General features: G+C 47.5%; 1 protein-coding gene across 2 annotated transcripts; it reads left to right on the plus strand.

The window, feature by feature from the left end:
- Positions 1-6170: 6170 nt before the first annotated feature.
- Positions 6171-31192, plus strand: gpr61 (G protein-coupled receptor 61). Of its 2 annotated transcripts, XM_038821142.1 has the most exons (3): positions 6171-6551; positions 13823-13928; positions 28728-31192. In XM_038821142.1, the coding sequence occupies exon 3, from the start codon at positions 29085-29087 to the stop codon at positions 30429-30431; it is 1347 nt and encodes a 448-aa protein (XP_038677070.1). In that variant the 5' UTR covers positions 6171-6551; positions 13823-13928; positions 28728-29084; the 3' UTR covers positions 30432-31192. The 2 variants fall into 2 exon arrangements, with proteins under 2 accessions (XP_038677070.1, XP_038677069.1); XM_038821141.1 differs by lacking the exon at positions 13823-13928.
- The last annotated feature ends 40897 nt before the right edge of the window (positions 31193-72089 follow it).

Consider the following 72089-nt stretch of genomic DNA (forward strand, 5'->3'; position numbering starts at 1 on the left):
ACCCTCCGGTCTAGAAAGCTCCAAGTCTCCCAGTGGCAGGAAGTCCTCTCAGACGCGCTCCACGCTATTAGGTCCCTCTTATGCACAGCGACCAATCAGACCCCTCACGAGAGGCTCTTCATTTTTTTCTAGGGGCACTACCACGGGGGTCTCACTTCCGGCATGGCTGAGGACACCGGGCCTGGTACTCCTGAGGAAACACGTCAGGGCACACAAAACCGACCCACTTGTTGAGAAGGTGCGCCTGCTCCACTCCAACCCCCAGTACGCATTCGTCGAGTTCCCTGACGGCCGTCAGGACACAGTATCCCTCCTGGATCTGGCACCCGCTGGATCCAGCGCCCCCTCTACCCCCACAGAAGGACCCCTCACCCTACACCCCATGCTGCCGCCCCCTCGCGCTCCCGAGCCCACAAGCTCACTCCACCAGTTCCGTGCACCCGCGCCGGCCTGCCCCCAGCGCCCTCAGTCCCCGTTCGAACCAGAAGAGTATGAAGCTCGGACACAACCCTCCCTGGAGTCCACCATCGTTCCCCAGCACACAACACCCATCCAGCCACCGCAAGAGGCTGCAACCCCGGTGCTCCGCAGATCACAGCGGACAGTTCGACCACCGGACAGACTTACTATGTAGACCACCACCCCCGCCGGACTTGATTTTTTTGCAGGGGGTGAATGTGGTGAATGTAACTTAGTAATTCACACTGTATTTACCAATACCATTGTAAGCGCAGTAGCGTTATCCGACCACTAGTGGGAGTAGCTCTGGGAATGCTCAGGAGTTTGTTCAGGGCTCCACCTTTGACTCCGCCCATGACTCCTCCCCCTGGACTACTGTATAAATACCCTTGTCCAGAGCCAGCCGGCAGTTCATCGACAGTTCAACGGGTAACAGGCTGGCTCTGTAGTAAGTAGATTAAAACCACTGTTCATATCTTAAAGCACATGTCTAGTGAATTGATGGTTCCATCAGCCTTCCCAGTGCTTTTCTTCAACAACCAACACTGTGACTTTACATGGCCTTTACAGTGAAAGCATTTGAAACTTTTCATTTCTCTTCCACCCTCCTGGATTTCTTTTTTAGTCTGAGGTACACTCTCCTTTTTATCTCTCATCAGATCACCTTTACCTTTACAACTTGAGTATTTCTCATGTCCCCAGTTTCTATCTCTCACGGGCTGAAACTGATGTCGGAAACCAAGCTTTGATTTATGAACTAATTCATAATCATCTGTCAATTGTGTTGCGAACCTCGCAGTTTTAACCCTCTGCTCTTCCACATGAGTTCTCACTCCATCAGGAATTGAATTTTTAAACTCCTCCAAAAGCATAATTTCTCTGAGAGCTTCATACGTTTCGTCTATTTTCAAAGCCCTTGTCCACCCATCAAAATTACTCTGTTTGAGCCTTTCAAACTCCATGTATGTTTGACCAAATTCTTTCCTTAAATTTCTAAACCTTTGTCTGTAGGCTTCAAGCACTAGTTCAGATGCACCTAAGATGGATTTTTTCACCTCCTCCTCATACGTCCCAGATACCTCCTCTGGTAGTGATGCAAACACTTCACTAGCCCTACCTATCAGCTTTGTTTGAATCAGTAATACCCACATGTCCTGTGGTCATTTCGTTTGTTTAGCTACCTTCTCAAATGAAAGAAAAAGGCTTCTACCTCCTTCTCATCAAACCTTGGCAATGCTTGGACATATTTAAATAGATTCCCACCAATCCTTCGACTTTGACACTCTTTCTCACTATCCTCATCACTATCATTTCCCTTTACGTCTGCCAATTTTAACTGACTGTCATGTTGCATGGCCATTTTCTGATGTTCAAACTCTCTTTATCTTTTTCCCTGGTCTGTATCTCTCTTTCTCTTTCTTTTTGTTCTGCTCAGGGTATTCTTCCTTTTCTCCTTTCTTCTCTCTCCTTTTCTTTTTCCTCTCCCTCTCTTTCTTTTTCCTCTCTATCCCTTTCTTTTTCCATTTTCTCTCTTTCTTTTTCCTCTCTTTCGTATTCAAGCTGCTTTAATTCTTTCTCATGTTCCATTTGTTTAATTTGTAACTGAATTTTTGCCATTTCCAATGAGCAAAACTGTATCTCTGGCAACTTTAAATGCTTAGCTACCGCCATAATTACCTCCTGTTTTCGCATCTTGTCAGGTAATATTAACTGCAATGTTTTTGCCAAATCTAACAGTCTGCTTTTAGTCTCTGTTCATAATGTACTGCTTGTGACCTTCCACCCCCAAAAACTTCAGAGCCTCTGAAAGAGCAATTGTCCAGAACACACTCCCTACTTAAACTAGAATACCACACCTGAAAAGCAACCACAATATGCTCAACCCTCACTGTCTTTAATTTCACTAAACCAATCCAATAGATAGACTATTATCCGAGACGAGCATCCAATTTGTTTTGGGCCAGGGATTAGAGAACCCCAAAGTGTATCATGGAGTTCTCCTGACCCACAACTTCTAATAGATTGTGGTATGGAGCACACATGGCCCACTCTACGGGTGTGGTACAGCAGAAATGGAAAAGTATTTTTTAAAGCAAAACAATGTTTATTCTATGAACTCAAGTTCACTTTTTACATTGAACATACAGTGAACATCTTAGCAACCATCAATTCAAATACAACCCCCAAAGAATACAACACTAAGTAATCCTTAATAACTTCCCAAACATCCCGAAGACAAAAGAAACACCTTTTAACAGAAGCACATCAGGTTTACATTCACTACTGAAAACATTTATAATTCTGAATTCACCAAATGATCAAGAGAAAGTCTTTTCATGGCAGAGAGAACAACAGTACACCTGCTTTGTCTGGCTTCAGCTCCAGCACTGAAAACAAAACTAAAACACACCCTGCAGCAAACAGTCTAAAATGAAAGTAAAACATCTGACAGACAGCCCAGCTCCACCCACTCTCTGACATCACTGCAGTAATAAACACCTATTTCTTAAAGGTACTCTTACTACAGATACTTATATACACATCCATTTATGAACACCCATTTCTTAAAGGTGCTGTCACATGACAATGGGCCAAATGGCCTTCCTCTGCACTGCAAAAATTTTGTGATTCTGTGGTTTTGACCCAGTGACAGCGAATGAATGATGATATATCACCAAGTCAGGATGGTATGTGGGTCTTGGAGGGGAACTTCCAGATGGTGGTGTTCCCATGCATATGCTACCCTTGTTCTTCTGTGTGGTAAAGATCCTGGGTTCAGAAGATGCTATTGAAGGAGCCTTGGTGAGTTGCTGCAATGTATCTTGTAAATGGTCCGCTGTGTGTCGGTAGTGGAGGGGCTGGATGTTGGAGGTAGTAGATAGGGTGCCAATCAAGCAGGCTGCTTTGTTCTGGATGGTGTTAAGCTTATTAACTGTTGATGGAGTTGCACTCATCCAGGCAAAGGGAAAATATTCCATCACACTCCCATCACAGTCCTGACTTGTGCCTTGTAAATGGCGGACAGGTATTGGGGAGTCAGGAGGTGAGTTACACACCATGGAATTCCCAGCTTCTGACCTGTCCTTGTAGCCACGGTATTTAGTTGTCTGGCTCAGTTCAGTTTATGGTCAATGGTAACCCCCCCAGGATGTTGTTAGTGGTGGATTCAGTGATGATAATGCCATTGACTATCAAAAGGAAATGATTGGATTCCCTTTTGTTGGAGATGGTCATTGCCTGACAATTTTGTGGTGTGAATGTTCCTGCCACTTATCAGCCTAAGCCTGAATATTGTCCACACCTTGCTGTATATGGGCATGGACTACTTCAGCATCTGAGGAGTCTCAAAAGGTGCTGAACATTATGCAATCATCAACCAACACCACTACTCCTGACCTTATGATGGAGCGAAGGTCATTGATGAAGCAGCTGAAGATAGTTGAGCCAGGACACTACCCTGAAAAACTCCTGCAGTGATGTCCTGGGACAGAAATGATTGCCCTTCAAACAACCACAACCATCTTTCTTTGTGCTAGTTGTGAAGAATTTGAACGTTGTAAGAAAAAGCTGATAATTCTCAACAATTCAACATTCTATTGAGTACGAAAAGCTCCATAGCTAACTGAAGAGATTAAGGATAGATTAGATTAAGAAAATAAAGAGTACCCTGCCGTTTTTCGGGCATCGGTAGCACAGTGGTTAGTACTGCTGCCTCACAGCACCAGGGACCTTGGTTCAATTCCGGTCTTGAGTGACTGTCTGTGAGGAGTTTGCATGTTCTCCCCTTGTCTGCACGGGTTTCCTCCGGGTGCTCCAGTTTCATCCTACAGACCCAAGATGCGCAGTTTAGGTGGATTGGCCATGCTAAATTGCTCCTTATTGTACAAAGATGTGCAGGTTAGGTGAGGTTACAGGGAAAGGGCACGGGAGTGGGCCTAGGTAGGGTGCTCTTTCAGAGGATCGATGTAGACATGGCCCAAATGACCTCATTCTGCACTGTAGGAATTCCAGGATTCTATGATCATTGGATGCTCTCAGGTCAGGTATTGCATGTGATTAAATACAGACTAAATTTCCATCTATACTGTCCCTATCAAACACTCACAGAACAGGTAGAGCACGGGTTTAGATTTACAATAAAGCTCCCTCAACCCGAGCCAGGGAATGGGGTGCTATCACACTATCGTGCAATTCCTGAAGACAAGCATCTGTCAGTGCTTCTTAGTGAGGTTCCAATTAAGAATCAAATTTCCTAAATGCCTTGACCGATCGGAGTCAAGATGCTTGGTTTAAAGAATCAAACAATGGTTGGCACACATCCCAGAAAGAATAAAGAAAATATGTGTCTCAAACAACTGTCCTCTTTGTCCTAGTTTAGCAGATTTCTCGAGAGGACGGTGGACGAATATTAAAGAATGAAAGTGCAAACTTGCATTTCTATAGCACCTTTCATGACCACTGGATATCACAAAATACTTTGCAGCCAATTAAGCACTTTTGAAGTGTATGGGCTGTGGTAATGTTGGAAATGTGTGCACAGCAAGCTCCCACAAGCAGCACTGTGATAATCGCCTGACAACCTGTTTTTGTGATGTTCCTTGAGGGTTAAATCATGGTCAGAATGCCGAGAGAATCTCCCTTTCCTTCTCTGAGTACATTCACCCTGAGGACAGATGTTTAATGTCGCAACCGAAAGACAGCACCTCGGGGGCAGTGCAGCTGTCCTTCAGTACTGCAATAAAGTACCAACCTGAATTACCTTGCTATGTTTGGAGTGGGGCTGAAACCCTCAAACTTCTTAAACAGACAGATTGAGAGTACTACCCACAGCTTTAACTGTTTGGAATGAAACAGTGCGCACGATCATCTCGAGTTTCCTAACTAATCCAAGCAATATTAGAAAATATGAAATTTGCACCACTGCCATTTTCACAGTGCTTGCTTGCAAAAACGGGCCAAAAATTAGGCACCCCGCCAAATATTTAAATTGCAGATTGCAATATTCACTGACCTTACACTCTTGATATGGACATTGTGACTGTCATTCATTTATAAGCACAGAAGGAGCCAATTTAGCCCATCGTGTCCATGTCACATGAAAAAAGAGATAACCCCCCCCCCCCCCCCCCCGAATCCCACCTTCTATCTCTTGGCCTATAACCTCAGTGGGTATACAAGTCTCCAACCCCAACCCCCCCCCCCCCCCCCCCCATTGAAAGACTGCCATTTTCCCAGTGCTTGCTTGGAAAAACTGGCCAAAAATTAGGCATCCCGCCAAATATTTAAATTGCAAGTTGCAATATCCGCTGGCCTTACACTCTTGATATAGATATTGTGACTCTGTCAATTATTTATAAGCACAGAAGGAGCCTATCGCATCCATGTCTGAAAAGAGATAACCCCTCTAATGCCATATTCCAACTCTTGGCCTATAACCTCAGTGTATATACAAGTCTTCCTCCTCCCCTCCCCCCCCCCCCCCCCAACCACACCCCAATCAGCTTTTCTGTCTCTACTACGCTTTCAGGCTGTTTGTGCTGCGGTCTGGGGCGCTGCGTTACGTTAAAGGCGCTAAGTAAATGCAAGTTGTTGTCGTTTATATTTGGTTTGGTGTGAGCCACCAGGCGCTAGGACCCGGTGCCGCTGGCGGTGTCTCTGGGCTGCTCAGCGCCTGTCCCCGGATCCGCAGCGCCTGCACATGGAGCCGGCGCTGGCACCGAGCAGCCGCTTCAGCACCACGGCCAGCGCCAGCATCCTTCAGCGGCAGGTAGCCAGCCACCCCGCTCAGCGCCTGCACATGCACCCCGGCTCAGTCCCCACCTCTCTCTCAGATCACTGCATTCGCTACAACGCCGGGCGCAGGGAAAGGTGCAGCCGGCTGACACGCTGCACGGAAAGAAAATGCTAATTTCGCTTCTCCAAGGGGTTCAACATTGGACCCATTGAGAACTCAAATCTACCAACGCCTGCAAAAAAAAATGCCTTGCAGCATTCTTCTCGTCTCCGGGCGCCGATAGTTGGTTATTTGCAATGAACGAAAGAAGTGGATCTCCGGGATATTGCTAGGTCACACTGTGAAAGTGGATACGAAGGTAGAGTTCTTTTTTTTAATATGGGTTTCAGTATGCACTGTGAATGCAGGCTAATTATATAAATAAATAAATGGCCTGAACTATAAATAAACTCCCCTCCCCTCCCCTGCCCAACCAACATCACCACCCCTCACCCCCTTGGTTTGTACCATAACAAAACCTATTTTGAAGTTGAGTGCATGTTTGGGTGAATATTCAGTCATTTTTGTTTGTTATGTGGCTGTGCTATTCTAAGCTGGCTGAAAACATGTATTTGTGTGTGTGTGTGTGTGTGTGTCTCTCAGGGCTTCAATCTTCCAAGGGTGCAGGTGGGGACCCAGATGTTGAAAGCTGTGCCACAGAGCACCATCAGTATTGGGGCACTGAATTACTGACGCTTTTTGATTGAATTATGCCTTCCTTCCTACTAGATTATTGTTTCAAAGAGGAGTTGACTTGTTTTTTTTCAGTTGCCCCCTTCCACACCCACGTCCCTTCAAAGAAGGAGGCTCAGGTTAGCTGGCGTGGGAATGGCAAAGTCTCTTCCATTAAACTTCGTCCAAGGCTGATAATGAATCTAGTTCAGATTTGGATCTGAGGTGCAAACACTGATATTTGCCAATTTCCCTGTGCATTTGATGGGCGCCACATTCCTTGCCAAAGCGCCCACAGGAGTGAGAAATTGGCAGATTATTTGGTCGTGGGGAACTGAGTCTGAACTTCTCCCCACCAGCTGTTCATGCCCAGGTTCCAACAGCAGAGAGATAAGATTGATTCTTAACCTTCACCCTGGGGGAATTGAAGCCATTTGTACATCTCCCCCGCCCCCCACCTCCAACCTCCAACCATCTGTATCCTACCCAGCAGACTAGTGTATGCACCTGTGGGCTATGGACCGCTCTTATGTTAATAAATGGGGTGAGGGCTGAATTCTACATGCCAATGTGAAAATGTGACTGATACTCAGGAAATTATCGTTGTGAACTGTGCAATAAACCTAATACCGTCTAGAAATCTTACACTTCTTCCTCCAAAGGCATACGCCACATATTATGTTCCTCCTCCTTGCTTACCTTAGTGATGAACGGTCACTTCTCAATAGGCAGTTATTCTGTCAGGGGCAGGGTATTGTCTGGTAACTCAGGTGTGTGGGAAGAGGAGGAGGCCATTCAGCCCCTCGAACCCGCTGCATCATTTAATCAGATGTTGGCTGACATATACCTCAACTCTACTTTATCACCTTTGCTCCATATCAAAGTTCTTTTGTTCAATTACAAAAAAATAATTCTTGTTTTTTATATATAGCACAATCAGCATAATAAAATGCCCCAACTGGAACATAATCCAATAGAATTTGACACCAAGACACTTGAGATATTAGGACATGTGCCCAATGGCTTGCTTGAAGAGGTAGATTTTAATAAAGTCTTAAAGTAGGACAGAAAGATGGAGAGATTTTGCGAGGAAATTTCAGTGCTTGAGGTCACTAGCTGGGCAAATAAATCTAAAAAACTAAACTCTTTCCATTAGTCCACAACTTCCACCTAAAAGCTAATTGTTAATATTTCTTCTACTCTGGGCAACCAGGAACAAACAATAAAATGTCGACCTTGTCAGTGACGCCCACACCCTGAGAACGATTATATTTTTAAAAAATCTTAGTGAGAAGCAGATGGGGGTGATTTCAATCACCAAGGCAACCAAATAATTCAATTCACTGCTGCAAATTGTGACAGTAACTTTCTTTTATTTATAAATAAATATTGGCCGGAATTCTCGGGCCATTCGCCGGTGTTGGGAATCTCTGGTCCTTCCTACAGTGCATCCCTGCTCGCAGGTTTTCCCAGTGGCTGGGATGGCTTCAATGCAAATAGTAAATCTGAAGGTGGTGGTGGTGGTGGGGGAGGGGTGGGGGGGGGGGGGGGGGGCTTTACTATTCTGACAGTCTCGATTTGAAAGTTCATGTTTAACTCCTCCTTGAAGAGGTTCATTTCCATCAGTCACAACAGAGCATATTGGAAACCTCTGTGGTGGGAAGTCGCTGGAATCAATCATTAAAGCGGAGATACCTGAGCATTTGGAAAGACAAAGCTCAATCCACCATTATCAGCATGGTTTTATGAAGGGTAAGTCATGCTTGACAAACTTGCTGGAGTTTTTTGAGCAAGGCGGATAATGGGAAACCTGTGGATGTGGCATATCTAGACTTCCAGAAGGCGTTTGACAAGGTGCCGCAAAAAAGACTGATCCAGAAGGTGAGATCACAGGGGAGTGAGGGTAAAGTACTAGTTTCGATTGAGGATTGGCTGACTGACAGAAAGGGGGTCGGGATAAATGAGTCCTTCTCCAGCTGCCAAACTGTAATTAGCGGGATGCCACAGGGATCAGTCTTCAGACCTCAACTATTTACAATCTAAATAAATGATCTGCAAGCAGGGACAGAGTGTAACATAGCAAAATTTGCAGATGATACTAAAATAGGTGGGAAAGCAGGCAATGAAGAGGAGATAAAGATTTTACAGATGGTTATAGTTAGGCTGGGAGACTGGGCCAACATTGGGCAGATGGAGTTTAATGTAGATAAGTGTGAGGTTATTCGTTTTGGCCGATAAAATAGTCAGGCAAATTATTATCTAAATGGAAAACAGATTCAAAATGACTCTGGGCAGAAGGATCTGGATGTCTTTGTTCATGAATCACAGAAAGTCGGTATGCAGGTACAGCACGTAATAAAAAAGGCAAATAGAATGTTAGCGTTTATTGCAAAAGAACAGGAGTATAGAAGTAGAGAAGTGTTGTTGCAATTTTATAGGGTGTTGGTGAGACCACATCTGGAGTATTGTGTCCAGTTTTGGTCTCCTTATTTGAGGAAGGATGTGGTGGCATTAGAGGCAGTTCGGAGGAGGATTGATTGATTCCGGGGATGAAAGGGGTTGATGTATGAGGGGAGATTAAACAGCTTGAGCTTATACTCGCTGGAGTTTAGAAAGATGAGATGGGATCTGATCGAGGTATGTAAAATACTAAAAGGGATTGATAAAGTAAACGTAGACCTAATGTTCCCCCTTGTGGAGAAATCTAGGACGAGAGGTCACAGAGGTCACAGGAGGCCAGTACCAGCATCCCCGAACAGGCGATGGAATGTGGCGACTAGGGACTTTTCACAGTAACTTCATTGAAGCCTACTTGTGACAATAAGTGATGGTTATATTATTATATAGGTTGCGAGGCGGTAGATTTAGAACTGAGATGAGGAGGAACTACGTCTCGCAGAGGGTGGTGAATTTGTGGAACTCGCTGCCCCAGGGAGGGGTGGAATCAGAGTCATTAAATGGTTTCAAGAAGGAGATAGATGTATTTATGATAAAAGAAACAGGTTAAAGGGATATGGGGAACAGGTAGGGAGATGAATTTGAGACCAGGAAGAGATCAGCCATGATCTGATTGAATGGCGAAGCAGGCTCGAAGTATGAATTGCCTACTTCTGTTCCTAATTCCTATGTTACTATGTTCTTATGCTCTAATGAACTCATCCCAGCTTTCCTGAGTATAAAAGCTCCACTTAGCTAATATGCCTCATCTGTAATGTTCCTTGTCCTTCACTCACCTGTTCTTCATTATCCCCATCCTGCATGATGCCTTGTTCTTCACCCATCTGATCTTCACCCTATCAACATGACTAGTTTCTTCACTATGTTGCTCGTATCTACTGCTTTACCTGTCTACTACCTTCTAGCGTGTATTTCCCTCATGTGTGTTCCACCTCACCCCTCTCCTGACCCATCACGTCCCCAACTTGTGCATCCCATTGCCCTACCTGCCTACCCTCCACCTATCATTATCATTTATTTCACACTGTATTTGTGTTAGGTCAAGCAAGTTGTTGAAATTATTTCTGGGGAAGAGTTTGCAGATAAAATATAAGATTGAAAAAGATATGAGATATGGTACAGCGAGAACACTGGATCTTGAGTAAATCATTCAACCTTTCCAGCTCGTTAAACAGTTCAGTTAAATCATGGCTGATTCATACCTTAACTCCATTAACCCATCTTGGTTCTGTAACATTTAATGCCCTTATCCAACAAAACTAGCAATCCCAGTTTTGGACGTTTCAATTGACCTTTTTTTGTGGGGGGTGGTGGGGCAGTTGTAGATTTCCACTCCCTACTCTGTGAAGAAGTGTTTCCTGGCAATACTCCTGAATGAGTTGACTCTGATTCAATGGTGGGTAACATGTGGCCCAGGAGCCACGCGTAGGTTCACCACATTCAGCTGATTTCCACTTGTGTTGTTTTATTTTCCCGTGTGACTGAAATGGTTCACACGTAAAGCAAGCGCAAGTGAAGTGAGGTGCGTGCTGATTGCTCACAACACTGACTGTGAGAGCCGTGCACTCCCTCTGCGTCCAAAGAGTAAATATTTATTTTGTTTTTACCATTCGAAGTTGATGGCAGTTCTATTGATAAATAAATGATTCAGCATTTTCTATAACTCGTTGTGAAATATTCAGCAGGGATTCAATGTATTTAATCTTATTTATGGGGTCATGGTTGCTGAACATGCCCAATTTCATCCTTGAGGCCCACTGAGATGAAGGGCACTCTATGTGCCCATTCACTAGCCCAGGTTGCCCATCACTGCTCTAATTTCAAGGTTCCTCCTCTCTGTTCTGGCCTCTCCCCCTCCACCAGAGGAAACAGTTTCTTTCTATCTACCATTCCAAATCTTTTAATAATTTTAAGCACAAAATTAGATCACCTCTAAATCTTCAACACTCCAGGGAATACAGCCTCGTCTAAGCAACCTGTTCTGTTCATTTAACTCTTTTAGTCCCAAGAGCATAAAGAATGTAAAGAATGTGCAGAAAGTGGAAAGAGAGGGCGAAATAAAGAAATCAGCATGACAGGATATTGAGAGGGAATATTTGGAGAGAAACAAAGACTGGAGAGAGAGAGGGGGGGGGGGGAGGTTTAAGAGAAACGGATAGGGTAGCTGGAGTCATTTTTAAGCATGCATTAATGGAATGGAATCATTCCTGTTGGGAGTGTGAGAATGCAGAGAATCAAGGGTTTGTCTTCCTTAACTTGGAGCGTTAGTCCACATGCAGAGAGAAGAAAAGACCATGTGAGACTCACCCAGTGTGAGTGTGAGGTCTGAAGATTGGTACCAACCTCTTGAAGCAGAATTAAAAATTGGTACCAACCTCTTGAAGCAGAATTAAAAATCTGTATTATTAGGACTAACTGCTCACTGCCCAGTGAAAACGTAAAATAAATGTTTGCCTCATATAGCACCTTTCACACTCCGGGACACATTAAAGCTGATGAAGTCGATGTATATTTTCAAGGTGTATTCACTGTTGTATTATAAGTTTCCAATTGGATCAGGTGGGGAAGAGGTGAGGGAGCTAAGAGCTGCCTTGATGAGATAGATATTGTTTGGATTAGATAGTTCTCATCCTTGGTGAATTGTTACTGAGAGGCTGTGGGTGACTGTCTCTATGCTGTGGCTTGGAAGCCGCTGATCAGGTGAGACACTTGAAGAAAACAATGGATCCCACTACGCTGTTCAAAGGAGATTGGGGGAGTTCTCCCCAGTGTTCAATTCCCGGCTTGGGTCACTGTCTGTGCGGAGTCTGCACGTTCTCCCCGTGTTTGCGTGGGTTTCCTCAAGGTGCTCCGGTTTCCTCCCGCAAGTCCCAAAAGACGTGCTATTAGGTAATTTGGACATTCTGAATTCTCCCTCAGTGTACCTGAACAGGTGCCGGAATGTGGCGACAAGGGAATTTTCACAGTAACTTCATTGCAGGGTTAATGTAAGCCTACTTGTGACACTATTAAAGATTATTAATTATCCCAGAGCAAACATCACCAAAAGCACATTTATCTCAATCCTGTGTCTGGGATCTTTCTGTGTAAAAATTGACAGCTGCATTTCCTTTCATACATCAATGACCATACTTCAAAAAGTATTTCATTGACATTTCCTTCTTTAGCAGTTAATGCATTTGGCAACATTGCGCAAAGGGCCAGTTGCAGTAGTGACAGGCTGGTTTTCTCAGGTCACCAGTGTGTGCCTCCCCTGTGCCCTGATAATCAGCTGGGGCTGAATTTGTTTGGACTTGCACATCCCCTACTTCCCACCATTGGTGGCCGTACCTTCAGCTCCCTGAACCCTAAGCTCTGGATTTCCCTTCTTGTTCACCCCTCCACTTCTGGCTCCTCTTTTTGATCCTTACACCTTTGGTCACCTACCCTAATACCTCATAGGTGGCTCAATGGCAATCCTTGCCTGATAATTGTTTCTGTGAAGTGTCTTAAGATGTTAGAGACATAACAAAGACAGAGAGAGAGAGAGAGAGAGAGAGAGAGAGAGTAGAGGTAGGGGATTAAGAGTTTAGGAGAAATAAGGGGGGGGGGGAATTCAGAGTGGCCCAAAAGAAAATAGTTTCCATTGGCAGCACGGTAGCATAGTGGTTAGCACAATTGCTTCACAGCTCCAGGGTCCCAGGGTTCGATTCCTGGCTTGGGTCACTGTCTGTGCGGAGTCTGCACATTCTTCCCGTGTGTGCGTGGGTTTCCTCCGGGTGCTCCAGTTTCCTCCCACAGTCCGAAGATGTGCAGGTTAGGTGGACTGGCCATGCTAAATTGCCCTTAGTGTTGGGTGGGGTAACTGGGTTGTGGGGATAGGGTGGAGGTGTGCGGTTGGGAAGGGTGCTCTTTCCAAGAGCCGGTGCAGACTCGATGGGTCGAATGGCCTCCTTCTGCACTCTAAATTCTATGAACTCTCTGGTTAGTGAAGAAGTAAAGCAAAATAGACATGGCATGAGAAAGAAGGCGAACATCAAAGGTAATTTCTTTACAAAATATTATCAGGACTAGCGGATGTTTGGCAGAGAGTGTAACATAATTTACAAAGGGTGTTGGGATTTCATAGAATCATAGAATGGTTACATCAGAGGAGGCAAGATGTAAATTGATAAAAGAGAAAAGGCAGTGAAATGGAATTAATGCATAGAATGTACAGCTCAGAGACAGGCCATTCGGCCCTACTAGTCAATGCCAATGTTTGCTGCCTCCTCCCGCTCTGCTTCATGTCAACCAATCAATGTATCCCTCTTTTCCTTTTTCCCTCATGTGTTTATCCAGCTTCCCCTTAAATGTATCCACATTATCCATCTCAACCACTTCCTGTTACGATGAACTCCACATTCATACTGCTCTCTCAGTAAAGAAGCCTCTATAGAATTGTGTATTCATTTGTGTCTGTCTTACATTTGTGGCTTCTAGTTTTGGTGGTTATACAGCTTCAGGAGACGATCCATATTTGAACAGGAAAGATGGGCTGAATGGACTCTTGTGCACCTACGACACGAGCAGTATTAAAAAAACAGCGGTAAGAAAGCACGCGATGGAGAAAGAAGTTAGGTTTCAATACTAGAATTGGACATGGGCATATAAAGATTATGCTAAGTCTTTCTAAAACAGTGGTTAGTCCTCAGATGGATTGTGTCTAATCTGTTTAGATGAAAGATGCTAAGGCCTTAATTGGAGAAGGTGCAGAGGAGATTTACAGAATGATTTATGGGATGAGGGACTTCAAATATGGGGAAAGTCTTGAGCTGAAAGCAGAGCAGATTAAGGAGGGATGTTACAGAGGTGTTCAAAATGGTAAAGGATTTTGAATGAATAAATAAGAAGAAACTGTTTCCAGTGTCAGGAAGGTTGAGAACCAATGGACACAGAGTTAGGATGATCTTTCAGAGGGGAGATGAAGATAATTTATTTTTACGCAGTGAGTTGTAACCTCGAAGATGTTGCCTGAATGGGCAGTGAAGCAGATTCAATATTAACTTTCAAAAGGAATTGGATGAATAATTGAAAGGGCAATATTTGCAGGGCTATGGAGAAAGAATAGGAGGACATGTGACTAATGGTACAGAAACATAGAAAATAGGAGCAGGAGCAGGCCATTCAGCCCTTCGAACCTGCTCCACCATTCAGTATGATCATGGCTGATCTGCTATCTCAGCGCCACACTCCAGCGCTCTCCCCATACCCCTTGACATCTTTAGACTAGAAATCTATCTATTTCCTTCTTAAATATATTCAGCGACTTGGCGTCCGCAGCCTTCTGCGGTAGAGAATTCCACAGGTGTCTCCTCATCTCAGTCCTAAATGGCCTACGCTGTATCCTGAGACCTGTGACCCCTTGTTTTAGATGCTCCCCAACCAGAAACAACAACCTGCATCCAGTCTTTTCAGCCCTATCAAGTTTATACGTTTCAATTAGATCCCTTCGCGTTCTTCTAAATTCCAGTGAATACAGACCCAGCTGACCCAATCGCTCCTCATATGACAATCCTGACATCCCAGGAATCAGCCTGGTGAACCTCTATGGCAAATATATCCTTTCTTAGAGAAGGAGAGCAAAATGGCACACAGTACTCCAGGTCCCACCAAGGCCCCTGTACGGCTGCAGCAAGACATCCTTGCTCCCATAATGATCCTCGCTTGCAATTAAGACCAACGTACCATTTGCCTTCCTAAATGCTCGCTGAACGTACACCCTTGCTTTCTGTAACTGGTGTACCAGGACAACATTCAAATAATCATCATTTAAATAGTACTCTGCCATTTGGTTTCTAAATAGCTCTTTCAAAAACCTAGTACAGGCAAATTGGGCAAATATGCTTCTCTGCTGTGTCGATTAGCACAGGGCTAAATCGCTGACTTTTAAAGCAGACCAAGGCAGGCCAGCAGCACGGTTCAATTCCCGTACCAGCCTCTTCGAACAGGCGCCGGAATGTGGCGACTAGGGGTTTTTCACAGTAACTTCATTTGAAGCCTACTTGTGACAATAAGCGATTTTCATTTCATTTTTCATTTCATACTCTGACATGGGGCGGGGGGCATATTTTGTGTACACAACAGCAGCAGTGTTGTCTAACCATTCACTGGTGCTTAGCAGAAAAGCAAAGACAGACTAACCACATTGTCCTGCACTAGTATCAGTCGAGCCTGTCCACCTGAAGATTAACTCTGTGGAGTCCACCTGAACCGCTGAGAGCTTGAAGGAAGGAAGAAAAACAAACAAAAAGTAAAAATAAACTTTCTTTATACCGAACATGATCTTCAGCACAGTTGTAACTGTCATTAGAGAATGAAGATTATACTCAGGCTCCAAAGCATTGTTCAATTCACTGCATCATGTGGGTGATTCATAAGTCCAACACCTCCACACACTGATGTTAGAAAAGAGCTGAGAGAGTCTGCACAGAGCACATTGATCTGGGCAGCTGGGAATTAAGGCTGTGAGCGAAGAACCTGCTCACACCAGAATGTGCACCTGTCTTGGTAACGTGGCAGGCCCAGCCGGTGCATCAGGCGTCAGTGATAGGAGAGAGAGAAGGCGAAAGTTCGAATCATAGAATTTCCTGCCCTTTTGGCTAAGATCAAGCATAAGATCAAGTGTGATAGCTGTACTTGTCGGCTTGGATCTGAGTATGTCCCTTGCCTGGGGACCATACATTGGATTGGTTTCTGGAGCGAGCAAGGAGAGTCTTTCCCCTTCCACTCCATGCATTGGCTCAGCAACTCTGAGAAATGAATCATTTCTTTCGGCACAGAAGGAAGCCATTTGGCCCATCATTCTTGTGCCAGCTGTTACAAAGACATGGGTTAAGACTTTCTGGCCATTCATGCCGACGGCTGGTCATGGGTTTTGCGGTGGCGAAGGGTGCATTCAACGGGAAACCCCACTGACAATGGCGGGGCCAGAAGGTTCCACTGCCGGCCACTGACAAGCCGCCGTCCGCCGCTACAGAACTCACCGCCGAGGGGGAGGAAAATCCCGCACAACATCATTCGTCACACTCCCTTGCTTTGGCCCGTAGCATTTCCTGTTCAATTATTGCTTCCACGCCCCTGCAATGCAATCCAATCAGAACAACTCATTGTGGAAAAACTCTCTGGCCTCAGCTAATTCTCTTAAATCTGTGTCCTCTGGTTACCATCCCTCCTCCGATTGGATCCCGGTTCTCCTTATTTACTCCATCATGGGACGGCACAGTAGCACAATTGTTAGCACTGTTGCTTCATAGCGTCCGATTCCCGCTTGGGTCACTGTCTGTGCGGAGTCTGCACGTTCTCCCCGTGTCTGCGTGGGTTTCCTCCGGATTCTCCGGTTTCCTCCCACAAGTCCCGAAAGACGTGCTATTAGGTGAATTGGACATTCTGAATTCTCCCTCTGTGTACCCGAACAGGTGCCGGAATGTGGCAACTAGAGGATTATCACAGTAACTTCATTGCATTGTTAATGCAAGCCTACTTGTGGCAATAAAGATTATTATTATTGTCAAAATCCTTTATGGTTTTGTACACTTCTGGTAAACCTTCCTGTAGAATCTGAACAGAGAGATCATGCAGAACAAATAGTAGGATATAAAATAAAGGTTTATTTTAGATACACAAAAGACTAACACGAATCCCCGAAAGGTCTCCTGCCCCGACCTGAAATTCTCTTACTGTCACAAGTAGGCTTCAAATGAAGTTACTGTGAAAAGCCCCTAGTCGCCACATTCCGGCGCCTGTTCGGGGAGGCCGGTACAGGAATCAGGTCAGGGTTTTTATACTGTGTGGGTTCCCCTCGTTAAATGGGAAGCCCCGCCCAATTACCGGGGAGCTTTGCATTCAGTAGAGGTCACGGGGAACCGGATGGTCCACGCCACTTGTCACTCCTCCCCCCCCCCCCCCCCCCCCCCCCCCCCCCTCACTGACTGGAACAAGGCGCCCTTAGTCCTTTATGTCATGGGTTGCTGTTCGGGCATTGTCTGCACAGGGCCCGACACTGAGAGGCGTGTACCGGACAAGAGAGCGATGTTTTCAAGTTGAACGTCTGGTCTGGTGCGACTGGCACAGCATCGGGAGCTGGTTCGTCGACCATTGTTGGCGGCTGAATCTCCATGCCCGAGTTGGTGCCAGAGTCAGGCTAGTACTAGTCAGGGGTTAGCAGATCAGGGATTTGAGATGTCCAAGGACCCCGAGGTCTGCTTTATCATGTCCTGTTTAAAGGTTTAGACTACCCTTTCGGCTCACCAATTCGAGGCCGGGTGATAGGGAACGGTACACACGTGGCGAACTCCGTACGATTGCATAAATGCGGCAAACTCAGCACTGGTGAAAGCCGCTCCGTTATCTGAATGTAACACCTCAGGAATGCCGTGGGGACTGGAAGTCTGCCAAAGCTGTTTAACCGTGACCTTCGTGGTGGCCACTTGCATTTGGTGCACTTCCATCCACTCGGAGTGGGCGCCACTATGAGGAACATCGAACCCTGGAATGGTCCTGCAAAGTCAATGTTGAGGAAGGGCCTGGGTCGACCTGACCATTCCGATGGGTGGAGGGGTGCCACTGGTGGCAATGTTTGGGGCTCCTGGCACTGCACACATCGCTGGGCCGTGCTCTCATTGTCGACATCTATCCTGGGCTACCAGACATAACTTCGGACCATCATCTTCATTTTGGACACTCCCAGTTGTTCGTTATGGAGGTCCTGAGTGAGGGGGCCGTGCCTATGCTCCAGAACCACGACTTGGGTCCCCCAAAGGATGACGCCATCCTCGACGCTCAGCTCTGGAATTTTGAACGTATTTACCTTCAGATCATCCGGCAAAGCCCAGTGTTGGGCCCCGTATTGGATGATGTGCTTGACCCGGGATAATTCAATAAAAATAAATAATCCTTAAGTAGGCTGACATTAACACAGCAATGAAGTTACTGTGAAAAGCCCCTAGTCGCCACATTCCTGCCAATAGCGGGATGCCTCCGCCACCCTGAAACATGCACCGGGTTGCCCAGAAAATCCTGCCGGTTACCTCTGTTTCTCTCCACAGATGTTGCCTCAATATTTCCAGCGGCCTTTTTTTTATTTCAGCAGTATAGTGCTTTGCCGTCACCCCTACCTGCCCTGGCGCTTGTTTTAAAGTTATTTCCACTTGTTCTGCAGGCACCCACATGAGGAAATAGTTTTTCTCTATCGCACCTATCGAATCCTTTAATCATCTAAAAACGTCTCAATTATGTCACCCCTTTATCTTCTAAACTCGCTGGAATACAAGCTTAGCCGATGCAATCATTCCTCATATTTAAACCCTTCTAATTCCAATATAATTCTGGTGAATCTGCACTGCATCTTCTCTCAGATCAATACATCCCCCCACAGTGAGCTAACCAATGTTCCAGATGGAGTCCAGCCAGTACTTTATACAACTGCAGCATAACTGCCACACCTTGATTACCCAGTCTCCTTGAGATAAAGGCAAACGTTCCAGTAGCCTCTTTAATTTTTTGTTTGTATCCACTCTCTATGCTGCCTGATGTTGCACAGGTAGAGACATGGCCAGATGTCCTGATCGGATGATGTAAGATTCAAGGGTGAATCAGGATGCACAATCAAATTTCAGCCCTCAATTTGAATTCGTACATTTGGTCCTTATTTCTACACTCCCATTCTAAATTCCAATGCCCTATTATGTATTTTCGTTTGTTCCCTTTTCTTCCCATGTACTTAATGATCTGTTGAGCTGCTCGCAGAAAAATACTTTTCACTGTACCTCGGTACACGTGACGATAAACAAAACCAATCCAATCCAATGTCCACACTGATAATTGTAATTGCCAATGTAAACCTGTCACACTGTAATTACGACCTGCTGCCAGAGGTGATGCTGCTGAAACTGTGCGAGGGGGAGGGGCATAAGTTACCATTTGATGAGTTTACACCGGAATTTTTGGTGGAAAGTTGACACAAAGCGTGCACAGATTTCCTATTTTTTGCGTTTATTCATTCTGCGCTTGAGCTCTTATGTTCTGGTAAGCAATCATTTTGTCCCAGACAATGTTTATCCCTCAGCGAAGGTCACAAAAACAGATTATCTGGTCGTTAATATATTGCCATTTGCAGGAGTCTATTATGTGCAAATTGGATGCTGCGCTCCCTACATTCCAACAAAGAATGTGCTTCAATAATTGCTGTATTTTTTTCATTCGCAGGGTGTGAGCACCACTGGTAAGGCCATCATTTCTAACACATTCCTCATTGATCTTAACTGAGTGGCATTGCTAGACCATTTCAGAGAGCACTTAAAAGTCAAGTGCATTTTACTCCCAGAGTCACATATAGTCCAGGTCAGGTGAGAACAACAGACTTCCTTCATTCGTGAACCATTATAACATTCCAGTAGGTGTATGGGTTACAATTACTGATATCAGCCTTTTGATTCCGGATTTCTTCAATTGAATTTAAATTTTATGAACCCAATGTGGGATTTGAACTCATGTCTCTGGATCATTAGACCAGACTCCTGGATAACTTGTCCACTTTGCTGCTGATCCTACAATTAATAATTAATTTGTTGTAAAGCACATGGTATGTCCTGAGATTGCACTATATAAATGCAAGCCTTTCTTATTGATTATCACTCAATCATCATCAAATAATTACTACAGATGCTTTCAAGGCAGTTCAGCACAGGGTGAGATGTTAGAATAAAGCTCCTTCTGCACTATACCCATCAAACACTCACAGGACAGGTTCAGTACGGTGTTGTATACAGAATAAAACTCCCTGTACACTGTCCCTATCAAACATTCCGAGGGCAGGTGCAGCACGGGGTTAGATACAGAGTAAAGCTCCCTCTACACTGTCCCTATCAAACACTCCCAGGACAGATTCAGCACGGTGTTGGAGGCAGAATAAAGCTCCTTCGACACTGTCCCCATCAAACATTCCCAGGACAGGTAAACACGGGGTTAGATACAGAGTAAAACTCCCTCTACACTGCCCCTATAAACCCTCCCAGGATAGGTACAGCAAAGGGTTAGATACAGAGTAAAGCTGCCTCTACTCTGTCCCCATCAAACACTCCCAGGGAGGTATAGCACGGGGTTAGATACAGAGCAAAGCTCCCTCTACACTGTCCCCATCAAACACTCCCAGGCCAGGTACAGCATGGGGTTAGATACAGAGTAATGCTCCCTCTACACTGTCCCCATCAAACACTCCCAGGACAGGTACAGCACGGGGTTAGATACAGAGTAAAACTCCCTCTGCACTGCCCCCATCAGACGCCCCAAAGGCAGGTACAGCACGGGGTTAGATACAGAGTAAAACTCCCTCTGCACTGCCCCCATCAGATGCCCCAAAGACAGGTACAGCACGGGGTTAGATACAGAATAAAGCTTCCTCTACACTGTCCCCCATCAGACACCCCAAGGGCAGGTACAGCATGTGTTAAATACAGAATCTCAGAAACTTTTCCACTAATTTAAAATTTTCCAAAGTTTTCTCATTTACTGTCAGAATTAGTCAGTTTAGTTCCTTGGCCCAAATCTAATGGAAAGTGGACTGAAACTGCTGAGCAGTATCGTGTTGTGATTGTTCTATTTTTGACATGGTTGTCTCTGATTCTAGAGCTTGATAAACTCGGAATCTGTAAGACTGAAGATATTGAATCTGACAAAGACGCAAAGGACTCAAAACGCTTTCCTTCCTTACAGATGCTGCCTCACCCACTGAATTTTGCCAGCATCCTCTGTTCTTGCTTGATATTGAATCAGTAATTCTTTCAAGCTGCAGTACTGCTACAGCAATCAGTCATTCTGTTTACCTCTCCTTAGCAAAATAACACACCCACTCTGGGGAATGAGTAAAGCCAGATTGGGTTTGTGTGTGTGAGCCAGTTCATGGCGAATACCTTTGCTTCTCGCTGAATAAAATAGGTTTTTGTGCTTCCCGCCCAAGTATTTTGCGAACCACTTAACGTCCTGTACTTTTGTGAGCCACATTGCCAGGAATATGAAAAGGGATTGTGTCAGCTTCATTCGATTAGCACCACTCTCACTTCTGATCAGAAGGTGAAGGTTCCAGACCTCACTTGGAAACCTGAGCACGCGATCTGGTTCAGTGTTCCAATGCAGGACTGAGAGGGTGCTGCGCTGTGAGAAGTGCCTCTCGCGAGATTTACCATGGGTTTCCTCGCAGCATGGGGTGGCTTCAACGGGAAATCGCACTGAAAAGTGGCGGGCATAGAGCATCCCGCCTCCAGTAAACGGCGCACCGTGGGGAAACATGCAGCTGGGGGATGGGAGAATCCCGCCACTGTGGATCCAGCCCTGCAATGATTTTCTTATTTTTTAGTAATATTTTATTAAGGTATTTGAAAATTTTTATAACAGTAACAAAAGCAATGACATCAACATGGTAAAATAAACATTCCCCCCCCCCGCCCCCAGCCCAATCTTCACACACCTCAACCATACAACAATCCTCGCTCCCCCCCCCCCCCCCCCCCCTTGGAATACTGCATCTGCTGACAATTTTAATTTTCCCCGAGAAAGTCGACGAACGGCTGCCACCTCCGGGAGAACCCGACCATTGACCCTCTTAAGGCAAATTTTATTTTCTCAAGACTGAGAAACCCAGCCATGTCACTAACCCAGGTCTCTACACTCGGGGGCTTCAAGTCCCTCCACATTAATAAGATCCGTCTCCGGGCTACCAGGGAGGCAAAGGCCAGGACATCGGCCTCTTTCGCCCCATGAACTCCCAGATCATCCGACACTCCAAAGATCGCTACCTCCAGATTCGGCACCACCCGTGTTGCTATCACCATGGACATTGTCTTCGTAAAACCCTGCCAAAACCCTCTAAGCTTTGGGCATGTCCAAAACATATGGACATGATTTGCTGGGCTTCCTGCGCACCTCGCACACCTATCCTCTACCCTGAAAAACATACTCATCCGAGCCGCTGTCGTGTGTGCCTGGTGGACTACCTTAAATTGTATCAGGCTAAGCCTGGCACACGATATGAGGCATTAACCATGCTTAGAGCATCCGCCCATAGACCCGCCTCTATCTTTCCTCCTAGCTCGTCCTCCCACTTGCCCTTGAGCTCCTCCACCAGAGTTTCCTCCGCCTCCGAAATCTCCTGGTAAATATCCAATAACTTCCCCTCTCCCACCCAGGTACTGGAAACTACTCTATCCTGTATCCCCCATGGCGGCAGCAGCGGAAAGGACGGCACCTGTTTTCTCAGTAAGTCACGCACCTGAAAATACCTAAAACCATTCCCTGCTAGCAATTTAAATTTATCCCCCAAAGCTTTCAAGCTGAGAAATCTCCCATCTATAAATAGATCCCCCATCCATCTAATTCCTGCCCTCTGCCAACAACGGAACCCGCCATCTAGCCTACCCGGTACAAACCTGTGGTTGTTATAAATCGGGGTCCAAATTGATGCTCCCTCCACTCTCTAATATCTCCTCCACTGCCCCAGATCCTCAGAGCCGCCACTACCACCGGACTTGTGGAGTACCGGGCCGGCGAGAACGGCAGAGGTGCCGTTACCAATGCTTCCAGACTGGTGTCTTTACAACTCGCTGCCTCCATCCGCTCCCATGCCGACCCCTCCCCCACTGCCCACTTCCTGATCATGTCTATATTAGCCGCCCAGTAGTAATTGCAGAGGTTCGGCAGCGCCAACCCACCCTCCCCCGACTGCACTCCAGCAACACTTTCGTCACTTGCGGGGTTTTACTCGCCCACACAAAGTCCGAAATAATCTTATTCACCTGCTTGAAAAAGGCCTTTGGGATGAAGATGGGGAGGCACTGAAAGACAAACAGAAATCTGGGGAGGACCCTCATTTTCACGGTCTGCACCCTCCCCGCCAGTGATAGCGGGAGCATGTCCCATCTCTTAAAGTCCCCTTCCATTTGTTCTACCAACCGGGATAGATTAAGCTTATGCAGTGCCTCCCATTTCCGGGCCACCTGGATTCCCAGTTATCGAAAGCTCTTCCCTACCATTCTAAGCGGCAGCTCTCCCAGTCTCTTCTCCTGTCCTCTTGCCTGGATCGCAAACATCTCGCTTTTCCCCACGTTCAATTTATACCCCGAAAAATTGCCAAATTCCCCCAAGATTCACGTTATTTCCCCCATCCCCTCCAACAGGTCCGAAATGTATAAGAGCAGGTCATCTGCGTAGAGCGAGACCCGGTGCTTCACCCACCCACCCCCCGAACCAGCCATTTCCAGTTCCTAGAGGCTCTTAACGCCATGGCCAGTGGCTCTATGGCCAGAGCAAACAGTAACGGGGAGAGGGTGCACCCTTGCCTCGTCCCTCGGTGTAGTTCAAAATACCCCGATCTCAGCCGGTTCGTACGCACACTCACTACTGGTGCCTAATAGAGCAACGGCACCCAGTCAATAAAGCCCTCAACAAACACAAACCTTCCCAGCGCCTCCCACTGGTAATTCCACTCCACCTGATCAAAAACCTTCTCCGCATCCATTGTTACCACCACCTCCGCCTCCTCCTTCTGAGGGCATCATAATAACATTTAGTAGCCTTCAAACATTGGCCTTGAGTTGCCTGACCTTAACAAAGCCCGTCTGGTCTTCCCTATCACCCTATCACCCCCGGCACACAGTCCTCTATCCTTGTGGCCAGTATCTTAGCCAGCAGTTTGGCATCCACATTCAGTAGAGAAATCGGCCTGTATGGCCCACATTGCTCCGGATCCTTCTCCCGTTTCAAGATCAATGAAATCGAGGCCTGCGACATTGTTGGGGGGAGGACTCCCTTCTTTCTTGCTTTGTTAAAGAGTGGGCTCAATATCTCTAAAAACTTCTTATAGAATTCCACCGGGTAGCCATCAGGCCCCGGGGCCTTGCCCGACTGCATGCCCTCCAGCCCCTTGATTATTTCCTCAATCTAAATTGGGGCTCCCAGCCCCTCCACCAGGTCCTCCTCCACCCTCGGGAACCTCAACTGATCCAGAAATTGCTTCATCCCCTCCACCCCAGCCGGGGGTTCCGACTCATATAACTTACTTTAAAAGTCCTTAAACACCTTGTTCACACCCACTGGGTCCAGGACAGTATTACCGTCTCTACTCTTTACTTTACCTGTTTCCCTGGCCGGCTTTCTTTTCCTGAGCTGGTGCGCCAACGTTCTGCTTGCCTTTTCCCTGTATTCATAGATCCCCCCCCCCCCCCCCCCCCCCCCCCACCCCCCCTCGCCGGCCTTCCTCAACTGTTCCGCTGCTTTCCCTGTGGTCAACAGCCCAAACTCCACCTGTAACCTCCGCCGCTCCCTCAGTAGCCCCGCATCCGGGGCCTCCGAGTATCTCCTGTCCACCTGGAGTATCTCCTCCACTAATCTATCCCTCTCAGCCCATTCCACCTTTTCTCTGTGGATCCGTATCGAAATTAATTCCCCTCTGACTACGGCCTTCAAAGCTTCCCAGATGGTCGCTGCAGAGATCTCCCCCGTATCATTTGTTTCCAGGTACTTCTGGATGGACTTGTTAACTCGCCCACAGACCGCCTCATCTGCTAGCAACCCCACATCCAGTCTCCACAGCGGGTGTTGCCCTCTCTCCACACTAACCCGTAGATCCGCCCAATGCGGGGCATGATCCAACACTGCAATTGCCAAGTGCTCAGTATCCACCACCTTCGGTATTAGCGCCCTGCTCAGAACAAAAAAAGTCGATGCGAGAGTATACCTTGTGGACATGTGAAAAAAAGGAAAGCTCCTTTGTCCTCGACCGTGCAAACCTCCATGGGTCTACTCCCCCCACCTGTTCCATAAAACCCTTCAATTTCTTTGCTGCAGTCGGCCTCCTCCCTGTCCTGGATTTTGACTGATCCAATTCCGGATCAAAGACTGTGTTGAAGTCCCCTCCCATGATCAGGGATTGTGACTCTAAGCCTGGGATCTTACCTACCACCCGTCTTTTAAATTCCACGTCGTCCCAATTTGGAGCATAAATGTTCACAAGTACCACTCGCACCCCCTCCAGCATCCCACTCACCATTATGTACCTACCCCCCTTGTCTGACACAATTCTCCCTTCCTTGAATGCCACTCGTTTGCTGATCAAGATCGCTACCCCCCTGGTCTTTGAGTCCAGTCCTGAGTGGAACACTTGGCTAACCCACCCCTTCCTCAATCTCGTCTGGTCTGTAACCTTTAGGTGTGTCTCTTGTAGCATTGCCATGTCCGTCTTCAGTTCCCTCAAATGCGTGAACACGCGAGCTCTCTTGACCGGCCCATTCTGTCCTCTCATGTTCCATGTGATCAGCCTGGACTGGGGGCTTCCAACCACCACCCTGCCGACTAGCCATCACCCTTTTTAGGCCAGCCTTGAGCTCGCGCCCTCTGCTTCCTTGAGTCCCCACTCAGGCTATCGCCGTTCCCGACCTCCCATTTGTCCCCCAGTAACAGTTCCTCCCCTGTCAGCAAAGCAGCTCCCCCCCTAGCAACAACATAAAAACCCAATCCCCCAAGTCAAGCTCCAGCTTAACACATGTCCACCCCCCACTGTGCTTCCGAGAGTCAGCTGACTCATGCTGACACGATAGCTCCCGCCCCTGGCACCAAGCAGTCTGTCACCCTATTGTACTCTCCTCTCTCTCTTCCCCCCCCCCCCCCCCATATGAATAAACATTTTAAAAGCATCACATTCCCCAGTAAACAAACAGAAAAAAGAACAGTGAAGAAACAATCACTTTAGAAAAAAGCAGAACTAAATTCAAAGCCCATCCCCCCCTCTAACAAGGTTCCTGCAAGACAGATCAACCTTTAAACATCCACACAACCCATCATTTCACATAGAGCTACTTAAATCTTTACAATCCAGCACCGCAAATCGCTGCCACAGTACTTCTCCAATGCTTAAGTGTCTTTTAATTCGCCTCCAGCTTCATTTCTTTAATAATGGGTCCATACTTCGTCTGGCGTTTCAAAGTAATGATCCATAATAATGATCCATACTTCGTCTGGCATTCCTCATGCGTGACCCACAGGTGGGCTGGGTACAGCATCCTGAACTTCACCCCCTTCTTAAAGAGGGTCATTTTTGCCCGATTGAACCCAGCTCGCCTCTTGGCCAAATCCGCTCCCAGGTCCTGATAAATGCGCAACTACTGCAATGATTTTCTTAACTGTCCTCGGAAGTAGTAAAGCCCTGAGGTGCATCAAACTTATTGTGGTTCAAGAGGACGGCCCACCAATTGCCTCCCAGGGCAGTTAGGGATCAGTAATATGTAATGGCACAGAGGAGGCTGACGGTAAACTTAAGTTAGATTCATTTACAAGTATTGACAAGGGTCTGCATAACGCAGCATCTCACTCTCCGTGCAGTCCTAGCTGGGAGGATATATCTGACCAGGCCCTGATCTGGGCCTGCTCTTAACCTTGGGTCATAACAAGCTCTGGTGGCAGGCCTCCACCCCGTACTTTAAAAAAAATAAATTTAGAGTACCCAATTCATTTTTTCCAATTAAGGGACAATTTAGCGTGGCCAATCCACCTACCCTGCACATCTTTGGGTTGTGGGGGCGAAACCCACGCAAACACAGGGAGAATGTGCAAACTCCACACGGACAATGACCTGGGCCGGGATCGAACCTGGGACCTCGGCGCCGTGAGACAGCTGTGCTAACCACTGCGCCACCGTGCTGCCCTCCACCCCGTACCTGAGGAGCTCCAAGTCCACGAGCCCCAAGGGGAGATTAATGATTGTTTCCCCTGGACCTTGTGGGGGTTACGACATAATAAATGTCAGGCTTGCCAGCAACACGCACATTACAACCGTAAGTGTACTGCTAATCCAATTAAGGGTAGGAGAGTGGGAGATTTGCTCTGTACACCATGAAATTGTAATCTTGTTTCTAAATGCATTTTCAGTCTTGATCATCTGGTTGGAGTGAAGGACAATGTTCGCCAACACAAAACTGTACAATGAAGACAAACCAGCTCTTTTTGATCAAAGTTACAATGATGCTAATTAAATTCAAACTCCTTTGATCTTTTGATAAAAGACACACTGCTGCAGTTGGAACTAACCTTTCATAATTATACATTTTAGGTCTCTTTATTCTTAAATTGGGTTTTGGAGCTAGGAGCGTAGAAGTAAAGCCCCACAGTGCACTTCACAATGTTGCAGAAGATTCTCATTGATCTTGTTCCTTTTATGGGTTCAGTTTTTTGAGTCATTTTTCATTTATTTTATTTTTTTACCCGTCTCTAATTGCCCTTGAGAAGTTGGCAGTGTGCTGCCATCTTGACCCGCTGCAGTCTGTGCTGTAGGTTTACCCACAGTGCTGTTAGGATGGGAGATTACCCTTTGACCCAGTGACAGTGAAAGAACAGTGATATTGAGCGGGATTATTTGCCTGAACCCGCTTGGTGAGTGGAAATTCCCGCTCATGGTCAAAGGGTCTTTAAATGGCCCCCGTCCTGTACGTGGCGATCTTGTATCAGACGTGGCCGAAGAATCCAGTCCATAGTTCCAAATCAGAAGGCTGAGGGTTTTTTTTCTAATTAAGGGGCAATTTAGCATGACCAATCAACCTAATCTGCACATCTTTGGGTTGTGGGGTCGAAGTCCACACAGACACGAGGAGAATGTGCAAACTCCACACGGACAGTGACCCAGGGCCGGGATTCGAACCCGGGTCCTCAGCGCCATAGGCAACAGTGCTAACCACTGTGCTACTCGCTGCCCTATCAGGACATTGAGTGACTTGGAGGGGAACTTTCAGGTGGTGGTGTTCCTATTTGTCTGTTTCCCATGTTCTTCTAGGTGGTAGAGGTTACAGATGAGAGAAGTGCTTGTGGAAATAGTACACTCTGCAGCTATACCACACCCATGATGGAGAGAGTGAATGTTTAAAGTGGTGAATGGAGTACGAATCAATTGGGTTGCTTTGTCCTGGATAAGTGTTGAGCTTCTTGAATGCTGTTGGAGCTTCACCCATTTAGGCAAGCTTTTATAACATTCCTGATTTGTGTCTTGTAGGTAGTGGAAAGGCTTTAAGAAGTTGGGAAGTGAGTCACTCTAGTCTACCCTATTCTCTCTACCTGAGCAATGCTCGGTTTTACAAGCGAGCACTCCTGATAAGAATTAGAAGCAGGAGTAGGCCATTTGGTCCTCTAAACCTACTCCGCCATCCAATGGATGCACCACCCAAATTTCCATAACACACCTGGCAAAGCAAATTAAGGGCTCCAACAAAAGCATGCATTTCTAAAATTGGACCTAATGTTCGTATATTAAAATTATAACCAGCCGTCCGCATCTGTATGGTCTTAATTCTTTTCACTGTTTTGTTCTACACAGATTTTCATGCAGCTGAATAATTGGAAATGGATGGCGTGAGCTCAATGGTTAAGTGGCAATGGAGAAAGGAAACCTAAAGAGTTGAACTGGAGGAGACATGTCAAGCCTTCACTAGTTATTCTTTCTGGAGAATGAAACCTAATTTAAACCACAAGTTGAAGGCAATTCATCCACTATTTCACCTGAAATGTACCAACTATTGAATTGGTTGATCTTGATGGCCCATCAGGGTTTTCATGGTTAGAAAAAAGAAAGAGTCTGCCAACCGTTGGATAAGTTCCTATCCCAAAAGAGGATGGGTGATGGACTGGAAATAAAGGATTTAGGATCTCCATCCTTACGTCACCATACACACCCATGGCTGCTCCAGTTTCTGCAGGATGGACTTGGAATACTTCCATTCCAGGAAGACAGCACAGAGTCTCTCCTACTCCAACGCTCTTCAATCAAAGCCTAGTGTCCAAGGATAGAGATCTGGTTTCCCAGTCAATAGGTCTCTTCTTCATGCTGTTGGTTGATCTAGTCGGGATTATTGGAAACACTGCAGTGATGTTTGTAATTATCAGGACTCCATTGTTCAAAAAATTTGTTTTTGTTTTCCATCTGTGTCTCGTGGACCTGACAGCGGTCTTAATCCTCATGCCTTTAGGAATGGTGTCCAGCTCCGCACTTTTTGACAACATAATGTTTGGCGATACTTTGTGCCAGATATACCTCTTCCTAAGCATGTTATTTATAAGTGCCTCCATACTGTCCATACTGGCCATTAACGTCGAGCGATATTATTACATTGTACATCCCATGAGATATGAGGTAAGGATGACGCTGAAGCTGGTGGTGTCCGTCATAATCTGCATATGGATTAAAGCCATCGTAATGTCAATAATGTCAGTCTTGGGTTGGAATTCCCAAGCGCATGTGAACAATCAGTGTTCCTGGCAATGGGGCGGAGAGACATACAAAAAGGTTTACATCATTTTCTTCAGCCTGTTTTATTTTTTGTTCCCGGTGTTAATTATCCTGATAGTTTACTGCAACATGTTCAAGGTGGCCAGGGTTGCGGCAATGCAACACAGACCCTTGCCCACCTGGATGGACACACCCAGGCAAAGGTCAGAATCGCTGAGCAGTAGGTCCACCATGGTTACCAGTTCCGGAGCGCCAAGGGCATCCCCACAACGGACATTCGGCGGAGGGAAGGCAGCCATCATCCTCATTCTGGTTGGAGGCCAGTTTGTATTCTGCTGGCTGCCATTCTTTGCTTTTCACTTGCATTCCACTTTGAACCAGAGCTCAGGCCCTCTGGGCCTCTGGGAAACAATTGTTACTTGGATCGGATACACGTCCTTCAGCATCAACCCTTTCTTTTATGGATGCCTCAATCGACAGATCAGAGGGGAGCTAAGCAAGCATCTCAACTGCCTCTTCAAACACACTCTGGAAGAGGACCTCCGGCTGCCCAGTCGAGAAGGGTCCATTGAGGAGAACTTCATGCAGTTTTTGCAGAGGACTGGTTGCAACACAGAAACTAGATCGAGCTACGATGCTTCCAGTCCAAAGTTAGACCAGTCAGCACTGGGTTTCAGGATACCTGGTCAGATTGCAGAAGAAACATCGGAATTTCTTGAACAACACATAGCCACTGACTTTACAATGTCCAACAGTTGTATTATAATGAGCAGGTCACCAAAACATGATGCTTAATATATACTCGTAGAATGAACTAGCGAGTTTGGTCTCTGTTGTTTAAAGTTTAATGTTACAGCTCTTATTATTGTTTCCCAAAAAATGGTTAACACTAAAAGATAGGATGCCTTGTACCTGAATGGATCGGCTTTTGGATAGTTTATCTTAATTGATTCTGATATTGAGTTTCTTTTTAACTTTTAAACGAGCCAACAGAAAGAAATTGCACCTTGTTGCAGAAATAAGCTGAATATTCATTCTACAAACCATGTAAAAAGATGCCGGCTAACCTTCCTCGCTGTTTGTGAATTTTAAATGGAGCTTGTTTCTATTTAGCTCCGAACATTGTGCCTGCTTCCTCAGTGAGGAGTGTGGGACAGTTTTAGACATGCACTCATTGGAGGGTGGATTTGGTGAGTAGAACAACAATACCTTTGCATTGATGTAGCGCCTGTAACATAATAGAAAATTTGCAGGCGCTTCGCAGGAGCAGTATCAGCTGAGATTTGCCATTGAAGCATGTAAAGAGGTGTTAGGATGGGTGAAAGAGAGCTTTACCCAGGAGGTAGCTATTAGGAGTGCCTTTAAGGAAGAGGAAGAGGTGGAGAGGGTTGGGGAGGAAATTCCAGAGCTCTGGGCCTGAGCAACTGCAAACATGGTGGTCAGCCATGAAGCGATGAAATTTGTGGATGCTCAAGAGGCCAGAATTGGAGAAGTGCAGAGAGCTCAGAGGGTTATGGTAGCACAGTGGTTAGCACTGTTGCTTCACAGTGTCAGGGACCCGGGTTCGATTCCTGGCTTGAGTCGCTGCCTGCGCGGAGTCTGCACATTTCTCCCCGTGCCTGCGCAGGTTTCCTCAGGGCGCTCCGGTTTCCTCCCATAAGTCCCGAAAGACGTGCTTGTTGGGCGAATTGGACATTCTGAATTCTCACTGTACCCGAACAGGCGCAGGAATTGGGTTTTCACAGTAGCTTCATTGAAGTGTTAATGTAAGCCTTCTTGTGACACTAATAAATATTATTATTATAGGTCTGGCGGAGATTACAGAAATAAAGTGAGATGAAGCCGATGCGGGATTTATAAACAAGGATAGTATTTCAAAATTGAGAAAATACTGGACTGGAATTTAATGTAGGTCAACAAGCATAATGGGTAATAGGTCTACAAGATATAATGCATGTTAGGATGTGGGCAACAGAGTTTTCAACGTGCCCAGCTTTTGGAAAGGCGAAAGACTGAAGGTCGAAATGAATGCTCCTTAATCATTCTGTACTTCCCTAGATAATCCAAGCTGCTGCCAATATTCTTTTCCAGCCATTGCGTCTGCGATCAAATTGAAAAGTAAACCTCTTGGGAAGCATTTGTTCCGCCAAGCACTTTGCGCCTGTTCCTGCCTGTTTCTGCCACGCTTTTAATGAAAAGCCAGGGTGAATGGCTGAGGTTCACAGTGCAGGGCAGCAAGAGGGTTTAAAAATAGGAGAAAAGAATGGATAAACCGAAAAGCAAACTGTTTGCTGAGCCCAGGCTACGGGGTTTAAGATTCCACCATTTGCTTGTAGGAGGATGCAATGAGTGAGTGGACTGGAGAGTACCATAGATCTCAGAGCCAAGAAAGTAAAGGTCAGAACAGGACATAGGGTGATTGACATTGTGTTGCTTTCCACAAGGTGGCCAGGATCTTGCCCAGTGACCACAGAAAAAATCTTCAGCTTCACGCCTACCCTGAGATTTTGAACTTCACCCTGCGGAGGTCATGTGGTCGGGGGTCCCATTGCCAGATTTGATATGTGTTTCAAGGTTTTATCTATTGGTTTGAAGTATTGTTTCGAAAGAGAAAATGTGGATTTTTTTCTTGAAATGTTTTACACCAGTGACTGGAATTCTGGAATTTTATCCCTAATATTTAATAACATCTTAATGAAAATCCACTCCTTTCTCCAAATTATTAATGACAAAAAGGGACCACTAACTGTTGCCTTAAAAGAAGCATTCTGTAACTTCCGACAGTGTTTTGTAATATCTCGTAAACACATGACATTGCCCAACATAGCAACCTCAAGACCATGAGTGAGAATCCTTGCACCCTAACACCCCCCCCCCCCCCACCCTCATCTCAACCTCCCCCAGTGACATACACTCCGAAACCATACAGACCAGGGTAAGTACAGCATTTCAATTGCTTTAGTTTCTTCCTGTGGTTTGGGATAGAGGTGAAAACCTAACCTGGGCTTTACGCCTAAGCAGTATTTAGTCACCCCCTACCCTTCTGCCTGGCAAGTGTCCACTTGTCAAGACAAGTTGGGGATTGACTGTGATGCCACCCACAGTCTATCAGCCTAGCCAACAGTCACTGTCTGGACTCACACAGCAAAATTGGCCAGTTTGAACACAGGAACAGGAACAGTCGCCCCCTCAAGTTTATTCCACCATGCAATTATATTATGGTTGATCTCCATCTACTCATCTTGGCTTGCTAACTCCTTGCCCAACAAAAATACACCACTTTCAATCTTGAAAGCTTCACGTGTGATTACATAGGAATATAGAAACAGGTCAAACATCAGCCCAATCAGTCCATTTTAATTGGCCCCCAACTTTACCAGCTTTTAGGGGAAGAGAGTTTCTGATTTCTACACTAATTTGTGTGAAGAAATACTTTCTGACATCAGCCCTGAGTTTAATAATGATATTTTACTCAAGAAACACGTTCACAGCCAAAAGGCTGAATTACAGTGTAACTTGCAACAAAGCATTCCTATATTGACTATCCAGGCTAAAAACATGACAATCATGACATGACAAATTCAGCAGGTGACAGGGAAACGGTGGACGGGATATTAAGAGAAAAATCATTGAATTATAATCGTATTAAAATTACAAAACAACACACCATTTCCACATGACGGGCACTGAGGTACAAACAGGTTCCATTGTTCAAGTGCTTCATTGAGGAACTGAAGCATGGAAGGAATAGAGCTTCTCGGCATCTTTCCATTTTAGAAATGACGGGGACAAACCTCTGAGTTGCCTTGATAACTGTGGGTGTGGTGGTGGCAACCAGTTCCGAAACTGGGTTGATTGCATATGGGATTTTCCAAACTCTTGTTTGTGGAGTTTCACGTGAAATAAAGGGTGTGGTCCTATGACTGATACTGAGGAGCTAAGATCAATCTTACTTTTCTGTATGCTTTCGATCTGGGTGCTTTGTGCGTCCGTGAAGCCAGAGTGCCACAGATTCATGGAGTATTTGACCAAAGGATGGATGTAGCCAGTGATTTGACTTCAATTTTAATCTTCTGCCCCCTTGTTCTGGGTTCTGCTGGCCAGAGGAAACACTTTCTCCCTATTTACCCTGTCAACACTTTTGATCAACTTAATCTTCCATTGGTCTTTCAACCTCAACAGGTTATTTTGGGAGGAAGTTCGACTCTGCTTTGAGTGCAACGACCACTGAATTGTAAATGTGTGGGAACCGATAATTCAGGACAGCGCAGCCCTGATCCACAATCTTTCACGTATATGCCTGCAGAAGGTAGCCCTAGCCAGTGACAATTAGAGCACAATAATTTTACTCATGCCCCAATCTAAGGGGAGTGGGTAGTGAAATCAAACGGGTTAATCCTCATGGTGGCAGCCCAGTGACCCAGTGTGAATGCCGGGTGAAGACAGCTGAATTGTTACAGCCGTCGAATCGCCTGTCAAGAACCCGGAGAGTGAAATCTGCCCATGCTCGTGTCGCGCAAAGAGTTCACTGGTGAGGCTGGCATTTCTGCCCATCCTGTGTTTCCCCTGAGAAAATGATGGGTCTTCCACTTGCAATGTTGCATCTCTTGAAATTGGGACATGCTATAACGGAGACTCATGCTTCACAATAATAGCCAGCTCGAGCGGGAAAGGAGGGCAGATAGCAGGAAAGGGAGACCTATCCCATGTGAAATTCGCTTTTTGGTAGAGATGTCTGTTATTGGCCTGGAACACTCACTGATCTTTGCCTTGTTTTCTGCTGAAACAGACCCAACAGTTTTAAAATAAGTTTCTCATTCTTACGAGTAGAATTGTCTGTGTCTGAACCTGCCTCCCCCTGCAGAAAATGCAGGAGAATAGGTTAGGTGGATTGGCCATGCGAGATTGCCCCTAAAGCGTCCAAAGATTAGGTGGGGTTGCAGGGATTGGGCCCAGGTAGGGTGCTATTTCGGAGGGTTGGTGCAGACTGAATGGGCTGAATGGCCTTCTTTGTACTGTAGGGATTCTCTGAAATGAAATTACTCTCATTTGGAGTGCTTGGTTCTAGGTATGTTATCTTTTAGCAACAGAGGTAACTGGAGAGACCCCTGCATGCTTCTGCTGTTTGGCTTATGTGTCCCACTTGTTCTTCTGTGTCTGAACTTCATTGAGCTAAAATCATCATTAATTCTGACAACAGGTTGCATTCGAGTGAAGCTTGGATTGATCTTTCTCCGTGTTAGACCTGACTTTTATTTCACTTCTTTTTTTCGCTCTTCTGTCTTCTCTTAATTTCTGCCATTTCTCCCTCTTCTCCATATCTTTCATCCCAGTGTTTGTATCTGTCTGTATTCTCTTAACCTCCGTGTTTCTGTCCCATTCCCCGGCTTTTCTCTCTTCTGTTGCCATTTCTCACCTGAATCGCATTCTGCCGACTCTTGCTTCCGCGTCCATTCCCGCTCTGCATTAAGATCTCATCTATCTCAAGCCTTTGATGGCAACTTGGCAGCAGGTTACGCCCCACTCGATTCTCTTTTCCATTCCAGACTCTTAAAGTGAACTTTACTTTCAGGGTCATTACCAGCCACTCTGCACACTTCTTATGCTATTACGGCACAGAAGGGTGCCATTCAGCCCATCGAGACCAATCAGTTGATTGTTGCAGTCAAGTCCCGGAGTGAGATTTGAATCCACAACCTTCTCACCTACACTTTTTGACCAAGAACAGACCGTTTAAATAGGCAGGTTTTTTCAAACTTATCATCCCTTTGTTTTCTGCATCCCTCCACTTTCTCTGGAGCACAATGGGAGCAGTTTTAAGGGTTGCTTTTCTGTTGCACTCTTCAAAGTGTGAAGCAGTGCTCAAAGTAGCAAGTGAACTGCTGCAACCTTCGCAGTACCCCCTCCCCCACCAATCACATGCCACCGCACCACCACTGCACCCCCCCCCCCCCCCCCCCTTTCATATCTCCAACTTCCAGAATCCTACAATCCTCTGGAAACCATCGCCTCCCGACACTGCAACCTTCAACCTCCACAAATTCTAGCTCCCAGACCTCCAACCCAACACCTCCTTCTCCAGTTTCCCTGCAACCCCTTCATCCAACACAAGAAGCGATTAGCCTCTGTTCAACACCTCTCCACAGTTCCACAGAATCCCTACAGTGCAGGAGGAGGCCATTCGGCCCTTCAAGTCTGCATCAACCCTCCGATAGAACTCTCGGCCCACTCCCCCACCCTATCCTCATGACCCCGCAACCCCATCTAACCTGCATATCTGTGGGCACTAAGGTGCAATTTAGCATGGCCAATCACCTAACTGGCACCATTGGACTGTGGGAGGAAACCAGAGCTCCCGGAGGAAACCCACGCAGACACGGGGAGAAAGTGCAGACTCCGCACATATAGTCACCCAAGGCCGGAATCAAACCGGGTCCCTGGCGCTATGAGGAAGCAGTGTGGAGACAATTGTGTGATTGTAATACGGATCAGTGTTTGTTCAAGGGGCGTGAAGCAACAAGGGGTCTGAACTTCTGTGGTTTGATTTAATACTTTACCCAGATGTATGTTTTGTAATTAATTTGACTGTAGTTCTAGCTCCTGTGTAAATTTCACACAAATATCATTTGTGATTTAAATTAAACAGTGTATAAATAAACAGAGAATTCCTTTGAAATAAGAATATTCCTTATGGAGCAGGCTCTTCTTTCCCGATTCTTTACTACCTGAAACCAATGATGCCGTACGTTTTCAGTTTTACTTTCCTCTGAACTCTTCATTCCACTTTGTCCAAAAACTAAATGAGGGAGTTCATGTGACAAATGGAAAAATGACAATTTCGGCAACAGAAAGTCAACAACAGCACCGTATATTTATATGGCACCGTTAATGTAATAAACTGTCTCAACGCGTTTCACAAGAGCGTTATCAAACAAAATATGACACAGAGCACCATAAAACGATATTAGGTCAGGTGACCAGGTTTGGTCAAAAAGGTGGGTTTTAAGGAACGTTTTAAAGGAAGAAAGGATGATAGGGAGGTGGAGATGTTTAAGGAGGGTATTCCAGCATTTCGGACCCAGGCAACTGAAGGCACAGTCGCCAATAATGAAATTACTAAAAGCAGGGATGCTGAAGCTGCCAGATTTAGATGAGCACAGAGTTCTCAAAGGTTTGTGGGGTTGGGAGATATTACAACGGTCGGGCTGGTCGAGGGTTTTGCAAGCCAGGATGAGGATTTAAAAATCAAGACAATGCACGGCTGGGAGCCAATGTAACTCAGTGAGCTTAAGGGAGATAGGGAAAGGGGAATTGGCACGATTTAAAACATGGGCAATAGACTTCTGGATGACCCCACGTTTACAGAGAATAGAATGAATGGGAGGGGCCAGCCAGCAATGCATTCGAATAGCCAAGTCTGGAGGTAACAAAGAAAGTTTCAGCAGTAGATGAGCTGGAACGGATAAAGTCAGACAATGTTAGAGAGATGGAAATAAGTGGTCTTTGTGATGAAACTCTGTCTACACTGTCCCCAGGAAACACTCACAGGGCAGGTACAACACAGGGTTATATACAGACTAATGCTCCCTCTGCATACCCATATAGGAAAAGAGAGATAGAGGAAAGGATGATTTCTTAGGCGAAGACCAGTGTGGGCAAACTATTACATCCAGAGTCAAAGTCCAATGAGGTATTCCTCCATGGAAGTCCGCAGGTTGAAAATTGATGCTGTATAATTCACTTTTATGGTAGTGTTCTCTTCATATAAGCTAGACACACAGAAAATAATCAGTGGGTGATGGTGCAGAAGTTCCAGTAGAAAAAGAGCAGATGGGCCATTTATTCAATCTGGGCAGAGCCCCTTTTCTATGCTGCTGCTAATTAGGTGGAAAAATGGCAGATGAGTTTGCAGTGGAGAAAGGCAAGGTTCACGTCAGATGAGTCCCACTTCCCCACATTGGGCGCGATTCTCCGCACTCACGATGGGTCGGAGAATAGCGGGCGGCGCAAATTTTCATGGCGATGCTGGTCCGACGCCCTCCCGCTATTCTCCGAACCCCGCACAAACTCCAAGTCGCCATTCCCGTCAAACGCCTCGAACGCACCCCCGACACGACCAGAATCGCTAGTTTTTGGCCCCCCGCTATTCTCCGGCCCGTATGGGCCGAAGTCCCGACGTCATCATGCACTGTTTACACGGCGTCCAACACACCTGCTTTTCAAGTTCGTCAACCAGTCGTGCTGGCTGACGACAGCTTCGAGGAGGTGAGCGCACCGCTCAGCGCACTGCTGGAGTCTGGCCACAACGGGGAAGGCATCCCTGAGAATGGGAGGGGGGTCCAGAGCGGGGGGGAGTGGGGGAGATGGAGAGGGGGAGTGGGGGGGGAGTGGGGGAGATGAAGGGGGGAGTGGGGGAGACGGAGGGGGGAGTGGGGGAGACGGAGGGGGGAGTGGGGGAGACAGAGGGGGGAGTGGGGGAGACGGAGGGGGGGAGATGGAGGGGGGAGTGGGGGAGACGGAGGGGGAGTGGGGGAGACAGAGGGGGGAGTGGGGGAGATGGAGGGGGGAGTGGAGGAGACGGAGGGGGGGAGTGGGGGAGACGGAGGGGGGAGTGGGGGAGATGGAGGGGGGAGTGGGGGAGATGGAGGGGGGAGTGGGGGAGACGGAGGGGGGAGTGGGGGAGATGGAGGGGGGAGTGGGGGAGACGGAGGGGGGAGATGGAGGGGGGGAGTGGGAGTGGGGGGGTGTTAGGGAGAGAGTGAGCGAGTGAGCCGTCCAACCCCGTAACAAAATGTCTGCCACCATGCCATGGCGTGCCGGTCACGAGGACACGGCCGCTGGTTGCCCTGTGGCTTACGGCCACAGGCCACTGATGCACCGGTGAGGAGGACATAGTTTACTGCCCGTTGGATGCAGAAAGTGACCAGGGGTTAGGCTGCCCGCGTGTCAGCAGCGCGTCCAGGCCACCGGGACACACAGGTATCCCGTGGCAGGCGGCTGCCGAGGTGTCGACTAACCTCCGTCTAACATGTCCCGTTTCTCTGCCCCCTCCACCCTTCTGTAGGTTAGCACGATGTATGGGAACAGAACGGCTATGTTCAGCGCAGTGGTTGGGGCCGCTGCACTGCATTTGGAGATGCAGCAGCGTCCACACCCACAACCCGCAGTGGATGCAGGGCCAGCTGCAGCAGCAGAGGGAAGGGCCGAGGAGTTGCCAGTCGTCGAGCAGCATGGGGAGGAGGAGGAGGGGAAGGAGGAGTGAGTGAGGATGCAGCCACGGTGCCAGAGGCGACAACCAAGGCCGAGGGTGTACCGTGTCCGGGTCTCTTTCCTAACAATGACGGACATAACCTGCAGGAGGAGACTCCGTCTGAGTAGGCAGACGGTGATACATATCTGTCACCTCATGGCGCACCTCGCCCCACGTGGAACGGGGGGAGGACACGCGATCCCAGTTGCCATCAAGGTGACGGTCGCTCTTAACTTCTATGCGACCGGCTCCTTCCAGTCTCCGAGCGGGGACCTCTCCGGGATCTCCCAGTCATCGGTGCACAGGTGCATCCGGGATGTGACCGACGCCCTCTATGCCATCGCGGACCACTACATCACCTTTCCCGAGGACCGAGCAACTCAAGACTCACGAGCTCGTGGATTTGCCAGAGTGGCCGGGATACCGACGGTGCAGGGGGCAATCGATTGTGTTCACGTCCCCATGCGCCCGCCTGCAGGGGACAGGGATGTGTTCACAAACAGAAGGGGGACATACTCCATGAATATCCAGGTGGTATGCGACCCCCACATGAGGATCATGAATGTCTGTGCAAGGTTCCCAGGGAGTGTGCATGACTCCTACATACTGGCGCAGTCGTTCATCCCTGCGATGTTTGAGGGATGTCCCCCCCGGCTGAGGGGCTGGTTGCTAGGCGACAGGGGTTATCCGCTGAGGTCTTGGCTGATGACGCCTATACTGAGGCCTCAGACCAATGCGGAAACCCGATACAACGAGGCCCATGCAGCAACCAGGGCTGTGGTGGAGCGCTGCCTTGGCCTCCTGAAGATGAGATTCAGGTGCCTGGACCGCTCCGGAGGGGCCCTGCAGTACCAGCCCGATCGGGTCGCACGCATTGTTGTGGTCTGCTGTGCGCTGCACAACATCGCGATGCAGAGGGGAGATGACCTGCTGCAGGAGGCGCAGGGAGAAGCCAGTGGCAGTGGTGCCAGCACAGAGGAGGAGGAGGAGGAAGAGAGGGAGGAGGAGGAGGAGGAGGAGAGGGAGGAGGAGCAGGAGGAGGAGGAGGAGGAGGCTGGTGGAGTGGCGGGCGCAGCACGCAGACACGACCCAGGTGCTGGTGATGTCCAGGAGGCTGCATGACGGAACCGGCGAGGACGGCGGGCACGCGACGCCTTGGTGGCAGCACGGTTCACGCATCGCATGTGACGTCCCGGCTGAACACCAAACCACCACCTGCATCGCTAGTCGTGCAGAGGGTCAACACACAACCGCCACCACCACAACCCCCACCCCCCCCCCCCCCCCCCCCCCCCACCCCCTCTCAATGTACACTGCTCCACTTCGACATCACCCTTACCACTGGGTCCAGACGGTATGGCACAACATTGATGGCTGTGTCAGCGGGTGTGATCAGTGCCATGTGGAATGATGACAGCCCGCTCTGCGAAGAGCTGTGAGCTCAGAATCGTTAGAGAGAGTCTGACCCATGGCAATAGCTGAACCATCCACCTTGGTGGCCGCTGAGTTCGTCACGGACACTCCATCACGTGCCCGCGTGGGCTAGCTGTGGGAGAGGGTGGGGGGAGGGGCAGGGACTGCACACCCGGCACCGACGTTTCACCGCTTGTCAACCCGAGCTGACACTCGGTCACCATCACGATTCCTGTGGCTGTGGAACAATCACACGGTATTACAAGTAAGGTGGAACAGTGTGTTTAATGTTAACAATAATTTACAGGTGCCCTAGCTCCAACAACTAAACTGTGCCCTTCACCCGTGCCAACTTACTCTGTGTCTCACTTTGTTGCCTTACGGGCCCTACCACTACGTCTACGTGAGTGCCAGATGATACAGCAGGAGTGGAAGAGGACTGCTGCGAATCGCCCCCTTCGACTCGTTTCTCCTTGGCCAAGCGTTTCCTGGGGCGACCCAGGCCTTGATGGGCCAGGCTACTCTGCGGGCGTCTCGGGTGACATTGTGCCACCCTGCTCTGCCTGCTGCTCACCCGATGCACCAGGGATGGGATGGTGGGAGGCCGAGAATTCCGGGACGTCCCGTGATGGACTTAATGGGACGGGCCCCGAAACCTCCTCCTCCCTCGGGGACCCCGATGGCCCCCGGGCCTCACTTTGGGACAGAGGTGCGAGCGGGGAGGTGCCCCATCGCGCCACCGACACCTGGCGCTGCCAGTCCTGGAGGCCTACGACGTTATCCACCAGGATCCGAAGGTTTGCAGAGACGGAGTCCAGGGAGTTAGACATTCCCGCCAGGAACTGTGCGACCTCAACCTGTGAGTGCACAACGCCATCCAGCACATGTGTCAGGCGGGTGATGCTCTTGGCGACTGACTGCTGCGACTGGGCCATGACCTGGTGAGACTGGGCCAAGGCCCGCAGGGTGCCGGCAATGTCGTTTTGGCTCTGGCACATTGCTGCCTGTGAGAGGGCAACCCTGTCCAGGGCCGATGATGACGCGTGCGCATTAACCTCAATGCCTTGCATAACCTGACCCATTGCCTCCACCGCGGATGCCATCCGTGCGGTGTCAGACTGGGTCGCTGCCATGAGCGGCACCACTCCCTGCTCATGGACGCGGTTCGACTCCTCTAACAGCGTCTGCAGAGCCAGGAAGACAGCCCTCATCCCGTCATTGTTTCCCTGGGTTTCGTGAGGCATCGGCTGTGCGGGTGGGTTGAGAAACTCCAGGAACTCAGAAAACGTCTGGGAGCCAGCTGCATGCTGGGTCTGGCCTGGCCTCCGCCAGTCCGGGCCCTCGTCTGCTCCGACCTCCACCTGCTGTACCTGCTCAGCTGTGATGTGCGAACCAGACTGTGACCCAGGAGCCTCATCACTAAATAGGCCAGCCGGGGTGAGTGTCTCTGGGATGATAGATGGTGTGGGAGATAGCAGTGCCGCAAGCTCGAGGTCGTCTTGGGTTGACGCCTCCTCTGTGTCATCGTCCAGGTGAGAGGCCACAGGGCGTTGGCGGGCCATTTCTGTTTCCTGCTGTGTCGCCGCCCTCTGGGCGTCCTCCACAGACTCTGTTGGGGAGGATGGGACTCCCCGCTGATCGGGCACCGAATATTGTGCAGCCCTGGGTGAGGTGGGGCCAGATGCATGTCTCCGCCTGGAGGTAGACGGCCCTGGTCGTTCGGCATCACGTCCTAGGGAAGAGAATGAAACGGGTTATTTAGATTCGCTCGGCCGGGCGCTGGACGGTCCCAGTGGGCAGGGTGTGAAGGGACAGAGGATGGGGGAGGTGTCCAAGTGGGCAGGGTGTGTGAAGGGACAGAGGATGGGGAAGGTGTCCAAGTGGGCAGGGTGTGTGAAGGGACAGAGGATGGGGGAGGTGTCCAAGTGGGTAGTGTGTGTGAAGGGACAGAGGATGTGGGAGGGGGGGGGGGGGGGGGGGGTGTTTGTCATGGAGGGTTGTCTCACTTGTTGCAGCTCCGCCAACCTCGCATAGAGTGACCTCCAGGGTGCCAGACCCCCCAACAAGGTCCAGTGCCCTCTGCTCAAACGTGGTGAGGGGGTGCAGGTTGGGCGAACCCCCTCCAGTCTGGTGCCGCTCACGGGTGTTGTGAGCGGTCTTGTCCTGTTGGGGGAGGGGGTATAGGTAGATCATTACAATACGGCAGGTATCAGCAGTCCGTTCAGATACTGGCACAGTTTGGGGGTCAAGTTGTCATAAGACCATTGCATCTCTCCACGGGGGCCAGAGCGCTGGGTCTGTGACAACTTTGTGAACCACCCTCAACTAACTCTGCCCCAATCCCCCTCCACCCCCCGTGCCAGGGGGGGAGGTGGGTGATTAATTTAAGGGGGAAGGGATGGTTGTGACCAGGGGGCACCCTCTTGGCACTTACCCTGGCAGCCCTGGTGAGGTTGTGCATCTTTTTTCTGCATTGCTCTGCTGAGCGAGGGGTCTGCCCCACAGCACTGACGGCAGCAGCCACCTCACGCCAGGCCTGGCGCCCAGCGCTGGCAGGTTGGCGATGCCCTCTACGCGGGCAGATGGTGCCCCTCCTCTGCTCAACGGCATCGAGCAGCGTCTCGACAACGGCCTCAACAAACCGAGGGGCAGCTCTCCTGAGCTCCGACATCATGGGCCACAGATTCTGTGCTCGCCCGCGCCTTTTTACAGTGTCGGGCGGCGTCACGTGGGCATGGTCGTATCGTCGTCGCGTTCCGTCATCATCGCGCACGTGATTGACACGGCCACGTTCCTAGGCCATTTCCCGGACGTGAATACGTCGGGAAATGGACCCTTCCCGACCGTCGTAAAACGCGCCCGTTTTAACGGCCAACTTCGCGATTTTTCGCGGGTGCGGAGAATCGGGCCCAATGTCTTTGACAAGGAATGCGTATCCCTCGCCTGGGTTCCTGACATGGTCAAATAGAGCAGCATGATAGCACAGTGGTTATCACGGTTGGATCACAGCTCCAGGGTCCGAGGTTCAACTCCAGGCTCAGATCACTGTCTGTATGGAGTCTGCACGTTCTCCCCGTGTCTGGGTGGGTTTCCTCCGGGTGCTCCAGTTTCCTCCCACAGTCCAAAGATGTGTGCAGGCTAGGTGGATTGGCTATGCTAAATTGCCCTTAGTGTCCAAAAAATGTTAGGTGGGGTTACGGGGATAGGGTTGAGGTGCAGGGATAGGGTGGAGGTGTGGGCTTAGGTAGGGTGCTCTTTCCAAGGGCCGGTACAGACTCAATGGGCCTTCTTCTGCACCGTAAATTCTATGAAATATTCCATCCATTAAAATTTGAAAGGAAGGTTGCAAGGTCATTTGTCCTAAAAGGTGAATAGATTCTTCTTGGCCCACCTAATCTATGAAATGCCAATGGCCTTTGTATTGTTCCCTTTGAATTTGCTCTCTGCAGTCCTCAGGTGGCTATTAGTGTCTCTTCAGAGATAAAGAGGTGCAAGCTTCTGAAATACAGCCATGGTAGCTCCTTCTGTTTGAGGGGCACACAGAGAGAGAACTTCAACTATTTTTAAAGGCCGTTGTCCAGTTTTTTAAATATTAGAAGTAGCCATGGGGCTATCTATAGGCATTTTATAAAAACTAAACAGGTTATGGTCTTAGTCCCCTCACACCAGGTAAGGACACTAGGTTTTCTTCTGTAAAGGATAAAAATGACAAATGTGAGTATTTATAAAGGCTTCATGGTCACTTTTATCTGAAAACTGAAGGTGTTGTCTCCTGGTTTGGGACCTTTGTCATTGAGTGCCTAATGCTGCAGGGACTCTCAATTAAACATGATTCTGTCCTTGCGTGTGGGTGGTGAAAGAGGGAGGAGACAACTCACATCACAAAACGTGGCAGTTTCGGTTATTTGCATCTTCAGATGCTTCTGAAAGCCGAACCTGGCAAATCAAGGTGGTAATCATTTTCTCTGCAACACCTTGCATTTAGACAGCATCTTTCACAAAGTAAAATATTTCCTAAGCCACTTCGCAGGAACTTTATCAAACACATTTGACACTGACCCAAATAAGGTGCGATTGAGACAAGTGAACAAAAGCTGAGGCAGGGAGGCGGGTTTAAAGTAACTTCTAAAAGAAGAGATGATCCAAAAGAAGAACTTCTAAAAAGAGAGAGAGAGAAAAAGAGAAAGAAAGAGAGGCTGAGTTTTCAGTGTGGGACCGCAGGAACGTAGGGCCGAGGAAGCTGAATGGCTGTTAATGCTGGAGCCGGCGAGCCATACATAATGCCATAGATCCCACTGGCAGCCAATGGCAAGCTGCTTCTGCCACTGGAAAACACGCCAGGAGGTGGGGTGTTGGAATCCTGCCTTTCAGCACAGATGGAAAATATGTAACTCTTCATTTTCAGCAGGACATGAGCCCTTAAGGAGACAATAAAGCTATGGGCAAAACATTGCAGATGCTGGATTCTTAAAAACAAACAACTAAGACTCAGCAGGTTTGGCAGCCTCGATGGAGGGTGAAACAGACTTAACTTTTCAGGATACTGCGAGGCCTGGATAGAGGGAACGTGGAGAGGATGTTTCCACCAGTAGGAAAAACTAGAACCCGAAGGTACAGTCTCAGACTGTAGGGATGATCATTCAAAACTGAGATGAGGAGGAATTTCTTCAGCCAGAGGGTGGTGAATCTGTGGAACTCTTTGCCGCAGAAGGCTGTGGAGGCCAAATCATTGAGTGTCTTTAAGACAGAGATAGATAGGTTCTTGATTAATAAGGGGATCAGGAGTTATGGGGAGAAGGCAGGAAAATGGGGATGAGAAAAATATAAGCCATGATTGAATGGCGGAGCAGACTCGATGGGCCGAGTGGCCTACTTCTGCACCTATGTCTTACGGTCTTATGATCAGGGGCCTTTATTCAGAAACTATAGAGTTTATTTGTGTAATGCACAGACCACTGATGTACTCAGATTTATTTCCCTATCTGTTCTTCCCCCTCAGATGATTGTCTGTAGCTGTGAATATTCTCGAAGGCCAAAGCTTCCAGCAATTCATTTTGTTCACTGGTCTATTTCAATGGAGAGACACGAGGTTGCTGTGTGCTTTCTTTGAAGAGCAAACTGGCCATCCTCCCAACCTCCATCTTCCATTAACTTGAGCTCATCCAAAACACTGCTGCTCCGAAGCTAACTCCCATTACCCCAGTTCTTGTGGATCTATATTGGTTCCAGGTCCAACGGATCAAATTTTAAATTCGCCTTTGCATCCTCAAATCCTTCCTCACCCCTCCTTGTCTCTGTACATGCCTTCAGTCCTATAGTCCTCTGAGATCATGAGCCTCCAACTCTGGCCTCTTGTGTATCCCCAATTTTAATCGCTCCACCATTGGTGGTTATTCCTGGACCCTAATTTCTGGATTTCCCTCCCGAAACTTCTCTGCCTTTCTCTCCGCCTTTAAGCAACCTGTAAAACCTACCTCACTGACCAAGTTTTCAGTCAACCATCCAAACATTTCCTTCTTTGACCCGTTGTCCAATTCTGTCTTGATAAGTGTCTTATAATGTTTTAGCACATTAAAGATGCTTATATAACTGCAGGTCAATCTAATCTTCATAAACACTAAGAACACCAGTTGCAGTGGGGTAGGGATATAATCCTGAATTGGCGAGCTACACCAAATTGGTTCCTGACATGGCAAGATGCTCGATTGCTCAGATTTGTCTCACATACCATTAACTAGGGCGTGATTTTAACACCCACAGGACAGAGTACTGTTTTGGGCACATGCAGTGGGGTCTTTCTCGGTGACTGTAGTGCCGAGAACGATCCGCTATCAATCAGGACTCTTGTTCTTTTTCACCTCGGCAAGGAATGCCACACCAAGACCGCCCTGCCCTCACTTTCTGTATTGACGTGCTCAGCCATTTTTAAATGCTGCCGCGATCTCTCGACCAGCCCTCGGATACCCCACCACGGCCTTCAGACCCCTTTCCCCACCCCACTGCCCCAACATACCTCTTACCTCATCCCACCTCTTAAGGGCAAGACACCCCCTGGCCCAATCCCTGGCATGGACAACGTGACAGCCAGGCACCTTGGCACTGCTGGCCTGGCACTCTGGCAGTGCCTGGGAGCCCTGGCAGTGCCTGGGTGGCAGTGCCACGGTTCCAGGCTCATGGTGCCAAGGTGTCCGGGTGTCACCCTGCCCAGAGCCCAACCACACAGGTGTCTCCAATGGCTTGGAAGACCCCCCCCCCCAGGTTTTGTTATACCTGGTCCACGTCTGTGTGAACAAGTACGAAACGGCGCTATGACGAGGTCTCCCACGTGCGGCCGTTAGTTCCTCGGCCTCAGGAGAATCGGGCGCCAACATATTTAAATGAGCCTAGTGTCTCACTTAAATATGTTCATCTGGAACTCGCGAGATTTAACGGCCTCATCATGTCACTGAATCGGGCGTGACGAGGCTGTGCAATCGGGTCCTATATCTTATTCTGTTGCTATGAGGCAACACCGATTCTTGTAGTGAGTTTTGTGAATGGGAATTATGTCTGTTATGAAAGTTTTGCTCTTTTTGGATAATGCTTAATGATCTCACTGAACCGCACTATTTGGTTGCAATCAAAATGTGCTAAATGGATTTATATTGAAGTCCTTGAGTCTGATTTCAAGTTCTCATTCATTTTGGATCAATGGTGATGTTGAGTCATTTCAATACAATATTACAATTCTTGGGAGAAAAAGAATGGTGAGCATTGATGGCATGGTGTGCTATCAAATTTGTTGCAGAATAAAAGGTGTTGGTGGATATTTTTAAACAAAGTACCTGCGAGGAACATGTTTACAGACATGTACCATGCAATAATAGGTATTGAGTTAATGATGTGGTTGAAAGGGCCCACAGTTCTCCTACCTTTTCAAAGCAAAGAGTTCAGCCACTTCATGCAACCAGTAAATGGACGATCATGAGGGAGTGCTACAACAGCCCACGGTGCCTCTGGCTGAGGGAGTGGCAACAATCCATCCAAACATATTCCGTATAACATCGGGGTGAACTGCAAGGTATCCTTTGTGGTTTCTGTGGGGACAGTGCTCTAAGATGGGTCTTTCTACTTTGGGCTCTAGGTGTGGGACTTGGTTCCTAGACAGACTGTAGTCATACTCTGGCATCTGCTTAAAACCTGTTTATTAGAACTACACCTAAGCAGATAACTGAGTCGGCATAAGCCCCAACTGCATCATAGAATTTACAGTGCAGAAGGAGGCCATTTGGCCCACCGAGTCTGCACCGAGCCTTGGAAAGAGCACCCCATTTACAACATATCCGCATAACCCAGTAACCCCACCTATCCTTTTTGGACATTAAGGGAAATTTAGCATGGCCAATCCACCTAACCTGCACATCTTTGGATTGTGGGAGGAAACCGGAGCAGCCGGAGGAAACCCACACAGACACGGGGCGAACGTGCAGACTCCACAGACAGTGAGCCAAGCCGGGAATCGAACCCGGGACCCTGGAGTTGTGAACGAACTGTGCTAACCACTGTGCTATCATGCTGCCCTTATGGAGTCAAAAAATGAAAGAAACCGAGACATCTTCGAAGATCGTCCTTATCTTGCAGAATTAGCATGACTTACTATCCTCAATTTTCCTGGATGATATTGATGTTGTGGGAAGAACAAATCAAGAACGTGACCATATTCTGCACTTACTGATTAAAGCAGCACTTAAGAAAGGACTGGTGTTCAACAGTCTGAAATGTGACATCAATGTGCAGCAGATCTAATTCTTTGGTTTTATTTATTCCAGGGCTGGCAAATGTTCCGATCCAAGTAAAATAGAGGATAGTAAGTCATGCTAATTCCTCAAGGTAAGGACGCTCTTCAAAGATGTCTAGGTTTCTTTCATTTCTTGTCTCCACAAGTTCCCAATTTCAGTCAAAAACCTTCATTGCTCAGGACACTGTGCCTTTCCTCTGGTACAAAGACCACCCAATACCTCCTCAAAGCACTGAAACAGTCATTATCAGAAGCATCAAAATTGCAATTTTATGATTCTGGAGATACAAATACCCTGGAGGTAAATGTTTCACAGAAAATTCTGGGCGCATGCGTACTACAAAAAGGCGCACTGATCCCATTTGATTCAAAATCTGTCAGCTACTCCAACATTGAGTGGGAAACATTAGCTATAATTTTTGGAATTATACAATTTCATACCTCGCTCCTTGGCAAATGATTTGTATTGGAGACTGCCCACAGGCACTGGAGATAATTTATCAAAAACCATTGACTTGTGCTTCACCAGGATTGCAATGTCTCTTGATAAAGATCTTGATAAAGATAAAGACTATAAGATTGGGGGCAGCACGGTGGCGCAGTGGTTAGCACTGGGACTGCGGCGCTGAGGACCCGGGTTCAAATCCTGGGCCCTGGGTCACTGTCCATGTGGAGTTTGCACATTCTCCCTGTTTCTACGTGGGTTTCACCCCCCACAACCCAAAGATGTGCAGGTTAGGTGGATTGGCCACTCTAAATTGCCCCTTAATTGGAAAAAAAAATAATTGGGTACTCTAAATTGAAAAAAAATGACTGTGAGATTAGGTTCAAGCCAGATAATTGATGGTCACATTGGATGCATTCAGCAGATTACCTACCCCAACGAAAACAGAAAATACCTGCTTAGGTCTACAAGTTGACTTCACTGACATTGAACTTTCCAAATTGATCTGGTACATTTGTGCAAATGGCAAAAGCTGCAAGAAGAAATGGCAAAACTTTCGACACTGCAGAAACTGTAGGAAGCCATCTTTGAAGGCTGGCCTGGTTCAATTCAGCATGTCCATGAACATGTGAGAATATTTTGCCCTTAATGAATGGCATGAACAAGGCAACTCCCAAGGAGTCATTTTTAAATGCAGGCATGTCAGCAGACCGGAATCTTTATGAACTGATATTCTTCAGCAACTTCATCACTCACACATCGGCATAGATTGAACGAGGAGACTGGCAAGAGATACAGTCTATTGGCCGGGGATGAACAATGGTATTGAAGTAGTCATGACGAAGTGTGAGGCTTGTCAAGAGTATCTGCAAAGTCAGGACAAAGCACAATAGATTCCACATAAAGTTGTCAACCATCGTTGGTCCAAAATCTCATTCGACATCTTTTATTTCCATGGCATTGACTTTATTGTCAATGTCAACCACTTTACACAATTATATGGCAATTTCACAGTATGTCAAGTTCAACTGCCGCGCACACTCTAATTGCCATTTTTTTGTTTATTTGGTGCCCCATTTCAGGATATGTGTGAGAAGTGAAATATTGATCACATTACTTCTTTAGATGGTACGGTGGCACAGTGGTTAGCACTGCTGCATCACAGCGCCAGGGATCCAGGTTCAATTCCACCCTCAGATGACTATCTGTGTGGAGTTTGCTCTTTCTCCCCGTGTCTGCGTGGGTTTCCTCCGGGTGCTTCGATTTCCACCCACAGTCCAAAACTGTGCAGATTAGCTGGATTGGCCATGCTAAATTGCCCCTTGGTGTCCAAAAAATTACTGGGTCACAGGGATGGGGGTGGGGGCTTGAGCCTCGGTAGGTTGCTCTTTCCATGAGTTGGTGCTGGCTCGATGGGCCGAATGGCCTCCTTCTGCACTGTAGAGTACTGTGATTCTCCTCATTAACCTAGATCTAATAGCCTAGCTAAGCTAATGATGTTCATGATGCCATCCCCGATTCTCAAATTTAGACAGACCAAGCATGATCTACAAATTGCCATGTTACATCTAATAATAATAATCTTTAGTGTCACAAGTAGGCTTACATTAATGAAGTTACTGTGAAAAGTCCCTCATGACATTCCGCCGTCCGTTCGGGTACACAGAGGGAGAATTCAGACTGTCCAAATGACCTAACGGCACGTCTTTCGGGTCTTGTGGGTAGAAACTGGAGCATTTGGAGGAAACCACGCAGACATGGGGGGAACGTGCAGACTCCACACCAACAGTGGCCCAAGCCGGGAATCAAATTTGGGACCCTGGAGTTGTGAAGCAACAGTGCTAACTATTGTGCTATCTTGAGAGCATAACTACTCCATCACCGGCAGAGTTCATGTCTGGCAGACCAGTGTGTACTTATTTACCTACTCTTGTCCATTGTACTCAGCAACTGGAGAGCAACTTTTGAAACTACACGAGAAGTTGACCAACATGCACAATAAAATTGTGCGTGCAGAATTGTCACGTTTACAGCTGGGGCAACTAGTTTAAATCCAGGATCCCACAGAAGGTGTGTGGTAACCAGCCAAGGTGACAAGGATTTGTTCAGAAAAAATATCATGGCACACAATGGCACAATGGTGAAATGTAACTGAGGACAAATCGTATCCATTCCAGCTCCTCAACCACCGTACAGTCCTATTGCAATGAAGTCAAGATCCCAAATACATCCAGCGACAGCATCCAAGAATGATGATCCCACAGATTACTAGAGCAATCAAAGAAAATTCCAGACAAGGTTGTTATTATAAGATACCTGGGCATACCAGAAGGTTACCGTTACACTTTACCATGCATTTATATAATAGTAATTAAACAGGAACATGTATTGTAAATAGTTATACTTTTTTGGAAGAGGGGAAAGAAAGGATAATCCTGTAATATGCATTTAAGGGATATCAGCATGTCATCACTGGTAGGGAAACGTGTCATGTGACACAGCTTTGAGCAGAACACATACGCACAGCTCAGATGCCTCCAAGCTTTATACCTAATGTATAACTGTTCCCATGTGCCTAATTTTAATAATGAACCCACACCATGTTTAATAATAATAATCTTTATTGTCACAAGTAGGCTTACATTACCACTGCAATGAAGTTATTGTGAAAAGTCCCTGGTCGCCACATTCTGGCGCCTGTTCGTGTACACGGAGGGAGAATTCAGAATGTCCAATTCACCTAACAGCACATCTTACGGGACTTGTGGGAGGAAACCAGAGCACCCGGAGAAAACCCACGCAGACATGGGGAGAATGTGCAGACTCCACACTGACAGTGACCCAAGCCGGGAATTGAACCTGGGACCCTGGCGCTGTGAAACAACAGTGCTCCCCACTGTGCTACCGCGTTTACCCAATCCCTGTGCGTGATTGATGCCTTGCGTCTTGTCTGGTAAGTAAACCCAAGGCATTATATCATTATCATGACTCAACATCTATCACCTCCACCGCCTAGGAGGACAAGGAAAGTAAGTGTGTAGGAACCATCAGGTTCTGCTCCTAGCCACACACTATTCTGACTTGGAAATATATCACTGTTCCTTCACTACCACTGGATCAAAATCCTGGAAATTTCCCATCTAACAGTGCTGTGGGTGCACCTAATACAACACGGACCGCAACAGTTAAAGAAGGCAGCTCACCTTAACCTTCTCAAGGGGATTTAAGGATGGGCAATAAATATTGACCTAGCCAGCCACGTCCAAGATTGAGCAATTTTTAAAAGTTGGTTGAATACCGAAATAAAAATAAGTCATATTCAAATTAGGTAGCGGGAACCATAGGAGTGATAGTGAGAGCAGCAATGGCAAGTCTAATCGAAGCTGGTCTGCATCCCGGTTCTTCCCACAACTTAGGGAATAATAAATTCAGGATAAACTTCTGCACCCAGATAGTGGTGACACTGTGGAACTTACGACCGCAGGGAGTGGTTGAGGCAAATAGTAAATATATATTTAGAAAAGAATAGAAGGTTATGCTGAGAGGGTGAGATAAAGAGACAAGGTAGGAAGTTTATGTAGGGCATAAATACAGGCACAGGCCATCATGATCATAATGAAGGGCAGAGAAGGATTGATGGGCCAAATGACTCCTGTTCCTATTTTCTATGTTTCTAATTGTTATGTTTCTATGAATGGCCAAGTTCGGCGCTGGGGGCTCAATGTAATTGGATGTAATACTAACTGTGCAACATGAATACTGTTTTTAAAAAACAAGAAGAACCCCCACCCCCTCCCCCGAGATTTGGGCAGCAAAGGGCGGGCGCTGGAAGGGTTAATGTCTGGCACAGTCACAAGTGTTGGGTCAACAGCTTGAGAGAAGGTGATGGGTTTTCTGACTCACCCCCTTTCATCTCACATCAGAGAGAATCAGCAGCACTACCTCTTCTGAGAATGCTTTCAATCTGACCTTTCAGTTGAAGGTTCTCGTTTTCAGAAAGCTGGGATGATAAAAGGGGAACTTTCGACAGCTCGCTGTGTGCATTTGATTGCCACCTTAACAAATTCTAATTCAGTTTATCTCTGTTTTCAAACACAATAGACCCCACACACCTACGATTCTTCCGATTCCTTTCCTCTACCAAAGATGCTGACTCCTCCTGGTTTGCAGTATCCATGGGAACTATCCAAAATCACATCCGATTGGTCCAGGCTGAGCATCAGTAAACTCTTTGACTGAGGGAAGCATCACAGCTGAGCACATCTGTTTGCTATCTCTCGATTAGATTGCTGTATTCCAATTTGGTTAAGGCTGCTCTATTCCGGTCGGTTTCAATATCCAATTCCTCTGTGGAAAAGTGGGGTGGGGTGCTGTGAAATGTGTAATTGACTGGGAGAGCACCTTGTACTGTGCAGGAGGGTTCTGGCTGTGCATTGAGAGTGAAGATAGATGACCCCTCTCTCCCAATCTCTGTTAGATGATGGATGACCCCACCCCCCTCTCCATTTTCCCCTCTCACTGCCACCCTCTCTCATTTTCTCTTTCATGGCTTCCTATATCTTCTCACTCTCTGCTTTCTCCCTCTCTCCATTCCTCCTCAAATTCGTCACTCTCACTTCTCCCTCTCTCAGCTTTGCTCTGCTCAGTGTCCCTTCTCTCCAGGTCTCCTCTCTAGATCCCCCCCCCCCTTCCAGGTCCCCCCTCCTCTTTCTCCTCTCTAGGTTTCCCCCCTCCCGGTCCCCCCCTTATTTCCCCCTCTTGGTTCCTCCCCTCCCTGGGCACACCACCCAGTTCCCTCTCTCAGTCTCCACATCTCTTGATTTTCCCCCTCCCTCAGGTTTCCCCTCTCGTGGTTCTTTCCCGTTCTCGGTTTTCCCCCTCTTTCGGTTCCCTCCCTCTCTCAATTTCTCCTCTCTTGTTCCCACTCCCACCTCAGTTCCCTCCCAATGTCTCGGTTTCCCCCTCCTTTGGTTCCCCCCTTCGCAGTTCACCCCCCTCAGTTCCCCCCCCCCCCCCCACCACACTCAGTTTCCCCCCCTCTTTCAGTTTCTTCCCTCTCAGATCTTTCCCCCTCTCAGTTTAACCCCTCTCTCGGTTTCCTCCCTCCATCAATTTCTCCACTCTTGTTTCCCCCTACCCCTACCCCTACCCCCTCGATTTCCCCTCCCTTGGCTTCCTCCTCTCTTGATTCGCCCCCAAACCTCTTGCGGTCTCCGCTCCTGTCAGTTGCCCATATTTAATGACGAATGGCTGAAGTATTGGGAGCAGTTTGAGATTGGAGGTCATGAAATGAATCCTTTAGGGATATGTCCAGCAAAAATTGGTAACCTTGTGGCTAGTGAAGAAGACCTGAGAATTCAGCCTAGCACCCAGAACAATACATTCCAGCTCCCAACAAGTCCTCCAGAATAATAAAACAAATCCTGTTCTCTTCAGCCTCTTGTGGTCACTCTCTCACCCCCTACCAGGTTTCTCAGGTGGGTTGATCCCACCCTGAATCTCCTCCTTGATTGGCCCAGCTGAAGCTTCTCCCACAAGGCCTCAGTATGATACAGCACAGCAGGAAGCCAATCAGCCCATCGAGCCTATTTAGTCTCACATTTCATCTTATTCCCCATAACCTTGCAAATTACTGTGATGCATATTTTAGAAATGCACATGCCTTTCGAAGGTTCCTGTGGAATCGGATTCTACTATCCTTTCAGGAAGCACATTCTAGATTTTAACACCCTCTGTGTGTGACAACATAACAACAACTTACATTGATATAGCTCAGAAAGAAAGGGTGGCATTGGCTTCCCACAGTTTGACACACACTAAACTGTTCAGTGATTTTATAGAAATGAAAATAGGAGGGGTGGCACAGTGGTTAGCACTGCTGCCTCACACCACCAGGGATCCAGGTTCAATTCGGGCCTTGAGTGACTGTGTGAAGTTCGCACTTTCTCCCTGTGCCTGCGTGGGTTTCCTCCGGGTGCTCCGCTTTCCTCCCACAGTCCAAAGTTGTGCAGGTTAGGTGGATTGGCCATGATAAATTGCCCTTAGTGTCCAAAGGTGAGGTGGGGTTATGGGAATAGGGTGGGGGAGGAGGGCCTGGATGGGATGTTCTTTTGGAGGGTCGGTGCAGATCCAATGGACCGAATGGCCTCATTCCGCGCTGATTCTTTGAAAGATCCTTATCGTCACGTAAACTTGGCAGCTTCGAGGTGGGGGGCTGTGATTGGCCAGCGATGAGGCACAAGGGGTTTAGCTGATTTTGTAAGAATGATTTCCTGTGTCTGGAGCACTGAACCCACTTAACCCCCACCCCTCACCCCATCACCCCACCCCATCACATCCTAACCTCCGCATTCCAACGCATCCTCCCCCAGCCAAACACCCCACCCTTTCACCACTTCCCAAATTCCCCATCTCTCCCACCTTTCTCAGGTACGTTGGACACATTGTAAAGCTGCCTCCATAACTAAACTGGGATGGAAATCTCAGCGGAAGAAGGGGTTGTTGAGGCCAGAGTAAGTGACAGTGATTGAAGTGCGCGCTCCCGAGTCTCATTTAAATCAGCCTGAGATGTGTTAGCATTAAGAGTAAGCCAGCTGGTGATCGAGAATGAGGATGATTGTGAGGGTAATTCAGGAATGGAATTTACATAATGTTGGAATATTTCACATTTGCCTCTTTGTCCCTGTTGTTGTCAGCGCGTTTTCTTTCTTCTCTTTTCTGTTCTGCAGGTCTGACAAGTATGAACAATCCACTATCGCTGCTTCAACTGCCTTTCATTAAAATATCCATCCTTAATTTACCAAAATAGCCTTTCGGGCTCAGTTGCTATGGAGACTGAACGATAGAACCACTCACAGCAGCTACTGAACAGTGAAATCAATTTATTTGGGCCAGAAATAGCAGGAAGCTAAGTGTTTGATGCTGAATTTCAAAACACGAGAACAGAGAAAAAAAAACAACTTTAGTCACGCACCAGATCGAAGCTAGCATTTCCCCCACACCATCACAAAGCACTAGGATCCTGCTGCCCCACGATAAGGGAAACGCTGGGATCCTGCCGGCTGGCATCTTGGATGTTTTTCAACACACGGAAAACCTAAGGGCCACATGGCCTCTGTTGTGTATCTGGTATTGCACCACAGCAGTTATGTTACTCGCCTAGTAATCCACAGGCATAAAGTAACGATCCAGAGATATAAACTCAAATCCCACCGGGTAATGTAAACTCAGCTATCTAAATAAATCTGGAATATCAAGCTCATCGCAATAATGGTGATCGTGAAATTGCCGGTTTGTTAATAAAAATCCATCTGGCTCCCTAAATACCCTTAAGGGAAGTAAATCTGCCGTCTTTACCCAGTCTGGCCTGCATGTGACTCCAGACACACTGCAAAGTGGGTCTGCAGGGCAGCACGGTAGCATTGTGGATAGCACAAATGCTTCACAGCTCCAGGGTCCCAGGTTCGATTCCGGCTGTGTCTGTGCGGAGTCTGCACATCCTCCTCGTGTGTGCGTGGGTTTCCTCCGGGTGCTCCGGTTTCCTCCCACAGTCCAAAGATGTGCAGGGTAGGTGGATTGGCCATGATAAATTGCCCATGGTGTCCAAAATTGCCCTTAGTTTTGGGTGGGGTTACTGGGTTATGGGGATAGGGTGCAGGTGTTCACCTTGGGTAGGGTGCTCTTTCCAAGAGCCGGTGCAGACTCGATGGGTCGAATGGCCTCCTTCTGCACTGTAAATTCTATGATAAATTCTATGATATCTATGAAAGTTGTTGACAATTAACTGCCCTCTGAAATGGCCTGGTACGCCACTCAGTTGCAACCAAGAAGGTGGCTCACTCCACCTTCTCAAGGATGGGCAGCAAATGTTGGCACTGCCAATGATGTCCACCGCCCGGTAAATTAATGAATTTGAAAACCTTGATCAAGATTTTCAGCACCAGGTCAGGCTTGCTGAATTGGGAGATTTGAAAAATCGGCCCACAGCCAGATTTTCTCTCCGGGTGTCAGGCTGAACCAGGAGTCTGGGCAAGTGACAGCAAAATGAGGACGGAGGCTGCTGGGTATGGTGGAAGGCTGGGCACAAAACCTGCCTCTGTGCTCCAGCACTTAGTTTAAATAAACAAAAGTTAATTAATAATACACCAAAAAAAATCCCTCCAGCCTTCACCCCTCAATCCCTCATCCTCCATTTACTCACAGTTCCCACCCAACCCCAGGCCCCCATACTCCCATGCCAGCTTAATGCAAACTCATGCCAACCCATGCCTGTCTCCTACCAGCTTTACCCTTACTGCCTCCGTGCCAACTCACTAATATCCTTGGACAATTCCTGGATAGCTTTGACACTTTGATGCTTCCTAGCCAGCTTTGACAAGTTAGACACTTCCTGGATAGCTTTGTCAGGTTTATACTGGTTTAGAACATAGAACAGTACAGCACAGAACAGGCCCTTCGGCCCTCAATGTTGCGCCGAGCCATGATCACCCTACTCAAACCCATGTATCCACCCTATACCCGTAACCCAACAACCCCCCCCCCCCCTTAACCTTACTTTTATTAGGAAACTACGGGCAATTTAGCATGGCCAATCCACCTAACCCGCACATCTTTGGACTGTGGGAGGAAACCGGAGCACCTGGAGGAAACCCCCGCACACAGGGGGAGGACGTGCAGACTCCACACAGACAGTGACCCAGCCGGGAATCGAACCTGGGACCCTGGAGCTGTGAAGCATTTATGCTAACCACCATGCTACCCTGCTGCCCCCTAATTCTATTGCTGCCTAATTCCTAATGCTGCCCCCTGTCCAGTTGACAGCTGGACAGTTCCTTGACAGCTGGATAGTTCTTTGATGGCTTGAAAGTTCCAATGATTCTGTTTGTAAAAAGTCCACAATCATGCTCACTTTTAACAACTTCAAAAGGTGCTTTGCCTCTCCCAAAGATGTCCCGGGAACCTGTCTAAATGAGTACTTTACCTTTTCTGGTTATCCAAACGCATCCACCAAGTTCAGTCCTATTCTTACCTATTCTAACCTGCAAACTTCAAATGCTACACTCCTGTTCTTGCAAAACCCCACTGGTGATTTACATGGCCAGCTGCCTCCGCGAACTGCAGATCCACAAACCCAAACCCAACTCCAATCCTGTCCCCAGGAAATTGGGAAATGCTGGTTTCGGGGGCAGGATTCGAATTTTCAGACATTTTCAGGATTTTGGTCAGGATGGAGATGCTCTAAGTCATAGCACAAATCCTGGTTCATGAGTACTTTAGAGATTGAAGTTAATCTGGTTGCAGTGTGAAAAGAATTTAATAGGGAAGGCATGGAGAAATAATTTCCTATGTTAGAAGAGTGCAGAACAAATTGGCATAAACTTAAAATTAGGCTTGTTTTAATGGTGAATCAATATTGCAGCTCTATCTCATGCGCTACTTGTTAATTTGCTGGGTTATCATGCAAATTGGGTTGTTATTAAACAAGAGCTGAGTGTAAACTACAGCTTATGTTATATGTATCACTCTTACGCTCCCTGCTCTCACACATAGAATCAGTCACAAGGAGATTATATGGGTGATGTGTTATCTGTGTTGGTCTAACATCGACTGCAACTGGATGCAGTAAAACGAGAAACAGGCTTCCGACACAGGAGATGGTCCAACACTGTTTTATTGAACCTGTTGATTGCTCTACATAATCTGCTGTGGGCTGACACACTATTAACCCTACTGATAACCTCCATTGTGATGATGTTTATTGGTCTGTGCACTGCAACTATCTCCCTAGCCATGCCCTGTGAGAGAGGGAAAGCCTTAATGCCCTGTGGGCTTCATAGTGGTGGTGTCCTGTCTGGTGATTGGTTGTTCCATGTCGCGTGTGTTCATCGGTTATCCTGTGTGTCAATCACTGTGTGTTTGCATCTCATGATGTACATGAGTGGATATTATGACAATGGGGAGATTTTTACTTCAGTTTTCTAGCAGTTTTCATGTGTTAGAATTGAATGGTCAGAGATTGAACAGTGATTGCTATTGGCATCAGTGCTGTTCACCCTTTACGTAAACAATTTGGACACTGGAATTAGAAAGCAATATTTGAGGATGAAACCAAATTTGGTTTCCAGTTAATACTGAGGAGAAGTGCAATAAAATACAGGAAGGTATAAACAAACTCATGGAACACCCGTGGAGTTGGAAAATGAACTTTAATATAGATGAATTCAAGCTGATACATTTGCTAGGAAAAATAAGTAGAACGCATACTCCTTGGATAATAATGTCTAAATGAGGGAGTGGAGCAAAGAGATTGAGGGGTACATGTTCACACATTGCAAAAAAACAGTGCCACAAGTTAACAGCACAATTTAATATAATCTTTTAAAGTGTCACAAGAAGGCTTACATTAACACTGCAATTCAGTTACTGTGAAAATTCCCTCGTCGTCACACTCCGGCGCCTAGTGGAGTACACTGATGAAGGAGCTACGCTCCAAAAGCTAGTGATTCCAAAGAAACCTGTTGGACTTTAACCTGGTGTTGTAAGACCAGGCACACTGAGGGAGAATTCAATTCTACATTCCTGAGATGGAATTGATTTAACCTGTGTTAAACCTGTATCGAACCTGGGTTAGACCACACTGGGAGTGATGTGAATAACTCTGGTCTTCATATTGTAACAAGGATATCAAAGCACTGGAGAAGGTGCAAGAAATGCTTACTGGAGCGATAGCAGAATGGAGAGATGTCATTCCCCATGCAGGCAACAGAAGTCTGAAAAACTCCTGCCTCATCCCAACCACCTCAGGCAAAAAGTACCCGCAAAGGCAGGATCTGCGTTGTCGGGGCTGGGTGGGGGGGTTGTTTGCAGATATGGGCTAGAGTCAGTCCAGCCTGTCCCAGGAAAAATTTGGAGGGATCCACGCTGACGTTTGGGTGCTGAAGTTGTTTAAAAGGCCTGCCTTGGTTCAGTGGGACTTTGGCCCAGTGAAAATAAAAACAAATGGAGTCTCAACATTCACCCCTCACACACGTCCTCACCCTCCCTATGCCCTATCCAATCCACTTCCTGACGCCCCCCCCCCCCCCCCCCCCCCCCCCCCATGGCCTTTCCTGCTCCTTATTCCCAGCTCTTTCTTTATACCTACCTCCCCGGCCCCTCATTCCCCCAAATGTCAAGCGATTCACTCCCATTCACCCACGCATGGCCCCTCATACCCTCAGTGCCAAGATATGGCACCTACTTGCCTAGTGACTCACTATAGAACCAATGAACTTTATAGTAGCAGTAGAATGTTTCAAAAATACTTTTTTAAAAAGTAAATTATTCAAAACTTTCTATTATGTTAAAAAGCGTAATTTCACTCAGAAGGCAATAAACCTATCAATCCTCCAGAAGCTTGAAAGTACCAAAACATAAGTCACAAGCCCTTGAAAACACTTAACCTTGTGTAAATAAACATCCCAGAGCGCTTGAGCTGTCAATGAAACAATGGTTTTGCTGGGGCGCAGCTGTTTCTACAAGAGTTGGCTGGACTCTCAGCCAAGCATACACAACAGCTTAGAATTGGAGGCATGAGAAATACCTTTTGAACTACCTATTAAAAGGTTCCCTCATGAAGATTGTGGTTCATTACCCCTCTGAGGGGCTGTGAACCACCACTCTTTAAAAGCCTAACCAACTCCATGAAAATTGTGGAGGAGTAGGAGTTACCTACCTTCGGAATGGAGCTGGCCAGGTTGGGAGAGCTGGATGCGAGCTTTTGACAGGAATCAGCCCACACCCTTTAAACACACTCCTGAAAATCATTCAGCCCCCGAATGGGGTCAGGAATCCTAGCATTGGGAAAGGTCTGTCGCTTTTAAAGGGTTCCCAAGTCATCCCAACTTGGTGAAAATCCAGGGCATGATATCTAACAGGAAAAATTGAACAGACTGGGAAAGGTTTAGCTGGAAAAAAGCAGATTGAGGAATGGTCTGATAGAGGTTTTCAAGAATACAAAAGGATCTTATAGGGTAGATGTGGAGAAGATGTTTTCACTTGTGGGCGAGACCAGAACTAGAATCCATAAACATTCAATGGGAACTTATTTCTCCAGAGTGATGATAATGTGGGACTCGATACCGCAGGGAATGGTTGGGATGCATAGAACAGATGTATTTATTTGATTAGATTTGATTTATTATTGTCACATGTATTAGTATACAGTGAAAAGTATTGTTTCTTGCATGCTGTACAAACAATGCATACCGTACATAGGGAAGGAAGGAGAGACTTCAGAATCTCATGTTACAGTTATAGCAAGGTGTAGAGAAAGGATCAACTTAATGCAAGGTAGGTCCATTCAAAAGTCTAATGGCAGTAGGGAAGAAGCTGTTCTTGAGTCGGTTGGTACGTGACCTCAAACTTTGGTATCTTTTTCCTGACGGAAGAAGATGGAAGAGAGTATATGTCTGGGGTGCATATGGTCCTTAATTATGCTGGCTGCCTTTCCGAGGCAGTGGGAATTATAGACAGAGTCAATGGATGGGAGGATGGTTTGCGCGATGGACTGGGCTACATTCACAACCTTTTGTAGTTTCCTGCGGTCTTGGGCAGAGCAGGTTCCATACCAAGCTGTGATACAACCAGAAAGAATGCTTACTATGGTGCATCTGTAGAAGTTGGTGAGGGTCGTAGCTGACATGCCAAATTTCCTTAGTCTTCTGAGAAAGTAGAGTCATTGGTGGGCTTTCTTAACTGTAGTGTCAGCATGGGGGGACCAGGACAGGCTGTTGGTGATCTGTACACCTAAAAACTTGAAGCTCTCGACCCTTTCTACTTCGTTCCCATTGATGTAGACAGGGGCATGTTCTCCACTATGCTTCCCAAAGTCGATGACAATCTCCTTCGTTTTGTTGACATTGAGGTAGAGATTATTGTCGTCGCACAGATATAAGGTGATTGGTTGCAGGACAAGAGGGGACATGAGGAAAGATTTCTTCACCCAGAGAGTGGTGGAAGTTTGGAATTCACGGCCTGGTTTGGTGGCGGAGACAGAAACTAGCAACTCCTTTAAAAGGTATCTGGATCTGAAGCTAAAATGCTGTAACCTGCAAGGCTGTGGATCGGTTGCTAGAAGGTGGGGCTAGGATGGGCAGCGAGGTTGATCTTTTTTAGCCAGCGCAGACAGGATGGGGTTAATAGTCTCTTTCTAAGCTGTAACCTTTCCATATGACCTTGACTGTTGAGGTGAGACGTTCCCACTACCTAGATTGTTCTGCATCATTGGTAATATTCCAAATGCAAGGGGTGGGGGGGGGGGGGGGGGGGGGGGGGAGAAATCTACCGCAGGTGCTGTTGTGACCTTCAATGACCAATTGCATCGGCAAGCTTTTTTTTTTGCTGAATTCATAGAATCACAAAAACTCACAGCCAATGCTACACACTGAGCCACAAGGGGTTGAAATCATGGTTCAGCAATTTGATTAACTTGTTGCATGGCAATTATCCGTTTCAGATTGATGACTTTACAGAGAACTGAGTGATTTGAATGTGCAATTTTAATTTAGTTGCATGCTGCTGAAAGGCAGCTTACTTTCCTGAGCACAACATGATCGGCACAATTTGGCTCAGTACCACACTGGGGGCGGGGTGGGGGGGGGGGGGGGGGGGGGGCATTCTTGATTCAAAGATCCAAAACTGATTTTATAAATGCCACGGTTCTAAAGCATTAATGCTCAGATAAGCAGAAAGAAAATGATAAGATAGTAGAGTTAATTATCAGTGTTCAAAGAGATGGGACTCTCCGCCTTAATGTAGACTTAGGGTTGATCTGATTAAGATATTGAAGATAATGCAAAGAACAGGTAGCTTTCCAGTCAACAGTGTATTCCAATTTAAGTTTAGTGAGTGTTTACGCATAACCTGCCATGTATGTGGCAGACAAGACCTCCAACCAGCAGGTGGCAGTAGAGAACAGCCACCTGATACTGTTACCTCAGGGAGTTGATAGGAAGCCTTTGTAGTGGCTAGTCATAATTTGTAGTAGCTCATGATTAATTTATTATAGTTAGTAATTTTTGATAGTATTCTTATAGTTATCTTAACCAAGCAATTGTTAAATAATAAGACTTTAACGAGTCTAAGAATTAGTGCATTTATTCCAATCGGCCAAGCACCAGAGCATAACAGTGAGGCGCAGGGGACACTATTTTAAGTTGTTTAAGATCAAATAGGAGGCGGTTCTTTTTCAGGGTTGCCACCTTGGCTGATGGACATTAATTCATTGAATGAGAGGACCTGTTTCTGATTAGGGTGGAGACTGCCTCTTACAAAGGCAGGTTCAGCAGGAAACCCAAGGCCACTGTGATCTCCTGAGCCAGTTTGGATGATCGTTGCGGGTGTGGGGAGGAGGGGGGGTGTGGGGGAGTCGGAGAGGAATTTCCCCAGATTGTTTCCCCTAACATTGGCTGGGGTTTCTATCTGAATCTTTCCCAGATAATCACTTGGTTTTGCGGTGGAGAGTGCACGGGACATAGTAAATGGACCAGAGTGTCACTTCCATCATTGTTCTTTAGGCATGTGGAGACTGGGATGGATCGTCAGGGTGGAAGGGTGCCACTATAGCCTGTTCAATCTGCAGGGTTAACTCCGTCTTCAGATACTGGCTGGATCCAATATCATCCTGAAATAAATGAAGTGAAAGCAATTACACGCAGGACGAGAACTGATGTCACTGTTCAGGGCATGGAAGTGAAAGGAAGGGTCTAAATCAATGGGTATATGAATCATCCTCATCCTGATGACTGTATCAATCTGAAGAGTGAGCATTCCTGCTCTGAATACACTCTCACTGCCCATATTTGTAGCTCACTGTCCCAGCTCTCGGTGTGCTGGTCACCCACTCCCTTCTGTTAGCTGGCTGGACTCTCACTCCACACCTTTCCTGCGCTGGTGTTTGTACTCCCCCAAACACCCCCTCCTCCCGCCTCTGCTCATTTCCTCTGCCTTCTCTTTCCTTTGTCCGCAGTCTACATGCAGAAATGGCAATAAGTGGAGCCTGTAAACACTGCTGCCAAACATAGTCTTGGGAGCACCACGGTGACTGATGAGTAATTTTGGGTCATAGGTTTTTTTCGTGAGGTTCTTTTTGTTGGAAGGAGAAAGGGTTCAACTTGTCAATAAGCATTCGTATATGAATCATAGAATTCTCTGGCACAGAGGAGGCCAGGCAAACCATTGTGCCCATGTTGGCTCTTAGAATGATCTATTAAAATAAACCCACTCCTCTGCTCTTTCCTCCCCAGGCCATGCCATTTTTTTCCTTTCAAGTATTTATCCAATTCCCTTTTGAAAGTGACTATTGAATCTGCTTCCGCTCCCCTTTCAGGCAGATCACAAAACTTGCTGAGTAAAAAATAAAATGCTTCATCTTACCTCTGGTTCTTAAATCAATTTTCTTAAGTCTAATAGAAAATGGGAGCAGGGGTAGGCCATTTGGCCCCTCGAGCCTGTCTCCACCTTTCAACTAGATCATGCTGATCTTCTACCTGAGTACCACTTTCCCGCACTATCCCCATATTTGATATCTAATGATGGAGTGGCATTGACAATGACATCATATGAGGGCAGCGACGTGGCTCGAGTTTTCATTGCATTGCCTTTGACAGCAGGAAACCCAGATATGTATATTCAATGGCATCAGAGTGCAATGGCCAGAACGCGGGCGATAAGAATCCGAGAGGGGGACCACATGCAGAGGTGCGAAGGGGATCAGAGGAAGGGGGAGAGAGGAAGATGGGGCTTAAATAGGAGAATCTAACTGTTGGGGGAGCTGCTACACTAGCGAACAGGCTGGTGTACGGAGGTATAGCAGAGGAGGCTGTGGCATGCACCCGGGAGGGAGGGAGGGAGCACCTGGCGGAGGGGACGGGACAAACAATTTTAGGGGAAACAAAGGGTGAAAGGGGGGGGTCAGGGGAAGTAGAGAAGGGGGCAAAACCAAGGGGGGAGGTGGGGACTAGGAAGGGGGCAGCAGAAGGGTAGGGGTACAGAGAGGGAAACAGAGGGGGCAGGGGGAGGGGGGAGGGTAATGCGCAGCTTGTAACAGACAACACATGGAGATGGCGAAAATGAGAGAGTAGTCAGTGGACATCCTGAATGCCCCGTGAGCAACGGCATGTGTGGGTGAATAGGGCCAGGCCCATAGGGTGAATGTGGCTGATCCCACAGGATGGGTGCAGGTGCGGGGACAGCACCAACTCCCCTATCTGGCTGGTAATGTGGTGATCCAGAGTCCTCGCCCATCTTAGGAGTCTGAGGGTGGACGTAGCCTTCCTACAGGAAACACACCTCAGAGAGCGGGACCGGCTTCGGGTAACAAGGGTTGGGTGGGGTTTCAACAGCAGGACGAGTGGGCTGGCCATACTAATCAACAGGACAGTTTCATTCATGGTGAGAAGCACAGTGACAGACCCAGGGCGGTGATACGTTATGGTCAGCAGGACCTTGGAAGGGGCCCCCGGTGGTTTTGGTAAATAATGATGGCCGAAATCCAGAATCTGGACACCTACTGACGTTTCATGGGGGGACCTTAACTGTGTACAGGACCTGACAATGGACAGATCCAACCTCAGGAACCATGTCAGGTATGGCAGGAGAATTGAAAGCCTTTATGGAACAGACGGGGGGGAAGGACCAGTCCCAAGGCCCCCCCCCCCCCACCCCCACCCGACCAAGGAGGCTGGACACAGCTCTACTCACCAATAAGGAATTCTGTGCACATGTATCCCAAGCCATTGACAGTTATGTAACCTGCAACCAGAATGGGGAGGCCCACCCTCCCCATTATGTGGGGCATTGAGGGTGGTGATCAGGGGTGAAATCATAGCTTACAGGGCCCTTAGGGGCAGGAAAGAAAGGATAGCCAAACAGCAGCTGATCGGCTACATACTGGAAGTGGATTGACGCTACCCACAGCCCCAACTGTGGAACTGCTGGCGGAGAGGAAAAATCTGCAGATGGAAATTGATCTGGTCTCCACAAGGGATTCAGTCTACCAGCTCCACCGGTCACGGGGGGGGCCTTCTACCAACGTGAAGACGAGGCCAGCCGCATTCTGGTGCACCAGCTAAGAAAGCAAGCAGCCGCAAAGGAGGTGGCACAAGTTAGGGACACAAATGGTCAGATGGTGGCAGAGCCAAACGAGGTCAACAAGGCTTTTGCAAACTTTCACCAAGGGTTATACACCTCCAAACCCCCCCCCCCCCCCCCCCCCCCCCCCCCCCCCCCCCCCCCCCCCCGGAGGGGGACTCAGTGATGGAACAGTTCCTCGACAGACTGGATATACCGATGGTAGGGGAGGAGAGGAAACAAAGGCTGGAAGCACCGCTAGAGCTGGGCAAAATTGTGGAATACATTAATTCCAGGCAATCAGGGAGAGCGCCGGGACCGGATGGGTTCCCATTGACTTTTACAAATAATTTGCAGCAGTGCTGGCCCCACACTTACAGGAGATGTTCAACGACTCATTGTCAAAGGGGGCCCTGCCGCCCACGCTGGCCCAGGCCTCTATCTCCTTCATCCCCAAAGAGGACAAACACCCGATAGAGTGCGGATCATACAGATCCATCTCTCTCTTGAACACTGATGCAAAGGTTCTAGCGAAAGCGCTGGCGAGGCGCCTGGAGAGCTGCCTGCCAGAAGTGATTGCGGACGATCAGACCAGGTTTGTCAAGGGTAGACAACTAACAGTGAGCATCAGGTGTGGGATTCTCTGCCGGCGGGATTCTCCGTTTTGCCGGCGCCCGGGGGTTTCCCGACGGCGTGGGGCTGTCCCACAATGGGAAACCCCATTGACCAGCCAACATCGAGACTGAGAAGTGGCATGATGGGGCGGAGAATCCAGCCCCAGATACCTGCTGAATGTAATAATGACCCTATCTTGGGAGAGTACACCAGAGATGTTCATCTCCCTGGACGCTGAGAAAGCCTTGAAGCAAATAGAATGGAGGTACCTCAGTGAGGTGTTTGAAAGGTTTGGGTTTCGACCTATGGCAAGTGTACATACAAATGCAACCTGTTCCAAGTACTTCCGGCTGCACAGGGGAACAAGGCAGGGGTGCCTGTTATCCTCGCTCTTGTTCGCACTGGCAATCAAATCATTAACCATCACCCTTAGATCGACGGAGTGGCGGATGGGCATTTGGAGAGGGGGCAAAGAGCATAGAGTCTCCCTCTAGGTGGATGATCTGCTCCTCTATTTGTCGAAAGTCCTAGCTAGCATGGGGAAGATAACAGGATGCCTCAGGGAGTCTGGTGCCTTCTCAGGTTACAAACCTAACCTGGGATAGAGCAAAATGTTTCCAGTGAACCCCCATGAGGGAGGAGGGGAGCTGTAAGAACTAACATTTAAAGTGACCCAAACCTAGTGGGGATACAATTGGCCCACACCTGGACGAGATGCCTCAAGTGGAACCCCTCCAGCCTGGTGGAGGAGGTGAAGTGGGACCTGCAAAGATGGGCCTCCCTCCCTCTTTCTCTGGCGGGAAGGTTACAGATGGTCAAAACGTAGGTGCTACCTAGGTTTCTCTTCATATTCAGATCACTCCCAATCTCCATCCCCAAATCCTTCTTCACCAGGGTCGAGAAGTTAATCATGGCCTACGTCTGGGGCGGAAAGGGTCCCTAGGATATGCAACACCTTCTTACAGTGAGGGCGACACGTGGGAGGCCTGGCCCTACCGAACCTCCTGTCTACCACTGGATGGCAAACGCAGGGGGTGAGGGGGTCGTTGAGGGAACCAGAGGCGGACTAGATCTGAATGGAGGACGATTCCTGCATGGGGACGTCTCTCTGAATGCTGGCCACCGCACCACTCACAGTCCCCCTCCCCATGCACACACACACACACACACTCCAGGAGCCCAATGATAGTGGCCGCACTAAGAACAAAGAACAAAGACCAATACAGCACAGGAACAGGCCCTTCAGCCCTCCAAGCCTGCGCCGATCACGTGTACTATTTAGACCAACCACCTGTATCCTTCTATACCCCGACTGTTCATATGTGCCTATCCAGATAAGTCTTAAAGGTCGCTAAGGTATCTGCCTCAGATACCTCATTTGGCAGTGCATTCCAGGCCATCACCTGTGAAAAAACATCCCTGCACATCTCCACTGAACCTTTCCCACCTCACTTTGAACTTGTGCCCCCTTGTAATTGTCATTTCCGCCCTGGGAAAAAGCCTCCAACTGTTCACCCTATCTATACCCCTAATAGGATGTGGAGGCTTTGGAGAGAGTACAGGAAAGGTTTACTAAGGACATGGAACCATTTCAGGCGCCACTTCAAGCTCAAGGGGGAACGGGACTTCAAACCCCCCAGCAAAACAAATGTAATTATAAACAATGTGAAAAGTTCTGGCAGTAATTGTAATTACAAATGTAAAGTTGTATATAATTCCAACCACTAAATGTTAAAAATCCAATAAGAACACTTAAAAAAAATGCATGACACACACATGTAAATAATGTATGGAATTGATTGCACTGGGACTACTGTCACAGACACAGTGACAACCTGTGATACTTGTGTTGATGTTGTTATTGTTTTGGTTATTATTATTGTTTTCATATTGTTCTGCAAAGTTTTGATATTAAGTGCAAAAATTCCAATAAAAGTATTTTCAAAAAGAAGAAAATCCTCATTGTACAAATAACTGGAGGTTTTGTCACATAATGCCCCCTCCGGTGCCCCGCCCCCACACTCACACCATTGGTTATGCGACATGTCCATCCTTGTGTGACCCACCACCTGACCAATTAAAAAACAACCAGGATCTTCAGGACTCAATTGGATGTTCTAGGCTGTCAGTCAAATAGTCTTTTCCCCAATGCTTGATATTCTGATGACAGATAAATAAAATAGTTCAAAGATTGTAAAAAAAAAACTATTTCTTTTAATGCTCCTGTTATAACGTACACAAGAGCACTGGAAATCGAATCATTGGCCATCACCCTTATTGGCCATCATCACTCCGTTGATCTGAGGGTGATGGCCAATTAAGCTCTCGAGGAATACGGGTTGCCCCCCTGAGGGGGCGAACTCCCTTATTAGTGGGGAACAGACCTGAACATAAAAATCCTGGCCTGGGTGTGGGCCGGTCCGACAGTGGGGGTGTGTAGAGTTTTGTTCCACATGCAATAAACCTTGGTTTCCTTAAAGCTCCCGTGCAATCGCTTTCTTGGATCGGAGAGCTCCAATGTCTTTTCTCTTGGGTTTTGTTACCAGCAGTGTCCTGGAGATTACAGAATCACAGAATTATTACAGCATAGAAGGAGGCGATTCGGCCCATCGGGTCTGCACTGGCTATCTAAATGCACAACTCATCTCATGCCATTCCTCCGATTTCTCCTCATTGCCCTGCACATTCTTCCTTTGCAGGTAACAGTCTAATTCTCTTTTCAATGCTTCACTTGATCCTGCCGCCACCACACTCCCAGGCAGAGCATTCCACACCTTAATCTCTCGCTGGGTGAAAACTTTTCTTTTTATATTACTTTTGTTTCTTTTGCCAATTAATTTAAATCTGTGACCTCTCATCCTCGATCCTTTTACATTAGAGAACACTTTCTCTCCATCTTTCTGTCGATTAACCTTCAATTCCCCAAGATTCCAGGATTGCAGGGATCCAGCATAATATGCCCCTTCATTATATTTATAGTAATAGGAGTACTTGGCACTTGCCTGGAGTGCAGCTCCAATAACATTCAAAGAGCTGGGCGCCATCCAGGGCAAAGCAGCTCACTTGCTTGGCATCCCCATGGCATTAAAATTGTGTACTCTCAGCCCTCCCAACAGAGGTTCCTTTAAAATGTTTTCTTTCATCGTGACCATCGATGTCCTGAATGGAAAGGCAGGTCTTTGAACAATGCCAAAAACTGCTGGCACTCCAGGGAGGAAATTCTGCTCGACAACGCCGTGTCCTTCCAGGTTCCCCGTGACCTTCCCACACACCGCTACAGACCAAACCAAAATGAGCCGGTCTTGCTACAATTCGTAGCACCATAAACCCCTCCACCCTCACTGGCTGTTGTTTTGAATCTTCCTTCCCTGAGAAAAGGGGTAGAGTGAGGTCAAAACCTGGATACAGTTGAGTGTCAACAAGTTCCGATTCCTTTGTTCTGCCAGTTTAAACATTAATTCAGTCCAGCACAATGCATTGTGGCTGCAGTGTGCACTGGCATAGATGCAACAAGCAGAATATCTCCTTCTTTGTTCCCATTACTGCGTTGGTTTCCTCCGGCTGCTCCGGTTTCCTCCCACATTCCAAACATACGCAGGTAAGGTGGGTTGGCCATGCTAAAATTGCCCTCTAGTGTTCAAAGATGTGCAGATTATGTTATGGGGATAGGGTGGGGGAGTGGGCCTTGGTCGGGTGCTCTTCGGTGCAGACTCGATGGACCAACAGGCCTTCTTCTGCACTGTAGGGATTCTATGGTGCAGCAACTCACCAAGACTCCTTCGACAGCACCTTCCAAAGCTGCAACCTCACCCACGACAAGAGCAGCAGACGCATGGGAACACCACTGCCTGCAAGTTGCCCTCAAACTTACACACCATCGGAACTATATCGTCATTCCTTCACAGCTCCTGGACCTGCCTCTCTAATAGCACTGCAGCTGTAACTACAAGGACTGCAGTGTTTCATGAAGGTTAGTCACCACCACCTTCTCATGAGCATTTAGGGATGGGTAACAAATGCTGGCCTAGCCCACATCCCATAATTCTCTGTAGCGGAGTATCTAATGGTGTCTCCATTGCCATGCAGGCAGCCATAAAGATAAACCTTGTCGAGATTGCTTGTGGGCTTCTGGGGGGGGGGGGGGGGGGGGGGGGAGGTGGTAGCCTCTCAATGGTAGACATCCTGTGCCTGATTGCGAGATCCAGCATCAGGAAGGGGTGGCCAGGCGTGGGGGGGAGTGCTTTGAGAGTCACCACCTGTCCAACATTCCTCCCCTGCGATACCATGCCCTCCCTTCCCCCCCACTGTCACCATTTACCCGTGGTCTTGTTGCCAATCGGCACCAGAGTCACCAATAATGTTGCTCTTTTTAATGAGTGGAATACTATCCCACCAATCAGCAATAATAATGTTACCAAATTAACTAGATATGGCAGTTATGAATGATAATGTTGTTTTTCAGAGTCGCCAGGTATCAAATGGTACCACCACAAGGCTTTACCGGATATCGATCAAAGACCAAACATTCAGTTAGTCAGTTCAAGTTCAAAGATGGTTTATTTACACACAAGGATTACTTTGACATGCAACATAAAACACTACAAGTGAAACTACACCTAACAACTACAATAAGCTATACTTAACTTCAGGGCAACCGGCTCTTTGCAGATGAACAAGGCCTTTGTTCGGAACTTGCGTGGCTGGGTAGAAGAAGTGGCTTTGTTTCTGCTGGGCTCATCCCTCTGTTAACGATCGTTGGTCTTGAACTTGTCTTCTGGTCGTAATGCTACACTTGGTTTTGGCCGTAGGCCAGGGCCAAGAGAGACCAAACACATGGCTGTGTCTCTTTTTATCACCCTGGGATTTTGCGCTCTTTGGGGCGGTCCTTAGCTTTGGACCCAATAATTCGACAGGCTTCGATCACTGCCTTCGATTTTGGCCACTAAAGGGGCGGGTGCCTTGATGGCTGGGCGTGTCCTGAGCAGTCATTGACCTTGGCTGTTTGGGCTTTCTTAGCAAAGGGAGTGGCGCCGGTTAGTCTGCATCTGTATTGGTTACCTGAGTACAGTCCTTTTGTTCTGGGGAAATGGGCCATTAGAATGCAAACGAGCGTGAGTTTCGATTGCGTCTAGCTATCTGGGTTGCAAATACACACAGAAGCTCTGAGTGTGTCTGAGTCCTGGGTTGTCCATAATTCCCATGGTCCTTTGCAGGTGGCCATCTGAGATGGCTACAGTCTGGGTCCATCATTGATCCTGGGTCTCGGTTGCAAGCATTACCAGAAATAGCCACTACCTTCCCAGTGGCACTGTTGAAAAATAAGCAACAGTCAGCTTCTGATTGGCCAGCAGTTCTTGAAGGGCAAGAATTTTGCCCCAAGGATCCTTGATCCTAGGTAAGGCCAACCACTGTATAGATTTCCGAAACCTCCATCACCTACATTAAATACCACCCATAGTTTCATAGAAACATACACAGAAAATAGAAGCAGGAAGAGGCCATTTGGCCCTTCGAGCCTGCTCCGCCATTCATTATGATCATGATTGATCATTAAGTTCAATACCCTGATCCCACCTACCCACATATCCCTTGGTCCCTTTAGCTCCAAAAGCTATATCTAATTCCTTCTTGAAATTACACAATGTTTTGGCCTCAACTGCTTTCTGTGATAGTGAATTCCACAGATTCACCACTCTCTGGGAGAAGAAATGTCTCCTCACCTCAGTCCTAAAAGGTTTACCCTTTATCCTATCAAACTATGACCCCTAGTTCTGAACTCCCCAGCCATCGGGAATATTCTTTCTCCATTTACCCTGTCTAATCCTGTTAGAATTTTATATGCTT

This window comes from Scyliorhinus canicula, chromosome 15 (assembly GCF_902713615.1).
Source record: "Scyliorhinus canicula chromosome 15, sScyCan1.1, whole genome shotgun sequence".
In the NCBI taxonomy this organism is placed as follows: domain Eukaryota; kingdom Metazoa; phylum Chordata; class Chondrichthyes; order Carcharhiniformes; family Scyliorhinidae; genus Scyliorhinus; species Scyliorhinus canicula.

What these genes read in the sequence shown, in the direction of transcription:
- gpr61 (XM_038821142.1), top strand. Translation starts at nt 29,085, where the DNA reads ATGGCTGCTCCAGTTTCTGCAGGATGGACTTGGAATACTTCCATTCCA.